We start from the raw sequence: 67,289 nt of genomic DNA, 5'->3' as shown, positions 1-67,289 counted from the left end.
CCAAAAATAATTCAAGAAAAGAAAGTTTTATAGTACATAGAGGATGACATGCGGGTCCCATTTAGCAGCAGCGGTATCACCGTTTGAGAGGCGGCAGGGGATCAAAAGAAAAAAGAAATTGCCAAAAATCGAGAGGGTGAAAAAAAACCAAGAAAATGAACTTTTATAGTACATAGAGGATGACATGCGGGTCCCATGAGCCTGCGGGTTCCTCAACGTTTCAAACGTGGCATGAGATCGAAAGAAAAAGGTAAGTGACCAAATATGAGGTGCCAAAAATAATTCAAGAAAAGAAAGTTTTATAGTACATAGAGGATGACATGCGGGTCCCGGTTAGCGGCAGCGGTATCACCGTTTGAGAGGCGGCAGGGGATCGAAAGAAAAAGGCAAGTGACCAAATTTGAGGTGCCAAAAAAACTCCAAGAAAAGAAAGTTTTATAGTACATAGAGGATGACATGCGGGTCCCATTTAGCGACAGCGGTATCACCGTTTGAGAGGCGGCAGGGGATCGAAAGAAAAAGGTAAGTGACCAAATATGAGGTGCCAAAAATAATTCAAGAAAAGAAAGTTTTATAGTACATAGAGGATGACATGCGGGTCCCGGTTAGCGGCAGCGGTATCACCGTTTGAGAGGCGGCAGGGGATCGAAAGAAAAAGGCAAGTGACCAAATTTGAGGTGCCAAAAAAAACTCCAAGAAAAGAAAGTTTTATAGTACATAGAGGATGACATGCGGGTCCCATTTAGCAGCGAGCGGTATCACCGTTTGAGAGGCGGCGGGGATCGAAAGAAAAAGGTAAGTGACCAAATATGAGGTGCCAAAAATAATTCAAGAAAAGAAAGTTTTATAGTGCATAGAGGATGACATGCGGGTCCCGGTTAGCGGCAGCGGTATCACCGTTTGAGAGGCGGCGGGGATCGAAAGAAAAAGGCAAGTGACCAAATTTGAGGTGCCAAAAAAAACTCCAAGAAAACAAAGTTGATTGCACATAGAGGATGACATGCGGGTCCCATTTAGCGGCGAGCGGTCTCAACGTTTCCAAGGCGGCAAGGGATCAAAAGAAAAAGGAAGTAGCCGGAAATCGGGGGTCAAAAAAATCCAAGAATAGAAAGAATTTTGGTTCATAGAGGATGACATGCGGGACCCATGATCCTGCATCGTAAACGGCTCGATCGGAGAACGTTGAACGAGATGGCGCGATCGAGAAAAAAACAATGCCGGAGAGGCTGCCATCCGGGCCCTACATCCCTCGGCGGTGCGGATTTGCGTTGACTCGGCCGGCGAACCCGAGATTTCGAGATGCACCACGTCCCGGGCCACCATACGCGACGTTTTGGCCGCTTTCGTCGGGCTAGGTGGCCTCAAAAACGAGAAAAAAAAGTTTTGACATGCACCACGGAGGGACCAAAAATCGTCGGCCATGGTACACCAGCAACCACGGCGCGACTTCAACTTCGTCGGCCATGGCAACCTTTCTTGTAGTGCTTCCCTCTGCGAAGGGCCATTCTTCTACTTTATTGTTGAGTCAGTTTACCTATTCTTTCTATCTCAGAAGCAAACACTCGTGTAAACTGTATGCATTGATTCTTACATGTTTACCTATTGCACTTGTTATATTGCCTTATGTTGACAATTATCCATGAGATATACATGTTGAAGTTGAAAGCAACCGCTGAAACTTATATCTTCCTTTGTGTTGTTTCAAAGCTTTCTACTAAGAACTTATTGCTTATGAGTTAACTGTTATGCAAGTCTTATTGATGCTTGTCTTGAAAGTATTATTCATGAAAAGTCTTTGTTATTCAGTTGTTTACTCATTATCTTCATCATTGCTTCGACGCTGCATTCATCTCACGTGCTTTACAATAGTATTGATCAAGATTATGATAGCATGTCACTTCAGAAATTATCTTTGTTATCGTTTACCTACTCGAGGGCGAGTAGGAACTAAGCTTGGGGATGCTTGATACGTCCCAAACGTATCTATAATTTCTTATGTTCCATGCTACTTTTATGATGATACTCACATGTTTTATACACATTATATGTCGTTATTATGCATTTTCCGGCATTAACCTATTGACGAGATGCCGAAGAGCCAGTTGTTGTTTTCTGTTGTTTTTGGTTTCAGAAATCCTAGTAAGGAAATATTCTCGGAATTGGACGAAATCAATGCCCAGGGGCCTATTTTTCCACGAAGCTTCCAGAAGTCCGAAGAGGAAACGAAGTGGGGCCACGAGGCGACGACACAACAGGGCGGCGCGGCCCAGGCCCTGGCCGCGCCGGCCTATTGTGTGGGTCCCTCGTGACGCCCCCTGACCTACCCTTCCGCCTACATATAGTCTTCGTCGCGAAACCCCCAGTACCGAGAGCCACGATACAAAAAACCTTCCAGAGACGCAGCCGCCGCCAATCCCATCTCGGGGATTCGGGAGATCGCCTCGCCACCCTCGCCGGAGAGGGGAATCATCTCCCGGAGGTCTCTTCATCGCCATGATCGCCTCCGGATCGATGTGTGAGTAGTTCACCCCTGGACCATGGGTCCATAGCGGTAGCTAGATGGTCGTCTTCTCCTAATTGTGCTATCATGTTCGATCTTGTGAGCTGCCTATCATGATCAAGATCGTCTATTTGTAATCCTACATGTTGTGTTTGTTGGGATCCGACGGATATTGAATACTATGTCAAGTTGATTATCAATCTATCATATATGAGTTGTTTATGTTCTTGCATGCTCTCCGTTGCTAGTAGAGGCTCTGGCCAAGTTGATACTTGTGACTCCAAGAGGGAGTATTTATGCTCGATAGTGGGTTCATGCCTCCATTAAATCTGGGATAGTGACAGAAAGTTCTAAGGTTGTGGATGTGTTGTTGCCACTAGGGATAAAACATCGATGCTTTGTCTAAGGATATTTGTGTTGATTACATTACGCACCATACTTAATGCAATTGTACTGTTGCTTGCAACTTAATACCGGAAGGGGTTCGGATGATAACCTGAAAGTGGACTTTTTAGGCATAGATGCATGCTGGATGGCGGTCTATGTACTTTGTCGTAATGCCCTGATTAAATCTCATTGTACTCATCATGATATATGTATGTGCATTGTTATGCCTTCTTTATTTGTCAATTGCCCAACTGTAATTCATCCACCCAACATGCTATCTATCTTATTGGAGAGACACCGCTAGTGAACTGTGGACCCCGGTCTATTCTTTACATCTGAAATACAATCTACTGCAATACTTGTTCTTTACTGTTCTTCGCAAACAATCATCTTCCACACAATACGGTTAATCCTTTGTTCACGACAAGCCGGTGAGATTGACAACCTCATTGTTACGTTGGGGCAAAGTACTTTGGTTGTGTTGTGCCGGTTCCACGTTGGCGCCGGAATCCCTGGTGTTGCGCCGCACTACACTTCGCCGCCATCAACCTTCAACGTGCTTCTTGGCTCCCCCTGGTTCGATAAACCTTGGTTTCTTTCTGAGGGAAAACTTGCTACTGTCTGCATCACACCTTCCTCTTGGGGTTCCCAACGGACGTGTGTCAACTGCACGCATCAGCCTGCCGAAAATTACATGGTAGGAGCTCTAGAAGGGCACAACCTCGAACATGATCATCTCTTCGCGGAAATTGTTGACATCGCCGAAGGCCACATGAAGTTTGATGCTGCCCAGGGAGTTTGCCTTTTTACCCGGAACCACACCATGGAACTCCATGGTGTTGTGCTTGAGCTGTTCCTTGGTAAGGTTCATCCTCTCCAGAGTCTCCAGGTACATGATGTTTAGGCTAGCTCCACCGTCCATGAGGCACTTGGAGAAGTCATACTCGTCGATGCGGGGACTAACAACCAAAGCGTAGCACTCCTTAGGGATGACGATTGGGTGATCGGATCTGTCAAAGGTGCAGAGAGTTTTTGATCACCTGACGTACTGTGGCACAGCCGGAAGCATAGCGTTCAAGGTCAGGAGGGCGGATTTCTTCGCCCGAACTGTTGGAGTTCCGAGGAAGGTGCGGTATGCACCATCGCTTTTCTTCACAAATGGGTTGGAGGTGTTAGGTGCGGCACCATCTTTTGGTTCCGGTGAAGCTCCATCCTCATCCATTGCTTCGGAGCTATCCTCGTCCTTGTCCTTCTTGCCCTTGCCTCCTTTGCCGCGTGGGGCGGTGCTTCCTAGCATGCTTGTATCCTGCTTCCGGGTCTGTCTTGAGATCATTGACCCACTTGCAGTTGCAACTGGGAGGACTTGCCTGTAGACGGATCAATATGGGCTAGACACAACATGTCTCTGTACTCTTCGTAAGTTTGGGGAGCGCGGAACCCAGCTACGGTGACCTCGTCAGCGCGCTGCTGGCCCCTGCCGGCTCCGCCACCACGGCTGCAGCCTCTTCCACCTCCTTGACCGCCGCGTTGGAAAGTCATGACAACCATGTCGGATCTGCCGTTCTTCTGGTCGTCGGGGGAATTCTTCCGCTTGTTGTTGTTATTGCCATCACGGTTCTTCTTCTGGCTATGCAGGGGTATGTCTGTGGCCGCCAGTTCTCCACATGCGTCATCATCGGCGGCGGTGTGAGTGCTGGCAATGGAAATCATCTTGTCCAGGGTCAGCTTTTGGTCATTGTATAGACACGTTAGCTTGTGTCAGAACAAACCTCCCCTCTGCAAAGCCACCCATGAAGGCTAGCATAGCTGTGCGATTGTCCACATTTTTGCACTCGTTTCTTGTTTTTAACCACCGAGTAAGATATGCTCGACATGTTTCATTCTTGCTCTGGATGCAGGCTTGTAGATCACTAGCCGTGGAAGGTCTCTTGTAGGTGCCCCTGAAGTGCCCCTCGAAGGCAATCTTCAGGTCAAACCAGCAAAAGATGGAGTTCTCTGGAAGATCGCTGAGCCAAGTCCGGGCTGGACCAACAAGGTACAACTGGAGCATGCGGCAGGCCATATTTGGGGTCCCTCCGGCAAAGCTGACTGCGTTAAAGTAGTCATCGATCCAGGTATCGGGCCTCTCACTGCCATCATAGTGCTTCAAGTTTCCAGGTAGCTTGAGGTACAAGCCTTTTGGCGTTTTCTCCTCTCGGATCCTCCTTCCAAAACACTTTGGGCCAGTGTACTCAATCCTGTAGTCGTTGAGACATTCCCGCGCATCGCGTGAGTTCCGCCCGTGTCCGAGGGAATCTATCGGGAGCGCGATCTCCGGCCTCCGCCGCCGCCTCTGCCTCCTCCACTAGGTGGTGGTGACGGGGATCCTTGCGGGGGACAATGGGATTTCTTGCTTCCACCATCAGATTCTCCGTCGCCTTCTCAGGGCTGGCTCCGGCTGCGGTTGCTGCCTTCGCCATCATGGCGGCTGCCCCCATCATTCCGGCTCCTACGGGGCTCAGACGCACGCTCTTCGTTCCGGGTCCTCGGGGGCTCAGGCGCACGTTCCTCGTTCCGGCTCCTCTGGGGTTCAGGTGCACGTTCCTCGTTCCAGTTCCTTTGGGGCTCCGGAGCACGTTCCATGTTCTGGTTCCTCTGAGGCTCGATGTTGTCGCGGATGTTGATCCCACCAGGCCAATGGGGTCTGGGGTTTCCGGCTGGACTTCGTCGACGAGGTGGCGGAGGAGGGCGATGATTCCGAGGCGGAGGAGATGGGTTTCGGTACTTGTCCCTGCCAGTATACATCAGATCCTTTCCCTTAGTGTTCCCTGCCAAAGGGGTATCCGAAGGTATGGGGATTGGATTTGGATGTTCTCTGGTTGGTCTCCTGCGCTCCGTAGATCCGGTGCGCGAGTGCTCGTCATGAAGCTCCCTTCCCGGGACGTTCTTCTGCGCGGTGGACACGCATACCTCCGGTTTGCACTCTAATCTGCGTGAAGTATCTGCCTTACACTGTTGCTTCATTGCTGTAGCGACGAGTGTGCGGAGGTGGCCGATGTTGATTTCCTCATCATTCTTGGCCAGGAGCTCCGCCGCCTTCTTCATGTTATCCTTTGGGGTCACGAGCGGCGGATGATCAGTGGGACTGTCAAAGTTGATCTTCCGAGGGCGAATATCTTCCTGACGGAGCTTTTCTGCGTCCTCTTTGGCATCGTGGACTATCTTCTTCCACTTATCCCGGAGCTCTGTGGCCTTGTCCAGATATTGCGTGGTCTTGCGCTCTTGTTCGTCGACCACTTGCATCATCTCATCGGTCTCTATCTTGTCCGCAAGCACCGTTGTTGCGGCTTTGATGACCTTTTGAGCTTCAGCCATCAATTGTTTCCTCTTAGCTTCTAGAGCTTCCGGATCTGCGGCTTCTTCTGCTGTTATTGGTGTGGTGAGAACTTCCGCATAAGTGATGTTCTCGCTGTTCTTGCCTGCTATCCTAGTGAGCTCTTCCATTGTTATCCCTTCACCAAAGCCAAGGTCACTTCGTTGATTGGACGAACCCGGAACTGCGGCGTTGGGGGGAGTCTTTTCTGAGTCGGAGTCCCCATCCAAACCCCTTACGGTCACAAGGACCTGCTTGGGTGGCGCAGATTCGACTTCAACTTTCTCCTTCTCTTCCATCTCCTTCATCAGGCGATTGTACTCTTCCGAGTCCATGGAAGATGCGTCACCGGGATAATGGGCTCAGATTCTCGAGTATCGAGTCTTCGTTGTCTCCGGCATCCTCTTTCTGATCCGAAGCGTTGTTGTCTTCGGCAACCTCAACCTGCGTGGGTCCGGCTCCATCCTAAGGAGGAGCGGTTCCTGCGGTGTGTGCAAGGAAGTGCACGAAGTGGCACCTTTGCTTCTCTAACACCTGGGAGACCGAGGCGGATCTGTATTGGTCTTCCACCGTAGTTTCCTGCTCAGGGGCGGATTGGGTGGGCTTTGAATTTTTCAGATCTAAGGCAGAATCTTCCTTAGGAAGTTCCTGCAACTCAGATCGGATCTTCGCGACTGCGTCCTGCTCAGCGGCGGTTGCGTCAGCGTTACTTACCAAAGTGTTTCCATCGGAATCGATGGTCTCGCCGATGAAGATGTGTATGCTGCCGATTGGGACGATGGAGAGCTTGACGGGGTCGGTCCTAACCGGAATCCAGCACTCATCCCGAGGGACGATCGGAAAGTTCCCGGCGTACAGAACACGTCCCACTGCGATGGAGTCGTTGAAGCTTCCCATGGCGGAACCCTCCCGGTTCCGGCCTCCAGACGCCGCTGGCCCCATGGTGGGTGCAAACTGTCGTTGCATAATCGACGGTACCCCGGAGGAGGGATCCTCACGGAGGGGGGAAGAAGTAGGGGCCATAGGGCGAAGAGCACTCGGGACGGTGGTACGCGATTTACCCAGCTTCGGAACACCTGCTCGAGGGCAGGGCCTACTGCTGCTTGTCTGGAATTATCTGAGCGCTTTCGCGTTGTTACAACGAGTTGTGGTTGACCCTCTAGGGCCCCTAGGATCCGGCTTATAATGGCGCCAATATCTAGGGTTTACACGGAGAGTCCTAGCCAGATTACAATCTTGCCTAACTACGGAACATTGCATTGTCGTGCACGTCAAGGATCCGCCTATCCCTATACGCCCTAATGGATCCGGCTACCCCTGATGGGCCAGGCCGGATCCGACTTCCAGAGCAGGTCGGTGGATTCGGTTCCTTGTTCCTGGGCTGGACTTCCTCCATCTTGATCAACAACAACTGGGCCGCCCGATGGGCCGTATGCCACCATCACCATCCGTGGGCCACCCGGGCTTGCCGGATCTAGCCACTGTCGATGGTACACCCATGAAGTATACCCACAACACCTGCTGTACCAGTTGGTCCACTGTTTCACACTTTGTGCATTTCTTTTGCTTTTGCTGTACTTGTTTTACTCTTATTAGATGTGTACTGAATGCTCTTTGTTTGTTGCTTTCAGTATCCGCTACTCCTTTCACAACTTCTAACAGGGTCGTTGCAAATCATCGGCGACATTTGGATGTGCGTCTACATACTGCTTTCCGCAAAAAAAAAAAAACTAAGACAATGGCAGAAAGTTAGCTCTATGATGTAATTTACAACTACACTTTGGGACTATGTACACGCAAATATACTATGTTCTGGATCTTTTGAGCTTAACTAGATATAATCATTGTAACACACCATCGTACCCCATTCTAACACACCATTGTTGATTTGGTTTCAGTTCTAAGGTTACTCATCAGTATCAATATACCATCAAGAAATATCGGAAGAGCACGCCTGTGTCTATGATAGAAGCTCAAAGTAGTGCCAATTATTCTAGATTACCTATTGCAGCCCCTTAGATTTCTCTGTATCTTAAGGCTGTCATCTCTACTTTGTTTTTTTATATTGCCTATTACCATTCCAATTAGTTTTCTTAGTGATGATCTAGCATATATGTGTAACTATTTTTTTATCTGTAAGACAACAACTCTTCATTGTTCACTATTCATCAGGCTGCCGAAGAGAAGCTTTAATACAATGAGCATACTGGAAGTGGAAGTAGAATTCAGTGTGTTACGGTGTGATAGTTGTTCATTTATTCATCACGCAACCAAAGAGAAGCTTCAGTAATACTGAGCAAACTGGAGGTAGAATTCAGAGTGTTATAGGTGTGGTAGTTTCAAACATGTGTGTTTGTTTGTTTAGAATCCAGACCATTATATTGTAATAGTTTCAAACATATGTACATGACGGTTCAGTTGGTCACTGGCGGTCTTGAGCGGTACCTAGCTTAGCTTATTTTTACGAACTATCCAGATCAATGCCGGCTATAGAGCCCTTCCAATCTACAACCACACAAACCATCAAAGATGCGTTATGAGGCTCTTCCAAGAGGAGATACAACTACAGAACATGAGCCTTGTACATAGTTTTCAGCTTATGCCTGTCTTTGTTTTTTTCTTGTGATTATGCAGTTAAACTGTATACAACCTATGTTTTGAATTGATTATGAGAATGAAAACAGTTTACCTTTTGCATATTTTTCAGCTTTCCTCCTACAACAGGTATAGTATTACAAGTGTGAATTCCGGATTAAGTTATCTGCTTGGCCTCCACCATACAATGTATTGTACATATGTATGCTACTAGTGCTACAACTGCATCGCTTTTGCCTATCACCAATCAACATTATCACCATGAACTTCTCAAACATCAACACTTTCTATGTCAATGCCATCTTCATTGTCTTCTTCTCCGTTTGAGACTTAGGGAGGCGGTGGCGACGACGGCGCTTAAAATTGGGGAGGCGGTGGCAGCGGAGGAAGCTTCGCCCGCCGCGCGGCGTCGGCTTTGGACAAGCCCGGCCTGCCCGCGCCTGCTTTCACGGAGGACATCTTGCCCTTTTTTCGAGCAGCGCCGGCGGCCGCTGTGCCGGTCTGCCGTTTGCCGGCCTTGGGGGCGGCAGGCTGCGGCGGAGTGGCGCTCGGCGCGGCTGACAGTCGCAGGGTGGTGAAGAGGCCGCGGGCGGGAGCAGCGGCACCAGCGGCGGCGACTCCGGGGATGGAGTACAGAGGGGTCAAGGGAGCGGCGCCTTCGATGTCCATGGCCGGCGAGAGCGAGGGGTGGAGGCGGGCGGGCACGCGGGGAATTTTCAGCCGGCTGTTGCTCTTCGCGCGCTCGTTGTGGCTTTTGCTGCGCGCTGGAGCGAGGGTGGTATATTTGATGCGCGCGATTGTGAAAATAACGCACGTTGAAAATTATTTACACATCACGCAGCGCGTCTGCTGGAGCGGCTAAAACACGTCGGTAAATTGGATGTTTTTTTATAGCGTTTCTGTTGGAGATGCACTAATAGTAGTGGGAGCTAGCAAATCAATCAGTTAGTTGTGTGAGGCCATGGTACCTAAACCGGCGCGCCCGCGCGTCCGGTTTCGACCGTTTGCATGGCCACGCGGACACACGGACATCACCCCGCGTCCGTGTGTCCGTTTGGATCGCACGTTCCAACGCGGCGACACAAAAAGCCGCCACGTGGCTCGTCTTCCCTGGGACAGCAATGGCGGGAGAAGGCGCGGGAAAGTTCCCGCGCGCACCAGGTTTCCCGCGCGCGTGAAAAGGCCTAGGGCGCGCGCTCGCCCCCAAGTTTCCCGTCAAGGCCGCCGAATATAAAAGACGACGCGCGCGGCCTCTCAGAGCTCACCCGCTCCGCCTCCCTCTCTCCCTCTACCTTCTCCGGCGTCCTCTCTCCTCCATCGCCATGCCGCACAGCCTGCAGACCACGTGGGCGAAGCTCTCCCTCGCCGCCTGCGCTAGGTTCCCGCGGACGGTGGAGGAGGAGTGGTCGGACGTGTGTTGGGTCGCCGACGACGAGGCGATCCACGTCACGGCCGAGGGGGCGGCGAAGAAGGCAGAGGACGTGAAGCAGATGGAGGGGACGCGGGTGGCTGGTACGAGGCCGCGGAGGAGGCGCCCGACCCCGTTGTCGAGGAGGAGGTGGATGCCGTCGCGGACACCGTTGAGGAGGAGGCGACGACGTCTACCACCGCGAGAGGGCGAAGCTCAATGCTGCCATCGAGGCGCGTCTCGCCAAGCTCATGCGCGAGGGAAGGGAGCACGAGGCCTCCGTCTGGGCCGGTCCGCCATTTAGGCGACGTCATCGGACGGAAGAATGAGCTCATCGCCCAGGAGGCTACCCGCCGCCTCCTCTAGATACCCTTGCCCGACCGGCGCGCCCATGAGGCGGGTGTGGTGGGGGAGCTAGGCCGACAAGAGCGGCAACTTCGCTAGCATGGGAATAAGGAGGCTCGGGACACCGGCCTCGTCCGCCTCGAGGCATGGGACGTTGTGGAACGCGCCGCCACACACAATCGCGAGTTGAGCGGGAAGCGGACCATGACGTCGCAGGAGGCCGAGCGCGCCCGCGCCCAAGCTGCTAGGACGGCCAAGAGGAGGGCGGCCGCGGAGAAACGTCGGAGGAAGGCCGCCGCCGGGCCACCCATCTGGTAAGCTGGAGTGGAATTATCACGCATAGAGTCCGCCGACGTCGAGTGAAATCCACGACCGCGACGGCGAGTCGGCGGCAAGGCCTCGGTAGCTAGACTATTAGTATGTAGTATTAAGAAAAATGTAATATATTTAATTTTAATAAAAAATGAAGTTATGTTCCTATGACACACGGGACCAGGGGAGGACGCGAGCGACCAACGCTCGGCGTCCGCAGACACGCAAACAAGGCCCAAATTTGGGTCAATTTGCGTCATCTCGGACGCCGTGACCATCCATTTTTGGATGGATCCATGCTAGATCATTTTTGTCGGGTTTGAATCCATCCGGACGCGCTGACTCGTGGGATGTGGCCCCGTGAGATCAGCTGAGATCTCCTTTTAGCGGCATCCCCAAAAATTTGAAATCACCCCCGCCAGGGCAACCCACTCCACGCGAAGCAGAAGGCCCGGCAATTTCCCCAAATCAGATCCCCTTTCCCTTGCCGCCGTCCATCCCGAGATGCCGCCAGCCGAGGACGCCGCCGCTACCGCCCCCCCGCCGGCGCCGACCCCGCCTCTCGGCCGTGGGACGGCGGCCGGTTCGCGGCTGCTGCTGCAGTCGCCGCCGCCGGCGTTCCCGCTCGGCTCCAATGACGACCAGCAAGAGCGCGCCCGCGCGCGCGCTATGGCCCGCGCGGCCTCCGTACGCCGGCGCTCCCTCGCCGCCACGCTAGCGCCCAAGGCCCCACACCCCAACCTCCTCAACCGGGACGAGGTCATGGACCTATTACATAACTGCATCAAGCTCGCCTCGGAGAACGTACGTATTCCCCACCTTCAAAACCCTAGGTCGTTCCCTCGCTCTTACTAAACTTCTGTTTTTCTCTCCTCCGCGAAATTTGGCAGAAAATCAACCAGAAGAACACGTGGGAGCTGGGGCTCATCGACCACCTCAGCGAGATCATCCAGGCGGGGGAAGAGGATGACGACGAGACTAACTTCCAGAAAGTGCGTTGTGTGCTGAGATGTTCCATTTCCAGTCTTTATCAAATCGGGAGGAGATTTATTGTTCTTTTCTTCTAAAATATGTTTGGGGAAAAAAATCATGGTTTTCGTTCCAGGCTAGCTGCACGCTGGAGGCGGGTGTGAAGATATATTCGCTGCGTGTGGATTCGGTGCACTGTGAGGCATACAAGGTGCTCGGTGGGATCAACCGTGCAGGAAGGGGGGAAGAGGCTGGTACGTACCCACTATCATTGCTAATATCTTACAACTAATTTGGAGTGTAATTTGTCCCTTTTATACTGTAAACCACTAGACATCGTAAAACGAAACTCAGAAGTAAGTTGCAATACAAGGATTTTGGGGTTTACTGAAGAAGACCGTGTTCTAAATCCAAAGGAAAATAGAAACATCTTTTAAGTTTTCTATTAAAAAACTGCAGTGTCAGGATTTTAGCTCATCTTTTTTTGTTGTCCGAAGGCAATAAAATAGTGTCACGTTACCATTTTCTTGGGAAATTGCTCAGCTTTACATTACTATATTAGGTTTACAAGGAGTGTTCACTTTAGATGGGTATCAACCTTTCGAGAAGGGCATTGGTTGAATTTTGTACATCTTGTTGCTTTTATATTCTCACGGCAGTATTTGGGGAATTCCTTAGCTGCTTACCGTAAACTTTTAACTTCATGTTCACAATTAAATGTTGAAAATATAAGTTACATTTCTACATCCCAATGTCCTGATTCGGTAATTGTCATTGAAGATTTGGGAGAGGGTGGCGATGCAGAGCCTGCACAGGAAGGCATCAACAAAAAGGATGCGGATAAGAGGGTACATATCTTTGAGCTGATTATTGACTTTCTTTTATTTTACTTATTTGTTATTTTGCTTACGATGTTTTGTCTGTGCAGATTTCACCTGCTTCGACATTGGAGTCCTCTTTTGAGGCTCTTAATGTGAAGAAGTTTGATGGTATGTTCCAAGCCTTTTCTCTTTGTGCTTCTATAGGTCATATTTATTCGATCATTGGGCTGAAATCATAAGATCTTTTATTTGCACTTCTAGTTGCCTTCACGGTGGATCCTTTATACCACCAGACCACGGCTCAGTTTGATGAAGGTGGAGCGAAGGGTCTCTTATTGTACAATCTTGGAGTGTATGGCAGTTGTCGTGTGCTTTTTGATTCGTTTGAAGCACCAGACAAATTTATCTTATCTGATATCCAAGAGAAGGCTGAGGTGATTGATCTTTCATTTGCTAAAGGTAATATCAGTCTGTCATTCTGCTGTGAATGATCTTTACATCTTGCTCCCAATGCGTTTTTCACTAAGTTGCTACTTTTTTGATAGAACAAATTGAGCAAATGATAGTTCACATGCCTCTGTGCAATGATATCTCTCCTACCTTGAGGGATATTGTGGCTCAGTTTGATGAAGAAAATAAAAGGCCATCACATGATGCATCTTCCGGGCAAATGCCAGTGATGGAAGATCAGATGGTTGACAGTAATAACAGCGAGAATGATGACAACATGCAACCTGATTGTGAAACATGGGATTTTGGTGGCGGCAATGATCAGGATGTTGCATATGATGAAAACGACAATTCGATGAATTTCAACTCAACAAACTACGAAGAGGTACTTGTAAACTTGACAAAATTACATACAGAACATAGCTACATTTCTGAGGGGAACATCTGTTGTCTACTTGTGTGTTATGTACGCCCTTGGTTTTAAACTAGATTCCATTTTAGTTTCTTCTACTTGCATTGCATGTGTTGCTTTTAAGATGACACAGGGTAATTTAATTCCTTGGTAGAGAATAGAGACGGACATGGCGATAATTGAATGGGAGTATGTACATCTCACTCAAACTGTTAATTATTGTTTCCCAACTCTAACGAGGCATCTAGTATTTTGAAACAGAAAGAGCATTTGAAAATATGTGAGCTAAGTCCATTGTCATCCAGTAGAATTATTGATTCATATATTTTGTAGCTTGCACACAAGCATTTCTTTTGTTGTTAAATCTTATGCCTACAAATGATTATTCCTCTTCTGGTGAAAATACCCACTTTCAGGCCATCTACAATGCAAGGTGCTTACAATATAAACCAGTTCTTTTCTCAAGCACCAGTGCATATTTCTACAGTGGAGGTGCCTAATTAAGCACTTTCCTTGCATAAATAAGCAGTGGTGCCTAATTTAAAACTGGTTTACTTTTCTAAACACCTTGCATTGTAGATGGCCTTAGGGTTGTGCAGAGGCAATTATTCTGTTGAATAACATTTAAAGTTTGTTACAACCTTAGAGCTCCAAACCTGATTCTCTGGTTGTCTTGACTGTATTGGTGTATCAGGGAACCGATGAGTACACTTTTCAGGACCCCGATGGTCCTGATGTAGACCGAAGGTTCGAGAAAATTACAGATCTATTGTCACTTGGCATGGGCTTTTCGTCAAAAACAAATGCTTGGGCTGGACCTGAGCATTGGAAATATCGAAAAGCTAAAGGTAAATCTGTGCAGTTAGTCCTGTTTTCTTTTGTTGTTCCATTTCAGACTGGCTTGCTTAATGTTGGAGTTTACCTTCATCTAGATCTCGAGCCTGCCCGGACTTCATCTGGTGATTTGGATGTAGCAAAAAAGACAAAGAAGAAACGAGGCAAAGAGGAACCTGATATTGATTTCACCAATGCATTGGAATATGAGATGGAAAATGTGTTTGCACCTCCCAAGAACCCGAAATCATTGCTGCTGCCTGCAAATAAGGGTAGCTGCAACAGTAAACTTCCAGAGGATTGTCATTACCAACCTGAAAGTCTTGTTAAATTATTTCTTCTTCCAGATGTTCTGGTAATTCTAACTTTTCATGAAAAATATTCTTAATATGGACCTAAGGTTTATTGTAATAACTTATTGATCTTTTTATAGTGCCTGGCTCGGAAAAGAAGAAAACCACTTGGTAAATTTTGCTACATTCTCGCTTTATTTATTTAAATTGAGTATTTCCCTTCCTGGTATTTGTTAGAGGTCCTTGGTAGACATTGCTGTTCTAAAACAATACTAGGAAGATCGCCCGTGCAATGCACGGGGAGGAGGAAAACAAAGATGTGTCGCAAAAGGCAATTAGTTTTATTCTATTTTATTTTATTTATTAGCCAAAAAGTATTTTCGTTTAGAAGTTTCAGACCCTAGAGAATTTGGGTAGTTGAAATAGATTTTTGTAACACAATGAAGCGAATTGTTAATGACAGAAATTGATTACTTGAAAAATTCGTCGAGCATCTAAGAAAAAAAATTAGGGTAAAATTACTACCAGATTCTTAGGAGGCCATGCTTGTCAGGTTGCCACATGTCGCAGTTGTCCTAAATCTGCTACAAATGTAGCAAACTTTCTTTCGCCGATCGCCTCCTTCAGTGGTGGCTACATGATTTCTTTACCTATCTTGTGCGTGTTGAATCAATTCAATTACTCGAGGCAGGTAACTGAAGCAATCGGAGATGGAAAGGCACCAAGGTATTATTGCTCTCACCTTGACTTCCGTCGAGTAAACATGTCCAGAACAATCAGCGATAACTCATGCAGGCTTCCTGGCTGAGCCGAGACGCGCGTGGTCCAACTTGCGATCTTTTCCCGAGCATAGTGTGATGTATTAACATGACTTGCTAGTTGATGAATTCATTGATTAGGCTTTTGGATGAGTGCTTTCCGATGGGCCTGCACGAGGTAGATGGAAAGCTATTGCTGGTTAATTAGGTAACAGATGGATCGAGCTAAGCTGTTCCTGCATGGCATGCCCGCGCAGCTTGCTAATTCCGGTCACAAATTTATGCCTGCATACGTGATGCAAATAGCAGCTGAAGCTCTCACTTAATCCAAACTACAGCAGAAGGACGGAGCCCTTGCCAACTCTACCGTGCCGGCTGCCCGCAAAGCATGTGGAGACTTGATTATGTTGCTCGAAGTGACTACCATTGTCGTGCTTGCAGTCTTGCAGGGCTGTTGGAATCCGTGGTTGGCTAGCTTTTATCAGGTGCCAAATCGAGTAGCACTCCCTTCATTATGCAAGCTTCACCGCCTTCCAGCTTTGATGCTGGATTTTCTCATTAATCTTTCTGCGATGTAGACTCTGATAGATTTACAGGGAAGCGCATGGGCCGTTGGTCTAGCCGTTGCTTCCATGGGTGCAATTCCGGGCACCAACGACCTGGTGAACGGAGGGATATGGAGGGGCGCCGGCCGCGCTAGGACCATATCGTCAAAGGCAGCCCTATACGGTGAAGCCTAGGGTATCACACAGGGGAGGAGCCTAGTCGGGTGGTGCCGACCTGGTTTTCGGCCGGCAGGGAACGGAGGTGCAGCGGCGCCTGGTTTGCGGCGGAAACAACCTAGGTGGAGTCATCGCCTTGGCATATGATATATGGAGCTGCTGATTCGGCCAGGCCGGATATACGCACTCTATTTACATATGGCCACATGATTAGCTATAGGACACCGCACCCAGGGATCGGTCGCGTGATCAGCTAGGACACGGCACAAGCGATGACACCGCACCCAGGGATCGGTCGCGTGGTCGCGTGATCAGCTAGGACACGGCACAAGCAATCGGTCAAGGAAGAAAACGACGGACGAAACAAGCACGGCAAAGCACAACCGACGAACGGACGAAACGGATCCCGGTTTTTTTGACGAACGAAAATTTAGTTCGGTTTTTTTGAGCTACCAACACCACCGATTCGTAACTTATTAGTAGAGATATTAGCTTTAATTTTCACTATCGGTGTTGCTTTCCTCTAGTTCCTTTTTGTTTCTGATATCTTTTCAAGTTCAAGTTGTTCCCTAAATAAACTGTGCTGTCGATCAAATTGTATTATTATGTTTCAGTCTGAAATCACTGGTTTTGATTTTAGGTTTTAACCTTTTATTTTGCACAATCCAAGCAAGATTTAATCTCTTAGACAATGACAGATTTTAGGTAGGCTCCTATTAGAACTAGGGCTCTGTTTGCAGTTGACGAACTGTGCTGTGCTGAACTATAATCTGCTGCCGGAACAGAGGTAAAAAACTTGGCTAAGAAGGTAAAATAGGCAAAAGCTGGATAGATGAATGGCATTATCATAATCCACTGTAATGTCAACAGAGCCTAGGTCTCATACTAGGTTATGTCTTCAGAGTACCAACTGTGGACTGCCTATATTCCTGTTGATATGATTCTGCTAAAACAATGCTCACCTATCTCTTTTTGATATGATGGTAACCATGGCACCTTTGCCCCATCCTTGTAGATGATTCAAGGGACAACAATGATGACTTTATGGCATCTGGACCTTGGGATGATGATAATTTGTGCAATGATCATCTTGATGAAGGAAATGCGGCTAGTGATGTAGAAGAGTCAGTAAATCTTATTGCTAAACCAAGACAGGTGTTCATCCTTGTTCCTCTCTGCTTTTAAGACATTCGTTTTTGTATACTATATTGGGATGTGTTTCTGTCTTTTTATCTTTCTATGTGCATATGAAGAAAGTTCAGTTGATATGGCTATATACAGCCCTCCTACCTTCATGATTATTGATGAGCAATGCAATAACAGCACCTTTCACTCAGGCTTAATATTTTAACAAGGATCTTAAATTTGTTGCACTACTATAGACTTAATAATTGGTAGATAGTGGTTTCCAATATTTTGTTTCTGATCTCGACTGAGCAATACTATCATTGGCTGTCTGACTTGTTTGTTCATAAGATTCAGCTTTATGATTCTACTGTATGTAATGCTTGTGTAGCTTGCCTTATTATATGATATAACTTTACTGTAATATAATGATCAAAGGTGAATACATCTAGAACAAACAATATTGAAATAATCTGTTGGAAGTTTGCTTCATGGCTTGAACCTGCTTAGTACTATCATTGGCTGTCTGACTTGTTTGTTTATAAGATTCAGCTTTATGATTCTACTGTATGCAATGCTTGTGTAGCTTTGCATATTATTATGTTACAACTTCACTATTATAATGATCAAAGGTGAATACATATAGAACAACCAATATTGAAATAAACTGTTGGAAGTTTGCTTCATGGCTTGAACCTTCAAGCTATGCAGTTCCATTTCACTTAAATTAATTGTTTGAGGTGCAAGACGGTGACTTGGTCCACTTTGTGCACTAACCATTAAGTCTACTCTAACAAATCTGAAATGAACAGTGTTTTCGTGCTGCAATATTTAGTACTTGCTCCGCCCCATGAAACATGTCGAAGATTTGTCTAAATTTAGATGTATCTGGACATTAAACAGTATCTAGATACGGAGTACATCTGAATATTAACAAATCTCAGACATGTTTCTTCGGATGGAAGGAGTACTATGCACCATTAAAATTTTCTTTCTTATTTCTTGGTGGGGATTGAATCTGAATCTGGATCTGATTTTGTGTGTTGGTAGATGCATGTTGTTTGAATTAGAGTATATACACAGAAGTGTAAACTGCAGCCAGACGTTACCGAAGTACTCGATTTCATAATATATGTCCATGCCATAGTATGCACTAAACAAAGGGGCACATAATTGAAGAAAATATATATTATATTGGACCACCCTATTTCACATATAAGAACCATTTGGTCTCTTATACTGCATTAAAGCAGGGGCAGGAAGTGAAACAATTGTGGCATCTATGCTACTTTTCCTCACGTCTTACATTGTAAAACAACACTTAGTGGACTTGCGTTGTGCAAAAGAGGAGGTGAGTTGAAGGCCAAATGGTCCCATTTAAGGAATTGGGATGATTTATCTATGATCCTGATGAGCTAACTTGTTCACCTCATAATGAACCTGCGCATAAGCTTTGCTTTGTGCTGCTTAATAGTCCCCTAGACAAGAAAATGACATGTTATGTGTCTATATAGTAAAAACACGAACCTGTGCTGATGTTGTCCATGTTTTCCTCTTGTTCTTTAGATACAGTCCCAGATTGTTCTTAGTATGGACATATTTTCTGTATCATTATTGTATTTTGATATTTTCACTTTCACAAATCAATGATTATTCATGTCTGGTACTTTTGGGCCTGTGTTTACAGATCTGAGCTGATGTCTATTTCCTTTCTGAATCATAGGTCAATAAGATAGATATAAAATATGACAAGGTATCGAAACAAGTCGATGTTCATGCCTTAAAGGAGGTGCTCTGGAATCACATTCATACATCTGCTGAGACTGATGATCTGGTAAGCTATAAACTTCGATTACGGTCATAAAATACTACGATTACTTGTCATTTTTTATACAGATTAGCTGTGACATCCCCTTTTGGAAGTATTTGCGTACCACAACAATTCCTGTCAGTTTTATTGATGACAAGTGCCTGTCATGATTACAACCCTTTTCTCTTCGATTAGCATGATGCCATTTTCTAGCAACCCCACTGTGGTGCTGTAATCTGATGTATACTAAGTAACAACCATGCTATCCCCACCATGCTATCACCATTTACTTTCTTGGTCCAAAAGAGTTCTGAAACCAAGTTCTTTGACTTGGTGACAATTTGGATCTGAGCTTTAGCATTTGACATGTATGTATCTTTTATATTTCTAAACAAGAGAGGATATTCTTTTTGTTTCTGGCTTTCTGTAACAAGTAATACCCCTGCATTATTTTACCGCTCACCAGTGGATGTTGCAAACTGATTTGGGTGGGTTCAACATTTTAAGTACAGAAATTTAGATACCTGTAGAACTACAATGAAAATAAGTTTGTCATGGTTTTACATACTTTCAAGTGCCGCATATCTTTCAATTGCCTTGGAAAGTTCACTTAAAAAAACGTTGAGGAATTTGAGTTGCAACCAACCATGGGACTTTGAAAAAAGGAACTTAGATTGACAAACCTATGTTTATATGCACATAATACTTAGAAAGTTGCATACTGAAATATCACTTTACGTCATTTAAATTGCTTCAAAATAATCCTAGTTCGTTTTGAGAGCAAAATAACCCTAGTTACATACTCCCTCTGTCCTCAAATAAGTATACTTCTAATTCTTGTCCTAAGTCAAGTTTTAAAACTCTGACCAACTTTATTTAAAAAAGTAGCAACATATATAACATATTCTGCATGGATTTCTAAGATTATCCTAGTGATACTAAATTGGTGCCATAAATGTTGTCACTTTTTCCTATAAAGTTGGTCAAGCTTTAAAACATTTGACTTAAGACAAGAGGTATAAGTACACTTATTTGTGGATGGAGGGAGTAACATGTTAGAGCACACGTACATTTCATCAAGGGAAATAGAACACGTGTGCAAAAAGCTGTGTAAAAGAATGATCACGTGTGCACATTATATTACATTTGTCACTGGTAATATAATTTCCTTCGTTGCAGCAGGCTTTGCTGATTCGTCAGAATTGTTATCCTGTCTTTGGGCACAGAATTGTTTTAACTTCATTTTCCTGGTTGGTCCAGCAGGAAAGAGCGGGCACGGAACCATCCCTGTGCCTGACGAAGGTACTGCATGATCTTCCGTGCAGTAACCCAGATGTAACAACAACCGATATCTCGCCACACCTTTATTTCATCTGTCTCTTGCATCTGGCAAATGAACACAGCTTGAAGCTATGCGACCGGCCATCCTTGGATGAGATCGATATATACGTTCCAACTTCGTCGCTCGTGAATTAAATTCTGCCCCTGTCCTCCGCAGTTAAATGTGTAGGTGCTGGTCTGATGCCTTATTAAGCTGCCACCGTGCTGTGTATCATGTAATGTAACCCCTATGATGATTGTATTATTACCATTTTAAAAGTTACAAAAGTTTGCTTTTACCAGAGTTTTGGGCAACTGTAGATGGCAATTTGCGCCAATCATTTGGCGATGCGGTTGGCGTTTTTCGTGTAGATGTGCTCCGTGCTACTGTGGCTAAGATTTATGTTCCTTTTCTTTCGCGTGGAAAATCTGTGCTGACGGGCTTTTTCCGGTATTATTCTTTATCGCTTTTGGTTACCTCTCTCTCCTTACTTGCTTTATTTCTCTTTTATCCCCATGATCCCTAGTCTTCTGATTCTCATTGTTTCCTGGCGTGCGTGGGATGGCTAAAGCGGTGTGGAGGGCCCTTCCAGCGAGCCGAAAAGAGGAATTGACTGCTCTCCTACCCAAGCTCTTCTCTCCCTGCTTGGCCTTTGCTTGGCGGCTAGAGCCATGGAAGGTTGGTGCCTTTCTCTCCTTTCCATGGAGAGTAACGGCGTGGTGGAGCCTTGGTCTCACCTCTTTTTCCTTGTTTCTCCTGGTGACTGTGCTAGAGCTCTCTGCGTGGCCCTGTGGAAGTCATAGGGGGTGTTGTCTGAAGATGTCCAACACTAGTCTCTAGCAGTGTCTTCTAGATGGAGGCAGTGACGGGCTAGCTAAGAGCATATCCAGCCCGTCTCCCCAGGAAGTTCCCACTCCCTAGTACATCTTTTTTTATTTGGATGGACGTAAAAGGTTATTGTATTCGTCCGGATTTGGGCTTTCATCCATCCGGGAAGCCCATGTCATCTTTGCCCCTCCGGGGGGCGCTCGGGGAGTCCGGAGGAAACGAAAGCGCGGAAAATGTCGAGAAAACTTCCCGCGTGGCTAGTGGCTCCGACTTGTCGGTGAGAAAGGCCGATCGTCGTCCTCATCGCATCATCTTCCGCGTGCTGTAAAAGCATGCCGCCGGTCAGTCTTCGTCGGACGCGTAGCTTCCACACGGCGAGTTAATGCTGTCGCCCCGGTTTCACGCGCGTTGCCCTCTATTTATCGAGGAACTACCGCGTCTGGCCGCATTCACCACCCCGTCTGATGCAGCTCGACCTTCGGTCGCCACCGCATCATGTACATCAACGACAAGAACAACACTCAAGAGGTCACGGAGGCATGGAAGAGAAGGAGGAAGAAGAGCGCCCGAGGTCGCCAAGAAGAGACGGTACATGAAGCACGACTGCTAGGCTGGATTATCTGCCCCCACTAAGGCAGGACAATCCGCCTCCCCCATGCGCGTCCAAGTCAATTAGGGCCAATGCCCATGTACCCCTTGTATGCCTAAACTACCACTCCTTAGTGGCTCCGTATATATAGGCTCCCACCTCCACCTTCATTAGTTAGGAATGAACTTGAGAGAATTAGGCTCATGCCTCCACCATCCTTTTGGGATTAGGGAAACCCCCTTCTTAGATTATCAAATCTATTGTATCAAGGCACTCCTTATATGATTAGTCTCTCACACTTGTGATTCTACCACCGGTTTCTCACTCGTGTCTACCGATCATATACCGATCTTTCTTTCGGGGATTCTACCGCGTGTCTTTCTCTCGAGAGATTCTATCGAGATAGTGGTTCGGGCTATCGGGAGTAAACCGAAATTGTATCGGGTTGGTGTGTGTTTGCGTGTGTTCATCGTGTTCTTCGCCGTGTTCTTCGTGTTCTTCCTCTCCTGCTTTTCCCTCGGTCAATTCGTGAGATCGGGCAACTCACGTGGCCTTAGGGCCCATCATATGGTATCAGAGCAAAGGTTGCCACGAGTTTGACCCTCCAATTTCGCCCAAAAATGTTCCCAAAAAATTTCCCCAAAAAATAGCTCGAAATTTAATCTCTGAATTTGTTGCGTTTTTTGTGGTTTTGATCCATATTTCTGTTATCTTCGTGGTTGATCTACATTCCCAGCAATTTTCGTTGTCCAGTTCCTTCTAAATTTCTCGAAATTGACGGTTTTGTGTACATATTTCCGCTTCCGCGACTCACAGATTCGAGCCCCTGTTCTTCACGCCCCGGTACAACCGGCCACCACACCCGGTACCACCGGCCATCGTCTTCCACCTCCAAATCGACGCGCTGCAGCTACCGCATCAAGCCACCAAACGCCACCACTCGCGGCCCCTTGAGCAGCTCGCCCCGCATCACCTCACGCCACCAGGCCGCCTCGATCAGCCTCAGCTCCACCCGCAGGTGCGCAGCAACAACCTCCATCGCCAGCAAATCCCGCGCCCCCAGGCCCCCAAATCTCCATCGCCAGCAAATCTCCTCGCTGCTGCAAGTGCACGCCTCGCCCTGGGCCCCTGGCCGCCCGCCGCCAAGCACGCCCTGCGCGCCCCAGTCCCCTGGCCCCGCCTGGCCCAATCCACCACGTCGCCCCGCTCCCTTGGCCGCCAGCGAGCCAGCACCGGCCCCTGGCCCTCGAGCCCACCCGCTGCTGCACACCACGCGCGCGCCCGGCCAAGCAACCGAGCCGCCGGTCCGCTCCATTCCCAGCTTACGCCTGGCTCCCTCCACTCCCGCCCGCGTGCCTCGCTTTGCCCAGGTCGCGCCGCACCACCAAGCCGCGCTTGCTCCGCTGGAATCAGCTCGATTTCCTGACCCTCCGGTACAACCGGCTCAATCCAACCGGAACCACCGGGCTAATCTCTTGTTTTGTTTTTGCTTCGCATCCATCCGGTCATACCGGGCATAACTCCTCTTTTGACACATTTAAGTTTTGACATAATTTTTTGCCTCAAATTTTGACAACTTTCTGGAGTCCGACTCCAAATTTTATCAACAATCTTCAAATAATCCACATAGTCCGACTCTAAATGTTGACAATTTTTGAGACCCAACTTTTGACCGCTCGTTTTGACCTAACTTTTCGGGCATTGACTTAATTTGCCCGGTTACCGATTTGGAATGCATTGGTTGTTTCTTAAGCTTCAGCGCCTACATCAACACCGCGGTGACACCTTTGGCACCCCGGTTTCCGGTGCAACTTCGACACCATCGTCATCAACATCATCGCAAGTTCGTGTTCCGACACCGCATAACATCAATAGGTATAACTTGCTCCCCTACCTCTTGTAGCTCCGTTTATTTCTTTGTGTACCTATCCTATTGAGAGTGCCTTTCCGATTGTTGCGAAGCATTGCACAAGTGTCACGACCGTGAGAGGGTTTGTGTGTGCGTTGAGTTGAGCAAAGCTCCGAAGTAAACTCGGTGAGAAAGATACACAAAAGAAGAATTTTTTTTGACATATACATAGAGAAATAAAGCTTCTAAGCATAGAAAAAAAGAAAAAAAAATAGATAGAAAAAGACTGTCTGCCACCGATACAAAAGAGAAATCAAAGCTTCTAAGCAAAGAGAGATAAGAGAAGAGTGGCATCTTGTGCAAAACTTGTTGCTTCTCTCATATGCAACCAAGCTACGGTCTCTCGTGTGTTGGTGTGACACCGAGCTTATAGTTTACCATCTTTGTCACTTGCTCACTTCCTTGGGCGCGCTAACCCCATTGATCTTCTTGTGTGTGTTTCCGTGTTTCCTTGACATAGATCACCACTCTTGACATTTGACTTTGGATCTTACCCACATTTGACAATAGACTTTTCCGTTGGTCTTTTTCGTTTGCTATCCACTCCTTACCCACCACATATAGAGTTTCTTAGCCTTTTGCGTGTGCGTGAGTAACCCCGATACATTTTGACTTTGCTCTTGACTTGAACCATTTTTTCGATACTGTCGTTGCCTATTCGACGGTACCTCTGAGAAAGGATCCTCACGAGGGGGAGAAGAAGTATGGGTCATTGGGCGGAGAGTCCTCGGGACGGTGGTACGCGATTTACCCAGCTTCGGAACACCTGCTCGAGGACAGGGCCTACTGCTGCTTGTCTGGAATTATATGGGCGCTTTCGCGTTGTTACAATGAGTTTTGGTTGTGCCTCTAGGGCTCCTTGGATCCGGCTTATAAAGGCGCCTGGATCTAGGATTTACACGGAGAGTCCTAGCCGGAATACAAGGTGCCTAACTACAGAATATTACATTGCCGTGCATGTCAAGGATCCGCCTTCCATAAATGTCGTACTGGATCCGGATACTTTATGGGCCTTCACGGATCCGGCCTTCTTCGTAGGTCGGTTAGGATCCGGCTTCCTGCTCCTGGGCTGGACTTCATCCATCATGATCTACAGCAACTGGGCCGCCCGATGGGCCACATGCCACACCACCATCTGTGGACCACCCGGTCTTGCCGGATCTAAGCCATGTCGTTGATATACCCATAAAGTATACCCACAACAGTACCCCCCGAAGTTCTCCGAGATTCATCATTCCTCCAACTTCATTCAACTCGGATCCGAAGAGAATCTTGAAGAGCTTCCAAAACTTCCTTGTTTCCGACTTCAATCAACCGGAAATCATCTGTTCTTTACTAACGGTAACTTAACAGATTTCATGCCCACATCGTGCTCAACTTCCTCTTTTCCCGCGCTAAATTTTCGGAGAAGCGAATCTTCAGCTGGAAATTTCGGCGGTGCACAGTTAGGTTACCACTGCGTCGTTATACCGCTTTGACCTAAGACATGCGGCGGCCATCCAACGGTGCGACCGTTCCGTTTTCCACCGTCGGATCCGCCTCACGAATCTCCACGCGAGGTCTATAAATACCCCCGCGTCCGGTAACTTTTCATTCGTTTCATCGCTCCTCCACTTCGTCTTCTTCCACCCGACAGCGCCACCCACCGGATCTCAACTCCGGCGAGCTTCTCCGCAGAGATCTTCGCCCTTCGCCACTCCAAGGCCGTCCTCGACCTGAGATCGTCGCGGTTGATCGGGAAATTCGATCCGCCGCCGATTCGTGCTCAAGCGGAGCTCAACGCGCTAAGTCCGGCAACCTCATCTCCGCCGGCATGACGGGGAACCGCCACACCATTAACGGTATGTTCGCGGACTTGTAGAAGAAGAAGTAGTTTTAGTCTAGTTTAGTTCCGGCTACTCAGAAAATTTCACCACATGCATGCAGCCGGAAACATGTCAACTAATTCACCTAAGTGTACTGGTAGTTCTCCCAATAGTCCGGACCCAAGCTCACTGGAACCCAGTTGTCCGGAACCATTAGCTTTCCTACCACCACATATTTCCGACACCCGGTTAGCTCAACCTTTCTCCGCATCTTCCAGCAACGCACTAGGCCAGATCCCAACCCTCCAAGAGATCCGAGAAGAACTCGAAGGTCAAGAAAGAATGGTCGCAAAGGTGCAAGAAGCGGAGCAGAAAAAAGGATCCAAGGCCCGGAACCCCGAAGTCGAAAAAGACAGTGGTGGCCGTGTGAGGCCAATGACTCGGAGCTCAGAAGTCTCCAGAGCGAGGGCATGATTTCTCTGCACTGGAGTTTCATGAAAGACTCCATCACCCCTAAGCCGGATCCGGACGAGCGCGTCCTTACGAAGGCCTGGGTGGAGCGCGGACTGTCGCTCCCATGCTCCGAATTCTTCCTTTCCGTCCTCACAACCTACGACCTTCAGCCGCACAACATATGTCCCAACTCCTACCTTCTCCTCTCCAACTTTGTGATGTTATGCGAAGGACATCTCGGAATTCGCCCGGACATCCGCTTATGGCAATTCTTCTTCCGCGTCAAAAAGGAGACGAAGGACAAGGCTATGGTCAACTGCGGTAGCATGACCTTCATGCTCCGCCCCGGAAGGATGTATCCGCCGCACTCCTCTCACGAATCCGTCCGGTACTGGAACGCCGGATGGTTCTATGTAAAAAATATCCCAGTTCCGGGCGTCCACGAGGGGCTCCCAAAGTTCATCAACAAGCCTCCGGAAGAATTGGATAGCTGGAGCCTCATCCCCGCTCTCGCTCAATATCCGGAGTTGGACAAAGCGGCGCGGAGAATTTCCTGGTTAGTCCACGATGGGCTAACCGGAACTGACCTGACCCTCAGCTGGTTTTCCCGCCGGATCCAGCCTCTAAAGCATAACCCGCGAAAGATCTGCGAGTACACCGGGGTGGAAGATTCACTCCGAGTCACCAGCGACAACTTGCCAGCGGATTCTCTCAAAAGGAGGATCAAGACGCTCGTGAAGATTACCCGGGGCCAACCGGTCCCGGAGATTGTGAAAGACATCCAGACGAACAACCAATGCCCTCTGGTTCGTATTTATACCTTAGCATTTTAACTTCTTATATTTGAAGTGTTTGCTAACTTCTTAACTTTTACCTCTTCAGCTCGATACGTTGGCGGAGGAGGACTTTAAACCTGTACTCCGAGTTCCTACAAGCGCCGAAGCGGCGGAGGAGGTTCCGGAGGACGATGACGAAGAGGAGGAGCAAGCTCCTAAGAAAGCAGCTCCCCGACCCGCCAAGCGTCCCCGCGCCAAGGCTTCCAGCTCCGAAGCCGGTGCCAGCGGCGAGGCCTCCGCCATAAAGGCCAAGGTTACGAAGCCACCTCCGCTCGACTTGAAGAAGGCGGAGCGCGAGTGCCTCAAACTGCTTGCAAATGCAGGGAAATGATCGCGTCCACTGATTCCCGGAGCCACGTAAGTATCCGAGATCATCTCATTTTTATCGTGTAAACTTGTTACTTATATTTTCCTTTGCTTGTCGCAGGAGTAAAAAAGTTCCGGCTTCACGGGCTAGCACCCAGAAGCCGATCACAAAGTATATGAGGGCGTCTCCGGTCGTTCCTCCGATCACGCCAACACCTCCCAGTACTTCGCACCCCACTCCTACCTCACCTCCGCATGAAGCCCTGCACTCCCCCGATCCAGCTGCCCAAGCTCCACCGGAAATTATTCCTGTGAGCAGCGAGAGGGGAGGCGGAAGCTCATCCGCTGCGAGGCGAGCAGCTCCGGAGGGACCTCAGGGCAAGACCCCAGAAGAGGCAGAGGTGAACTCCCAAGATAAGGCTGAAGCTCGGGCTAATGATGCCATAACTTTTCCGGCCAACTTCGGGGATCCGTCCAGTCTGTACTCCACTCCGAAGGCTTATGCTCATAAGTTCTTCCACAAGCTGACGGAGGCGGAGAAGTGGGAACTGGAGCAGGATCTGCTGAGCTCCATGATGAACAATGCTTGGGGTAAGGCTGATGCTGAATCTTTCGAGATTCAGCTTCACAAGAAAGAAATCGATGACTTCTTCGACCATCTCCTCGTCAAGCGCAAGGTAATCCGATATTCCCAGTAGCCCCCAAGTATCTAGGCGGAAACTAGTAATAGTTAGTGCTTTGATATTTAGAGTAATATCAACTGGAAAAATTTAAAGTGTCGTGGTAGCCCCCAAGCGTCATGGCGGAAACTTTCCGGCAATGATGCTTCGAAAGAGTCCACACAAAATATGAATACCTCCGGAAACTAATCCGAACACTGACTTTTTCAGGAGCAACAGGCGCTGCACTATGAGCTGAACAAGAACATCTCCCTGCAGCGCCGCGTCACTTTGAGCCAGGCGGAGGATATCCAGGTCGGCAAAGATAGAATTGCAGAGCTGGAACAGCAACTGGAGGAAGCCCAAGGTATGCCTCCGACCTAGTCTATCGTTATTCCAAATTCTGACTTTTGATTTTAAATGTATTTATCTTTTAATAGGTGCATCTTCCTCTCTTGCCACCGCATCCTCCGAACTTGAGAACCTGCGTTCCGCCTACCAAAATCTGGAGACCAGATTGGCGGAAGCGGAAACAAAGCGGGAGCGGGCGGAGAAGCAGCTCGCGGAAAAGAAATCTGAGCTTCTTCAGAAAGAGGCGGATTTTGTGATGAAGCGCAAGGTTGACAACGACACACTACAAGAGCTTCAGAAGGAGGTCCAAGGGCTCCAGAATTACATGACCACTGCAGAGCAATGTTGGGACCTTCTGAACTCCGATGTCATGGGTAAGAATCCCAATCTCAAGAATCAAAATAATCCGCTAGACTCAAACTGATTCTTTGGCTCCGATCATTTTTGTACAGAGCCTCTTGGTTATGAAGAAGAGCGGCGCAATAAGTTCCCTCGTGAAGATCTGATCCGACTTGCTGGAGACGATTGCAATGATCTGATCTCGGCAAGCCGGAAAATCTGCCAAAATCTGAACATTAAGGATAGCAGAACCTGCGACATCCGTGGCCTGATCAAGAGGATGGACCTTCTTCTAGAGCTGGTTACTGACCTTCAAGCCTCGTCTGCTAGGGGCACCGCCCAGATGGCTCTGACCATGTGCTTGACGCACTCTCCGGGTCTGGATATCGACCTTGCCACCACCGGAGTTCCTGCGAACACAGATGTGGATGCACTTCTAGATGCATGCAGTGGCTACGATACCCGGATAGCGCACCGCATCTGCCACGACCAATTCTTTGACAAGGTGGTGCTTCCGGCTGACAATATCCTCGAAGCAGAATATGCCAAGGAGGGAGCAGCGGAGGCGCGACCCGTCGGATCTGGCGACGAAGGCCAAGTGACATGGACCAGTGATACGTCTCAAACGTATCTATAATTTCTTATGTTCCATGCTACTTTTATGATGATACTCACATGTTTTATACACATTATATGTCATTATTATGCATTTTCCGGCACTAACCTATTGACGAGATGCCGAAGAGCCAGTTGCTGTTTTCTGCTGTTTTTGGTTTCAGAAATCCTAGTAAGGAAATATTCTCGGAATTGGACAAAATCAACGCCCAGGGGCCGAAGCTTCCAGAAGACCGAGGGAGATACGAAGTGGGGCCACGGGGCGCCGCCACACTAGGGCGGCGCGGCCTAGAGGGGCCCGCACGGTCCTAGCGTGTGGGGCCCCCGTGACTCCTCCGACTCCGCCCTTCCGCCTACTTAAAGCCTTTGTCGCGAAACCCTCTGTACCGAGAGCCACGATACGGAAAACCTTCCAGAGACGCAGCCGCCGCCAATCCCATCTCGGGGGATTCAGGAGATCGCCTCCGGCACCCTGCCGAAGAGGGGAATCATCTCCCGGAGGGCTCTTCATCGCCATGATCGCCTCCGGATCGATGTGTGAGTAGTTCACCCCTGGACTATGGGTCCATAGCAGTAGCTAGATGGTCGTCTTCTCCTCATTGTGCTATCATGTTAGATCTTGTGAGCTGCCTATCATGATCGAGATCATCTATTTGTAATGCTACATGTTGTGTTTGTTGGGATCCGATGAATATTGAATACTATGTCAAGTTGATTATCTATCTATCATATATGTTGTTTATGTTCTTGCATGCTCTCTGTTGCTAGTAGAGGCTCGGCCAAGTTGATACTTGTGACTCCAAGAGGGAGTATTTATGCTCGATAGTGGGTTCATGCCTCCATTAAATCTGGGACAGTGACCGAAAGTTCTAAGGTTGTGGATGTGCTTTTGCCACTAGGGATAAAACATCGATGCTTTGTCTAAAGATATTTGTGTTGATTACATTACGCACCATACTTAATGCAATTGTCTGTTGCTTGCAACTTAATACCGGAAGGGGTTCAGATGATAACCTGAAAGTGGACTTTTTAGGCATAGATGCATGCTGGATAGCGGTCTATGTACTTTGTCGTAATGCCATGATTAAATCTCATAGTACTCATCATGATATTTGTATGTGCATTTTTATGCCTTCTTTATTTGTCAATTGCCCAACTGTAATTTGTTCACCCAACATGCTATTTATCTAATGGGAGAGACACCACTAGTGAACTGTGGACCCCGGTCCATTCTTTACATCTGAAATACAATCTACTGCAATTGTTCTCTACTGTTCTTCGCAAACAAACATCATATTCCACACTATACATTTAATCCTTTGTTTACAGCAAGCCGGTGAGATTGACAACCTCACTGTTACGTTGGGGCAAAGTACTTTGATTGTGTTGTGCAGGTTCCACGTTGGCGCCGGAATCCCTGGTGTTGCGCCGCACTACACTTCGCCGCCATCAACCTTCAACGTGCTTCTTGGCTCCTACTCGGTTCGATAAACCTTGGTTTCTTACGAGGGAAACTTGCTTCTATACGCATCATACCTTCCACTTGGGGTTCCCAACGGACGTGTGCTTTACGCGTATCAAGCTAAATTTCTGGCGCCGTTGCCGGGGAGATCAAGACACACTGCAAGGGGAGTCTCCACTTCCAATCTCTTTACTTTGTTTTTGTCTTGCTTTACTTTATTTTATTTACTACTTTGTTTGCTGCACTAAAACAAAACACAAAAAAATTATTTGCTAGCTTTACTTTATTTACTATCTTGTTTGCGTTCTCTATATCAAAAGCACAAAAAAATTAGTTACTTGCATTTAGTTTACTTTTGTTATCATGTCTGGCTCTGTACCTGTTACTTCCTCACCTGAGGAATTAGTTTTTACTTTCAAACAAGGGGATGAGGAGAGTTTTAAAGATGCTTGGTCTAGAATTTTTGATTCTTATCGTAAAGCTGAACCTCAAATGACTCTAAGTCTGCTCCTTAGTAATTTTTATTTTGGGCTTATGATTCGCTATAGATATGCCTTAGATGCTGTAGTGGGAGGAGATTTCCTTCATTGCAATGGGGATCAAGCTTTTAATGCCATAAAAAAAATTGGTTGCATCACATAGTTCAGCTAATAACTTTGATTCAGCTCTTATTAGAATTTATAATAGATTAAACACTCTTGAGACAAGTGCATCTTGCTTGAAAGAAAATTATAGTTATGTTCGTAACCGTCTTGATCAAGTTTTAGTGAACTCTGAACCTTCAATGTGGGACCCTACTATTAAGGTTATTATTGGTGGAGAAACTTTTCATGCCCGTTGTGATATTATGTCTGAATTTTGCCTTATGCCTAAGAGTATTTATGAATCTTTGACACTTTGGGGACTCGTTGAAGGAGGAGAAGGAATAACTCTTATTGATAACTCTGTTATAATTCCTAAGGGAATAGCCGAGGGTGTGCATACAACCATTCTTGGAAGAACGGTATCCACTGATTATCTTGTTATTGAATGTGTAGGAACATGACAAATCACACTTGGAAGATCCCTGCTGAAACTATTGGGAGAAATCATAGATGTGGGAGAAGGCACCCTAAAATTCACCTCTACACCGGGAGGTAGACATGTATTCCCTAAACCAAAGAGTAAGAAGGGTAGGCGTAAAGCCCGAGGTAATGTCGATGCTTCATCTCTTGATAACACTTGATTCACACTTTCTGCGCCTAGCTGAAAGGCGTTAAAGAAAAGCGCTTATGGGAGACAACCCATGTTTTTACTACAGCACTTTTGTTTTATATTTGATTCTTGGAAGTTGTTACTACTGTAGCAACCTCTCCTTATCTTTATTTTATTGCATTGTTGTGCCAAGTAAAGTCTTTGATAGTAAAGTCAATACTAGATTTGGATTACTGCGCAGAAACAGATTTCTTGCTGTCACGAATTAGGGCAGGGTTCTCTGTAGGTAACTCAGAAAAATCTGCCAATTTACGTGCGTGATCCTCAGATATGTACGCAACTTTAATTCAATTTGAGAATTTTCATCTGAGCAAGTTAAGTGCCCCTGGAAAATTCATCTTTACGGACTGTTCTGTTTTGACAGATTCTGCCTTTTATTTCGCACTGCCTGTTTTGCTATGTTTGATGGATTTCTTTGTTCCATTAACTTTCAGTAGCTTTGTGCAATGTCCATAAGTGTTAATAATGATTATGTCACCTCTGAATATATGAATTTTCAATTATGCACTAACCCTCTAATGAGTTTGTTTTGAGTTTGGTGTGGAGGAAGTTTTCAAGGGTCAAGAGAGGAGGATGATACAATATGATCAAGAAGAGTGAAAAGTCTAAGCTTGGGGATGCCCCCGTGGTTCATCCCTGCATATTTTAAGAAGACTCAAGCATCTAAGCTTGGGGATGCCCAAGGCATCCCCTTCTTCATCGACAACTTATCAGGTCACCTCTAGTGAAACTATATTTTTATTCAGTCACATCTTATGTGCTTTACTTGGAGCGTTTGTTTGTTTGTTTTTGTTTTTGTTTGAATAAAATCGGATCCTAGCATTCTTTGTGTGGGAGAGAGACACGCTCCGCTGTTGCATATGAACACATGTGTTCTTAGCTTTATTCTTAATGTTCATTGCGAAGGTTGAACTACCTCGTTCATTGATATATGGTTGGAAACGGAAAATGCCGCATGTGGTAATTGGTATAATGTCTTGAATAATTTGATACTTGGCAATTGTTGTGCTCATATAGATCATGTTTAAGCTCTTGCATCATGTACCTTGCACCTATTAATGAAGAACTACATAGAGCTTGTTAAAATTTGGTTTGCATGATTGGTCTCTCTAAGTCTAGATATTTTCTGGTTGAGGTGTTTGAACAACAAGGAGACGATGTAAAGTCTTATAATGCTTACAATATGTTCATATGTGAGTTTTGCTGTGCCATTTATACTTGAGTTTGCTTCAAACAACCTTGCTAGCCCAGCCTTGTATTGAGAGGGATTCTTCTCGTGCATCCAAATCCTTGAGCCAAAATCCATGCCATTTGTGTCCACCATACCTACCTACCACATGGTATTTCTCTGCCATTCCAAAGTACATTACTTGAGTGCTACCTTTAAACTTCTATTCTTTGCCTTCACAATACATAGCTCATGGGAAAATAGCCTTAAAAACTATTGTGGTGAAGAATATGTACTTATGTATCTTATTTCTTAATAAGTTGCTTGTTGAGCGATAACCATGTTTACGGGGACGCCATCAACTTTTACCTTTGTTGAATATCATGTGAGTTGCTATGCATGTTCGTCTTGTCCGAAGTAAGGGCGATTTTCATGATCAAATGGTTTGAGTATGCATATTGTTAGAGAAGAACATTGGGCCGCTAACTAAAGCCATGAATCATGGTGGAAGTTTCAGTTTGGACACAAAACCTCAATCTCTTATGAGAATATTATCTGTTGTTGAATGCTTAAGCATTAAAAGAGGAGTCCATTATCTGTTGTATATGTTGTCCCAGTATGGGTGTCTAAGTTGAGAATGATCAAAAGCGAGAAATCCAATGCGAACCTTCTCCTTAGACCCTTGTACATGCGGCATAGAGGTACCCCTTTGTGACACTTGGTTGAAACATATGTTATGCAATGATAATCCATGTTAATCCAAGCTAATTAGGACAAGGTGCGGGCACTATTAGTATACTATGCATGAGGCTTGCAACTTATAAGATATCTTATACATAACACATATGATTTATTACTACCGTTGACAAAATTGTTTCTATGTTTTCAAAATGAAAAGCTCTAGCACAAAAATATTAATCCATGCTTCCCTCTGCGAAGGGCCATTCTTTTACTTTATTGTTGAGTCAGTTTACCTACTTCTTTCTATCTTAGAAGCAAACACTTGTGTAAACTGTGTGCATTGATTCTTACATGTTTAATGATACGTCTCAAACGTATCTATAATTTCTTATGTTCCATGCTACTTTATTGATGATACCTACATGTTTTATACACATTATATGTCATTATTATGCGTTTTCCGGAACTAACCTATTGACGAGATGCCGAAGGGCCGATTCTTGTTTTCTGCTGTTTTTGGTTTCAGAAATTCTAGAAAGGAAATATTCTCGGAATCGGACGAAATCAACGCCCAACATCCTATTTTTCCCGGAAGCTTCCAGAGCACCGAAGAAGGGCCAGAGGGGAGCCAGGAGGGCCCCACCTCACAGGGCGGCGCGACCAAGGGGGGGCGCCACCCTAGTGTGTGGGCCCCCTGTGGCCCCTCCGACTCCGCCTCTTCGCCTATTTAGTCGTCCCTGACCTAAATCCTCGACACGGAAAAACCACGATACGAGAAACCTTCCAGAGCCGCCGCCATCGCGAAACTCCAATTCGGGGGACAGAAGTCTCTGTTCCGGCACGCCGCCGGGACGGGGAATTGCCCCGGAGCCATCTCCACCGCCGTCTCCACCGCCATCTTCACCGCCATCGCTGCCTCCATGATGAGGAGGGAGTAATTCACCCCCGGGGCTGAGGGCTCTACCGTAGCTATGTGGTTAATCTCTCTCTCTCGTACTCCAATACAATGATCTCGTGAATTGCTTTGCATGATTGAGATCCATATGATGAGCTTTGTATCGCTACTAGTTTATGTGCTACTCATGTGATGTTATTAAAGTAGTCTATTCCTCCCGCATGGTGTAAAGGTGCTAGTGTGTGCACCGTGTGGTTCTTGTCGTAGGCTATGATCATGATCTCTTGTAGGTTGTGGAGTTAATTGTCATTATGATAGTATTGATGTGATCTATTCCTCCTTTCATAGTGTAATGTGGACGGTGTGTATGCTATGTTAGTTCTCGGTTTATTTTGCAAAGATCTATTATGCTCTAAGGTTACTTAAATATGAATACCGAATGTTGTGGCGCTTGTTAACTCCGGCTTGAGGGAGCTCTTGTAGCCCTACACAACGGCCGGTGTTTGTCATCCAACAAAAGAGTGTATGTAGCACATATGAGAAAGAGTTATTTATTATGCGATCAATGTTGAGAGTGTCCATTAGTGAAAGTATGATCCCTAGGCCTTGTTCCCAAACATCGAATCTCCGTTTGTTTACTGTTTTGTTGCATGTTTACTCGCTGCCATATTTTATTCAGATTGCTATTACCACTCATATACATCCATACTACTTGTATTTCACTATCTCTTCGCCGAACTAGTGCACCTATACATCTGACAAGTGTATTAGGTGTGTTGGGGACACAAGAGACTTCTTGTATCATGATTGCGGGGTTGCTTGAGAGGGATATCTTTGACCTCTTCCTCCCTGAGTTCGATAAACCTTGGGTGATCCACTTAAGGGAAACTTGCTGCTGTTCTACAAACCTCTGCTCTTGGAGGCCCAACACTGTCTACAAGAATAGAAGCACCCGTAGACATCATTTACCTATTGCACTTGTTATATTACTTTGTGTTGACGATTATCCATGAGATATACATGTTGAAGTTGAAAGCAACCGCTGAAACTTATATCTTCCTTTGTGTTGTTTCAAAGCTTTCTAATAAGAATTTATTGCTTATGAGTTAACTGTTATGCAAGTCTTATTGATACTTGTCTTGAAAGTATTATTCATGAAAAGTCTTTGCTATATGATTCAGTTGTTTACTCATTGTCTTCATCATTGCTTCGAATCGCTGCATTCATCTCATGTGCTTTACAATAGTATTGATCAAGATTATGATAGCATGTCACTTCGAAATTATCTTTGTTATCGTTTACCTACTCGAGGGCGAGTAGGAACTAAGCTTGGGGATGCTTGATACATCTCAAACGTATCTATAATTTCTTATGTTCCATGCTACTTTTATGATGATACTCACATGTTTTATACACATTATATGTCATTATTATGCATTTTCCGGCACTAACCTATTGACGAGATGCCGAAGAGCCAGTTGCTATTTTCTGCTGTTTTTGGTTTCAGAAATCCTAGCTAGGTGGGATCTTCTTGATCGGATTGAGGAGAATGCTGAAAGATGGGAGAACAACAAAGGTGAAGAGTCAGGTATAAATTATGATTATGAATGCATTGAAGCTTTTATGGATACTGATAAATTTCGAGATATGAGTGCTACTTATGGTCTTGACTCTCAAGTTGCTGCAAATCTTTATAAAGCCTTTGCTTCTCATTTTGAATTGCCTAAAAAGAATTTTGATAAGTATCATGAACCTTTTAAAGAGGCTTGTATGAAGGATGAAATTGTTGTTAATGATTGCAATAAGCATGCTCAAACTCCTAAGAATGCTATTTCCTATAAGCATGTTAATTTTTGTGGAATGCATAGACCTTGTGGAATTAATCAAGTCAAAGATGAATATTGTATCCACCATATTAATGAAAAAACTAGAAAGTGGGCTAGGGCTCTAAATGATCTTGGTAAAAAAGTTTGTTCCCTCTACTCTTTTATTTGTGAAGTTTGCCATGAAGTGGGTTGATACGTCTCCAACGTATCGATAATTTCTTATGTTCCATGCCACATTATTGATGATATCTACATGTTTTATGCACACTTTATGTCATATTCGTGCATTTTCTGGAACTAACCTATTAACAAGATGCCGAAGTGCCAGTTCTCGTTTTCCGCTGTTTTTGGTTTCGAAATCCTAGTAACGAAATATTCTCGGAATTGGACGAAATCAACGCCCAGGTTCCTATTTTGCCCGGAAGCATCCAGAACACCCGAGAGTCGCCAGAGGGGGCCACACAGGCCCCAGATGATAGGCCGGCGCGGCCCAGGCCCTGGCCGCGCCGCCTTATGGTTTCGTCGCCCCGTTGACCCTCCGACTCCGCCTCTTCGCCTATATAAAGGTCCCAGACCTAAAACCTCGAGACGAAAAAGCCACGGGACGAGAAACCTTCCAGAGCCACCGCCATCGCGAAGCCAAGATCTGGGGACATGAGTCTCGTTCCGGCACGCCGCCGGGACGGGAAGTGCCCCGGAAGGCTTCTCCATCGACACCGCTGCCATCTCCACCGCCATCTTCATCAACGCTGCTTGTCTCCCATGAGGAGGGAGTAGTTCTCCATCGAGGCTCGGGGCTGTACCGGTAGCTATGTGGTTAATCTCTCTCCTATGTACTTCAATACAATGATCTCATGAGCTGCTTTACATGATTGAGATTCATATGAGTTTTGTATCACAATTCATCTATGTGCTACTCTAGTGATGTTATTAAAGTAGTCTATTCCTCCCGTACGGTGTAATGTGGACAGTGTGTGCACCGTGTAGTACTTGGCGTATGCTATGATCGTGATCTCTTGTAGATTGTGAAGTTAACTATTACTATGATGGTATTGATGCGATCTATTCCTCCTTTCATAGTGTGAAGGTTACGGTGTGCATGCTATGTTAGTACTTGGTTTAGTTGTGTTGATCTTTCATGCACTCTAAGGTTATTTAAATATGAATGCCGAATGTTGTGGCGCTTGTTAACTCCGGCTTGAGGGAGCTCTTGTAGCCCTACACAACGAATGGTGTTCATCATCCAACAAGAGAGTGTAGAGTATGCATTTATCTATTCCGTTATGTGATCAATGTTGAGAGTGTCCACTAGTGAAAGTATGATCCCTAGGCCTTGTTCCTAAATCATCTGCTTATCGCCTGCTTGTTTACTCTGTCTCCGGGCAAAGCACTTTTCTGGTGCCGTTGCCACTCGCTCATACTTATTTATACCACCTGTATTTCACTATCTCTTCGCCGAACTAGTGCACCTATTAGGTGTGTTGGGGACACAAGAGACTTCTTGCTTTGTGGTTGCGGGGTTGCATGAGAGGGATATCTTTGACCTCTTCCTCCCTGAGTTCGATAAACCTTGGGTGATCCACTTAAGGGAAAACTTGCTGCTGTTCTACAAACCTCTGCTCTTGGAGGCCCAACACTGTCTATAGGAAAAGGAGGGGGCGTAGACATCAAGCTATTTTCTGGCGCCGTTGCCGGGGAGGAAAGGTAAAAGGTACTCACACTCCGGATCTCGGCTACTAAGATATTTTCGCCGTTGTAAGTACTCGAAGCTATTTCCTTTAGATCCTGCAATTGCATCTTGTTGTTTCTTGTTTACACTAGTTTGGCATAATGGACAACAATGAGCTTCTTATTCTATTTCCTGATTTAAGACATGGATGGTTTGATGCGAAAATTAAAAAACCTATGGAACATACTAGTATGAACGCTTTGAACACCATTGTTGCTAATGATATGGAAAATTCTAAGCTTGGGGAAGCTGGCTTTAATGAGCATGATATTTTTAGTCCCCCAAGCATTGAGGAGAAAATTTTCTTTGATGATACTTTGCCTCCTATACTTGATGATGAGAATAATAATGATAGCTACTTTGTTGAATTTGCTCCCACTACAACTAATAAAATTGATTATGCCTATGTGGAGAGTAATAATTTTATGCATGAGACTCATGATAAGAATGCTTTATGTGATAGTTATATTGTTGAGTTTGCTCATGATGCTACTGAAAATTATTATGAGAGAGGAAAATATGGTTGTAGAAATTTTCATGTTACTAAAACACCTCTCTATATGCTGAAATTTTTGAAGTTACACTGGTTTTATCTTCCTATGCTTGTTACTTTGCTCTTCATGAACTTGTTTATTTACAAGATTCCTATGCATAGGAAGCATGTTAGACTTAAATTTGTTTTGAATTTGCTTGTTGATGCTCTCTTTTGCTTCAACTACTATTTCCTGCGAGTGCATCATTAAAACTGCTGAGCCCATCTTAATGGCTATAAAGAAAGCACTTCTTGGGAGATAACCCATGTGTTTATTTTGCTACAGTACCTTTGTTTTATATTTGTGTCTTGGAAGTTGTTTACTACTGTAGCAACCTCTCCTTATCTTTATTTTATTGCATTCTTGTGCCAAGTAAAGTCTTTAATAGCAAGGTTCATACTAGATTTGGATTACTGCGCAGAAACAGATCTCTTGCTGTCACGAATATGGGCCTAATTCTCTGTAGGTAACTCATAAAATTATGATAATTTACGTGAGTGATCCTCAGATATGTACGCAACTTTCATTAAATTTGAGAATTTTCATTTGAGCAAGTCTGGTGCCACTTTAAAATTCGTCTTTACGGACTGTTCTGTTTTGACAGATTCTGCCTTTTATTTCGCATTGCCTCTTTTGCTGTGTTGGATGGATTCCTTTGTTCCATTGACTTCCAGTAACTTTGGGCAATGTCCGAAGTGTTAAGAATGATTGTGTTATCTCTGAACATGTGAATTTTTGATTATGCACTAACCCTCTAATGAGTTTGTTTCGAGTTTGGTGTGGAGGAAGTTTTCAAGGGTCAAGAGAGGAGGATGATATACTATGATCAAGAAGAGTGAAAGCTCTAAGCTTGGGGATGCCCCGGTGGTTCATCCCTGCATATTTCAAGAAGACTCAAGCATCTAAGCTTGGGGATGCCCAAGGCATCCCCTTCTTCATCGACAACTTATCAGGTTTCTTCTCTTGAAACTATATTTTTATTCCGTCACATCTTATGTGCTTTGCTTGGAGCGTCGGTTTGTTTTTGTTTTTGTTTTGTTTGAATAAAATGGATCCTAGCATTCACTGTATGGGAGAGAGACACGCTCCGCTGTAGCATATGGACAAGTATGTCCTTAGGCTTTACTCATAATATTCATGGCGAAGTTTCTTCTTCGTTAAATTGTTATATGGTTGGAATTGGAAAATGCTACATGTAGTAATTCTAAAATGTCTTGAATAATTTGATACTTGGCAATTGTTGTGCTTATGTTTAAGCTCTTGCATCATATACTTTGCACCCATTAATGAAGAAACACCTAGAGCTTGCTAATTTGGTTTGCATATTTGGTTTCTCTAAAGTCTAGATAATTTCTAGTATTGAGTTTTGAACAACAAGGAAGACGGTGTAGAGTCTTATAATGTTTACAATATGTCTTTTATGTGAGTTTTGCTGCACCGTTCATCCTTGTGTTTGTTTCAAATAACCTTGCTAGCCTAAACCTTGTATCGAGAGGGAATACTTCTCATGCATCCAAAATCCTTGAGCCAACCACTATGCCATTTGTGTCCACCATACCTACCTACTACATGGTATTTCTCCGCCATTCCAAAGTAAATTGCTTGAGTGCTACCTTTAAAATTCCATCATTCGCCTTTGCAATATATAGCTCATGGGACAAATAGCCTAAAAACTATTGTGGTATTGAATATGTACTTATGCACTTTATCTCTTATTAAGTTGCTTGTTGTGCGATAACCATGTTTCTGGGGACGCCATCAACTATTCTTTGTTGAATATCATGTGAGTTGCTATGCATGTCCGTCTTGTCCGAAGTAAGAGAGATCTACCACCTTAATGGTTGGAGCATGCATATTGTTAGAGAAGAACATTGGGCCGCTAACTAAAGCCATGATTCATGGTGGAAGTTTCAGTTTTGGACATATATCCTCAATCTCATATGAGAATAATAATTGTTGCCACATGCTTATGCATTAAAGAGGAGTCCATTATCTGTTGTCCATGTTGTCCCCGTATGGATGTCTAAGTTGAGAATAATCAAAAGCGAGAAATCCAAAATGCGAGCTTTCTCCTTAGACCTTTGTACAGGCGGCATGGAGGTACCCCATTGTGACACTTGGTTAAAACATGTGTATTGCGATGATCCAGGTAGTCCAAGCTAATTAGGACAAGGTGCGGGCACTATTAGTATACTATGCATGAGGCTTGCAACTTGTAAGATATAATTTACATAACTCATATGCTTTATTACTACCGTTGACAAAATTGTTTCATGTTTTCAAAATAAAAGCTCTAGCAAAAATATAGCAATCGATGCTTTCCTCTTTGAAGGACCATTCTTTTTTACTTCTATGTTGAGTCAGTTCACCTATTTCTTTCCACCTCAAGAAGCAAACACTTGTGTGAACTGTGCATTGATTCCTACATACTTGCATATTGCACTTGTTATATTACTCTATGTTGACAATTATCCATGAGATACACATGTTATAAGTTGAAAGCAACCGCTGAAACTTAATCTTCCTTTGTGTTGCTTCAATACCTTTACTTTGATTTATTGCTTTATGAGTTAACTCTTATGCAAGACTTATTGATGCTTGTCTTGAAGTACTATTCATGAAAAGTCTTTGCTTTATGATTCACTTGTTTACTCATGTCATTACCATTGTTTTGATCGCTGCATTCATTACATATGTTTACAAATAGTATGATCAAGGTTATGATGGCATGTCACTTCAGAAATTATCTTTGTTATCGTTTTACCTGCTCGGGACGAGCATAACTAAGCTTGGGGATGCTGATACGTCTCCAATGTATCGATAATTTCTTATGTTCCATGCCACATTATTGATGATATCTACATGTTTTATGCACACTTTATGTCATATTCGTGCATTTTCTGGAACTAACCTATTAACAAGATGCCGAAGTGCCACTCTCGTTTCTCGCTGTTTTTGGTTTCGGAAATCCTAGTAACGAAATATTCTCGGAATTGGACGAAATCAACGCCCGGGTTCCTATTTTGCCCGGAAGCATCCGGAACACCCGAGAGTCGCGCAGGGGGGCCACACAGGCCCCAGATGATAGGCCGGCGCGGCCCAGGCCCTGGCCGCGCCGCCTTATGGTGTCGTCGCCCCGTTGACCCTCCGACTCCGCCTCTTCGCCTATATAAAGGTCCCAGACCTAAAACCTCGAGACGAAAAAGCCACGGGACGAGAAACCTTCCAGAGCCACCGCCATCGCGAAGCCAAGATCTGGGGGACATGAGTCTCTGTTCCGGCACGCCGCCGGGACGGGGAAGTGCCCCCGGAAGGCTTCTCCATCGACACCGCTGCCATCTCCACCGCCATCTTCATCAACGCTGCTGTCTCCCATGAGGAGGGAGTAGTTCTCCATCGAGGCTCGGGGCTGTACCGGTAGCTATGTGGTTAATCTCTCTCCTATGTACTTCAATACAATGATCTCATGAGCTGCTTTACATGATTGAGATTCATATGAGTTTTGTATCACAATTCATCTATGTGCTACTCTAGTGATGTTATTAAAGTAGTCTATTCCTCCTGTACGGTGTAATGTGGACAGTGTGTGCACCGTGTAGTACTTGGCGTATGCTATGATCGTGATCTCTTGTAGATTGTGAAGTTAACTATTACTATGATGGTATTGATGCGATCTATTCCTCCTTTCATAGTGTGAAGGTTACGGTGTGCATGCTATGTTAGTACTTGGTTTAGTTGTGTTGATCTTTCATGCACTCTAAGGTTATTTAAATATGAATGCCGAATGTTGTGGCGCTTGTTAACTCCGGCTTGAGGGAGCTCTTGTAGCCCTACACAACGAATGGTGTTCATCATCCAACAAGAGAGTGTAGAGTATGCATTTATCTATTCTGTTATGTGATCAATGTTGAGAGTGTCCACTAGTGAAAGTATGATCCCTAGGCCTTGTTCCTAAATACTGCTATCGCTGCTTGTTTACTGTTTTATCTGCGTTACTACTGCTGCGTTACTACTTGCTTGTTTACTCGTCCCGGGCAAAGCACTTTTCCGGTGCCGTTGCCACTCGCTCATACTTATTTATACCACCTGTATTTCACTATCTCTTCGCCGAACTAGTGCACCTATTAGGTGTGTTGGGGACACAAGAGACTTCTTGCTTTGTGGTTGCAGGGTTGCATGAGAGGGATATCTTTGACCTCTTCCTCCCTGAGTTCGATAAACCTTGGGTGATCCACTTAAGGGAAAACTTGCTGCTGTTCTACAAACCTCTGCTCTTGGAGGCCCAACACTGTCTACAGGAAAAGGAGGGGGCGTAGACATCATGGGTCATTTTAATTTTCAATGCTCCACCAATGATAATTTGAACCCAATGAGTGCTGCAAATTTGTATTGTGATGATGAAATTACTCCTAATCAGCATGATGAACTCACTTTATTTTTGTGGCGTGAAGAGTTATCAAGAAAAATTTCTTTGTTAGATATTAATGATCTTGATATTGATGATGTCCTGCATGAGTGTTTTTCTTATTGCATTGATAATAGCCATACAAATACTTACATACAGAATATTTTAGAAGATGACACCTTGCCAAAATATGATAGGACCGCTGTGTGTTTTGAACTAATTAATGAAAAGGAGGAATCCTCCCAAGTTTCTTCTATTGTTTCTGAAAGTAAATCAGGTTATGCGGACAAGCCACCCTTCAAGCCTCTTCCTCCTAAAGAAGGGAACGAGGAGAACGAGGAGAAGGAAAAGAAGAAGAAGGGAAAGAAGAAGAAGAAGAGGGGGAATAAGAAGAAAGAGGTAACGGCACATCCCCGCGTGTATGAGGTAACAATAGGTAACCATAAGTATGTTGCTCCTAATGATTATTATGATAATGAATCTGAGTACGATGATCTTCCTATACCCTTTACCCATGTTAGTGATCACGATTTGGAAGAACACACTACCTTTGATGTTGGAAATCTTTTTGGTACTGATTATGAAAGTAATGATGATAGCATTATTCATGTCCCCTCAAACGATGATATTGAAAGCTCTAAGCTTGGGGACGTTGTGCTCGAAGATCCTATATTTGAGACCTCTAATTTTAGTGAAAATGATGATATTACATACTCTGGTTTAGATAATCGCTATAGAGATGGATATGACACATGTTACAATTATCCTTATGAAACTTGTCATAGTTATGATGGGCTTGCCAAAAACCATTCCCTTAGTATGCAACTCGTTTACCATGTTCAAATTCTTAATAATGATCATGCTCCAATTACTATTAATGAGAAGAGATTTTCCTATGTCAAAAATAATGATACCCTTATGCATATGAACCATGATAAGAATGTTTTAAGTGATGGTTATATTGTGGATTTCATCAATGATGCTACTGAAAGTTATTATGAGAGAGGGAAACATGGTTATATGCATCTTAATAATATTAAGTTTCCCTCTTTATGTTGAGAATTTTGAAGTTACTCGTGTTTTATCCTCTTATGCTTGTCACCATGTTCTTCATGAATTCATTTGTGTACAAGATTCCTATGCATAGGAAGCATGCTAGGCTTAAATTTGTTTTGAATTTGCCTCTTGATGCTCCTTTTTGCTCCAAATACTATTTCTTGCGAGTACATCATTAAAACTGCTAAGCCCATCTTAATGGCTATAAAGAAAGAACTTCTTGGGAGATAACCCATGTGTTTATTTTGCTACAGTACCTTTGTTTTATATTTGTGTATTGGAAGTTGTTACTACTGTAGCAACCTCTCCTTATCTTAGTTTTGTTGCATTGTTGTGCCAAGTAAAGTCTTTGATAGTAAGGTTCATACTAGATTTGGATTACTGCGCAGAAACAGATTTCTTGCTGTCACGAATCTGGGCCTAATTCTCTGTAGGTAACTCGGAAAATTATGCCAATTTACGTGAGTGATCCTCAGATATGTACGCAACTTTCATTCAATTTGAGCATTTTCATATGAGCAAGTCTGGTGCCATTTTAAAATTCGTCTTTACGGACTGTTCTGTTTTGACAGATTCTTCCTTTTATTTCGCATTGCCTCTTTTTCTGTGTTGGATGGATTTCTTTACTCCATTAACTTTCAGAAGCTTTGTGCAATGTCCAGAAGTGTTAAGAATGATTGTGTCACCTCTGAACATGTGAAATTTTTGATTATGCACTAACCCTCTAATGAGTTTGTTTCGAGTTTGGTGTGGAGGAAGTTTTCAAGGGTCAAGAGAGGAGGATGATATACTATGATCAAGAAGAGTGAAAAGTCTAAGCTTGGGGATGCCCCGGTGGTTCATCTCTGCATATTTCAAGAAGACTCAAGCGTCTAAGCTTGGGGATGCCCAAGGCATCCCCTTCTTCATCGACAAAATTATCAGGTTCCTTCTCTTGAAACTATATTTTTATTCGGTCACATCTTATGTACTTTACTTGGAGCGTCTCGTTTGTTTTTGTTTTTGTTTTTGTTTGAATAAATGCTTGTGTGGGAGAGAGACACGCTCCGCTGGTTCATATGAACACATGTGTTCTTAGCTTTTAATTTTCATGGCGAAGGTTGAAACTGCTTCGTTAATTGTTATATGGTTGGAAACGGAAAATACCGCATGTGGTAATTGGTATAATGTCTTGAATAATGTGATACTTGGCAATTGTTGTGCTCATATAGATCTTGTTTAAGCTCTTGCATCATGTACCTTGTACCCATTAATGAATAACTACATAGAGCATGTTAAAATTTGGTTTGCATGATTGTTCTCTCTAAGTCTAGATATTTTCTGGTTGAGGTGTTTGAACAACGAGGAGACGATGTAAAGTCTTATAATGCTTACAATATGTTTATATGTGAGTCTTGCTGCACCGTTTTATACTTGAGTTTTCTTCAAATAACCTTGCTAGCCTAAACCTTGTATCGAGAGGGAATACTTCTCATGCATCCAAATACTTGAGCCAATATTCATGCCATTTGTGTCCACCATACCTACCTACTACATGGTATTTCTCCGCCATTCCAAAGTAAATTGCTTGAGTGCTACCTTTAAACCATTCAAAACTTATCACCTCTGATTTGTGTCAATGTTTTATAGCTCATGAGGAAGTATGTGGTGTTTATCTTTCAATCTTGTTGGGCAACTTTCACCAATGGACTAGTGGCTTCATCCGCTTATCCAATAATTTTGCAAAAAGAGCCGGCAATGGGATTCCCGAGTCCCAAATTAATTAACAAAAATAGACACTCCTCCATGGTATGTGATTGTTGGACGGCACCCGAAGGATTCGGTTAGCCATGGCTTGAGAAAGCAAAGGTGGGGAGGAGTGTCAACATAATAAAACTAAAATAAAAAGGCACTCCTTCATGGTATGAGATTGTTGGCGGGCACCCGAAGGATTCGGTTAGCCATGGTTTGTGAAAGCAAAGGTTGGAAGGAGTGCCACCCAAAAATAAAAATAAAATGGGAGCCGCTCTTTGAAGGTTTGTCTGGCAAGGGGGTTAGAGTGCCCACTACCATTCGTTGACAACAACAAACACCTCTCAAAACTTTACTTTTATGCTCTCTATATGTTTTCAAAATCAAAGCTCTAGCACAAATATAGCAATCGATGCTTTCCTCTTTGAAGGACCATTCTTTTACTTTATTGTTGAGTCAGTTTACCTATTCTTTCTATCTTAGAAGCAAACACTTGTGTAAACTGTGTGCATTGATTCTTACATGTTTACCTATTGCACTTGTTCTATTACTTTGTGTTGACAATTATCCATGAGATATACATGTTAAAGTTGAAAGCAACCGCTGAAACTTATATCTTCCTTTGAGTTGTTTCAAAGCTTTCTACTAAGAATTTATTGCTTATGAGTTAACTCTTATGCAAGACTTATTGATGCTTGTCTTGAAAGTATTATTCATGAAAAGTCTTTGTTATATGATTCATTTGTTTACTCATTATCTTCATCATTGCTTCGAATCTCTGCATTCATCTCATGTGCTTTACAATAGTATGATCAAGGTTATGATGGCATGTCACTTAAGAAATTATCATTGTTATCGTTTACCTACTCGAGGGCGAGTAGGAACTAAGCTTGGGGATGCTTGATACGTCTCAAACGTATCTATAATTTCTTATGTTCCATGCTACTTTATTGATGATACCTACATGTTTTATACACATTATATGTCATTATTATGCGTTTTCCGGAACTAACCTATTGACGAGATGCCGAAGGGCCAGCTTGCTGTTTTCTCGCTGTTTTTGGTTTCAGAAATCCTAGAAAGGAAATATTCTCGGAATCGGACGAAATCAACGCCCAACATCCTATTTTTCCCGGAAGCTTCCAGAGCACCGAAGAAGGGCCAGAGGGGAGCCAGGAGGGCCCCACCTCACAGGGCGGCGCGTCCAAGGGGGGGGGCACCCTAGTGTGTGGGCCCCCTGTGGCCCCTCCGACTCCGCCTCTTCGCCTATTTAGTCGTCCCTGACCTAAATCCTCGACACGGAAAAACCACGATACGAGAAACCTTCCAGAGCCGCCGCCATCGCGAAACTCCAATTCGGGGGACAGAAGTCTCTGTTCCGGCACGCCGCCGGGACGGGGAATTGCCCCCGAAGCCATCTCCACCGCCGTCTCCACCGCCATCTTCACCGCCATCGCTGCCTCCATGATGAGGAGGGAGTAATTCACCCCCGGGGCTGAGGGCTCTACCGTAGCTATGTGGTTAATCTCTCTCTCTACTCCAATACAATGATCTCGTGAATTGCTTTGCATGATTGAGATCCATATGATGAGCTTTGTATCGCTACTAGTTTATGTGCTACTCATGTGATGTTATTAAAGTAGTCTATTCCTCCCGCATGGTGTAAAGGTGCTAGTGTGTGCACCGTGTGGTTCTTGTCGTAGGCTATGATCATGATCTCTTGTAGGTTGTGGAGTTAATTGTCATTATGATAGTATTGATGCGATCTATTCCTCCTTTCATAGTGTAATGTGGACAGTGTGTATGCTATGTTAGTTCTCGGTTTATTTTGCAAAGATCTATTATGCTCTAAGGTTACTTAAATATGAATACCGAATGTTGTGGCGCTTGTTAACTCCGGCTTGAGGGAGCTCTTGTAGCCCTACACAACGACTGGTGTTTGTCATCCAACAAAAGAGTGTATGTAGCACATATGAGAAAGAGTTATTTATTATGCGATCAATGTTGAGAGTGTCCATTAGTGAAAGTATGATCCCTAGGCCTTGTTCCCAAACATCGAATCTCCGTTTGTTTACTGTTTTGTTGCATGTTTACTCGCTGCCATATTTTATTCAGATTGCTATTACCACTCATATACATCCATACTACTTGTATTTCACTATCTCTTCGCCGAACTAGTGCACCTATACATCTGACAAGTGTATTAGGTGTGTTGGGGACACAAGAGACTTCTTGTATCGTGATTGCAGGGTTGCTTGAGAGGGATATCTTTGACCTCTTCCTCCCTGAGTTCGATAAACCTTGGGTGATCCACTTAAGGGAAACTTGCTGCTCTTCTACAAACCTCTGCTCTTGGAGGCCCAACACTGTCTACAAGAATAGAAGCACCCGTAGACATCATTTACCTATTGCACTTGTTATATTACTTTGTGTTGACGATTATCCATGAGATATACATGTTGAAGTTGAAAGCAACCGCTGAAACTTATATCTTCCTTTGTGTTGTTTCAAAGCTTTCTACTAAGAATTTATTGCTTATGAGTTAACTGTTATGCAAGTCTTATTGATACTTGTCTTGAAAGTATTATTCATGAAAAGTCTTTGCTATATGATTCAGTTGTTTACTCATTGTCTTCATCATTGCTTCGAATCGCTGCATTCATCTCATGTGCTTTACAATAGTATTGATCAAGATTATGATAGCATGTCACTTCAGAAATTATCTTTGTTATCGTTTACCTACTCGAGGGCGAGTAGGAACTAAGCTTGGGGATGCTTGATACATCTCAAACGTATCTATAATTTCTTATGTTCCATGCTACTTTTATGATGATACTCACATGTTTTATACACATTATATGTCATTATTATGCATTTTCCGGCACTAACCTATTGACGAGATGCCGAAGAGCCAGTTGCTATTTTCTGCTGTTTTTGGTTTCAGAAATCCTAGTAAGGAAATATTCTCGGAATTGGATGAAATCAACGCCCAGGGGCCGAAGCTTCCAGAAGACCGAGGGAGATACGAAGTGGGGCCAAGGGGCGCCGCCACACTAGGGCGGTGCGGCCTAGAGGGGGCCCGCGCGGCCCTAGCATGTGGGGCCCCCGTGACTCCTCCGACTCCGCCCTTCCGCCTACTTAAAGCCTTCGTCGCGAAACCCTCTGTACCGAGAGCCACGATACGGAAAACCTTCTAGAGACGCAGCCGCCGCCAATCCCATCTCGGGGGATTCAGGAGATCGCCTCCGGCACCCTGCCGGAGAGGGGAATCATCTCCCGGAGGGCTCTTCATCGCCATGATCGCCTCCGGATCGATGTGTGAGTAGTTCACCCCTGGACTATGGGTCCATAGCAGTAGCTAGATGGTCGTCTTCTCCTCATTGTGCTATCATGTTAGATCTTGTGAGCTGCCTATCATGATCAAGATCATCTATTTGTAATGCTACATGTTGTGTTTGTTGGGATCCGATGAATATTGAATACTATGTCAAGTTGATTATCAATCTATCATATATGTTGTTTATGTTCTTACATGATCTCCGTTGCTAGTAGAGGCTCTGGCCAAGTTGATACTTGTGACTCCAAGAGGGAGTATTATGCTCGATAGTGGGTTCATGCCTCCATTAAATGCGGGACGAGTGACGGAAAGTTCTAAGGTTGTGGATGTGCTGTTGCCACTAGGGATAAAACATCGATGCTTTGTCTAAGGATATTTGTGTTGATTACATTACGCACCATACTTAATGCAATTGTCCGTTGCTTGCAACTTAATACCGGAAGGGGTTCGGATGATAACCCGAAAGTGGACTTTTTAGGCATAGATGCATGCTCGGATAGCGGTCTATGTACTTTGTCGTAATGCCCCGATTAAATCTCATAGTACTCATCATGATATTTGTATGTGCATTGTTATGCCTTCTTTATTTGTCAATTGCCCAACTGTAATTTGTTCACCCAACATGCTATTTATCTTATGGGAGAGACACCACTAGTGAACTGTGGACCCCGGTCCATTCTTTACATCTGAAATACAATCTATTGCAATTGTTCTTTACTGTTCTTCGCAAACAAACATCATCTTCCACACTATACATCTAATCCTTTGTTACAGCAAGCCGGTGAGATTGACAACCTCACTCGTTACATTGGGGCAAAGTACTTTGATTGTGTTGTGCAGGTTCCACGTTGGCGCCGGAATCCCCGGTGTTGCGCCGCACTACACTTCGCCGCCATCAACCTTCAACGTGCTTCTTGGCTCCTACTGGTTCGATAAACCTTGGTTTCTTACTGAGGGAAACTTGCTTCTATACGCATCATACCTTCCACTTGGGGTTCCCAACGGACGTGTGCTTTACGCGTATCAACCAGCTCCAAGGATAAATCCAAAGATGGCGCCACTTCTCCGGCTGAGGAGGCTGAGGATGACGATGAGGATGCTGTTTCTTCTCCAGCCAAGGACGCGGAAGATGAAGCAGCGCACAGTGAAGATGGAGCCTTTTCTTCTCCAGCTAGGGAGAAGTAGAAAACTTTTATCCTGCGGAAAAACAATGCATCATTTTGGCCCCATCGAGGGTTTGTAATATATAACTTAAATTCTTAAGTAGCTAGGAACGAAACAATTTGCATGGGCGGAAAAACTTATCCTGCTATCCGTTATATATATTTGCGTGTTTCATTCGTTTGAAAAGCAAGTGCTAGTTTCTAAGTTTTCCGGCTTGCTCACTTGACCTTACACGAGCCGGAAGACCTTTAGCCGGAAACGCTCGCCTGCGGCGATGAAGCCCAATGACGATCCGTCAATAACCGCGGAAACAAGCCCCCAACCAAGGTGCCAGAAGTCGCTACCAGGAATCCATGAGTTCGCAACAAAAAAACTCATCCACCAGAAAACTTAAGCTTACGTCCTAAAGGACGATTTTGAAAATCACAACTTTCATACACGCCTAGGCGGAAACATCCAGCTCTGCGGTTTTAGTCGGAAAACATACACGATCAAAAAATGAAAAAACTAAAGGAGGTAAAAGACTCTAAGAGTGAACCATATGCTTTATTTCATTGATCATGTATCATAGATATTACAAGGTATGTAATGCGAAAATTTCTAAGTGTGGAAAGGACGTAGCTGTGCTATATTCCAGGGACGATCTGTTTCATCGTATATGTCATACGGATCCTCTCGTTTGCGTTTCCGGTACCAATTGGCAGGTCTGTCTTTTAGCTCTCGGAAATCAACGAGGTAGTAAGATCCATTGTGAAGCACCTTGCTGATGACAAAGGGTCCTTCCCATGGAGATTTCAACTTATGGTCTTTCACCTGGCGAAGGCGGAGGACCAAGTCTCCTGTCATGAACGAGCGGTTCCGAACTCGAAGACTATGGTAGCGTCGGAGTTTCTGCTGGTAAATGGCGGAACGTTGGTCAGCTAAATTCCGAGCTTCTTCAATCAGGTCCACAACCGTCGAGCCTCGTCAGCAGTTTCTTCATTGTAAGCGGAAACCCGCGGTGAATCGTGGATGATGTCGTAGGGGAGCACTGCTTCGGATCCGTATACTAGGAAGAAAGGAGTAAATCCGGTTGATCTGTTAGGGGTAGTTCTTAAACTCCACAGAACAGAATCTAACTCCTCGGCCCAAGCTCCAACTGCACGTCGCAGCGGTTCCTCAAGGTGGGGTTTGATTCTGGCTAGTATAAGTCCGTTGGCTCGTTCGACCTGACCATTAGATTGTGGATGAGACACAGATGTAAGGTCAAGCCGGATCCCTACGTCATTGCATTAATCCTTCAATTCTCCTTGTGCAAAGTTCGTGCCATTATCTGTGATTATGCTGTGCGGGATGCCGAATCTCGTCACGAGGCTGCAAACAAATTTCAGTGCCGTAGCACCATCGGCTTTTCTCACTGGCTATGCCTCGATCCATGTAACGACTCGGAAAAACCCATATATTAGTTTTTCTTCGCCGCTCGTTTTTCCGTGTCGTTCCAAGTCATCATGGCATCATGCATATATTTTCAACCTTAAAAATATTTTATTAAACCCTACTTTATTTCTAGTACAATTCCATCTTTTTGTTTCAAATTATATCTCTCCTTTCTCTATTTATTTCGTTGCCAAAATCTATTTGAAAATGGTTTTGAAACAAACAGAAAAAATAAAAGAAAACATGTTTTTAAAATAAAAAAGGGAGAAGACCTCCCACCCGGCCAGGCCATGAGGCCCGAGCTGGCGCCCCAGATCCGGCCCACCCCAACCCGCCAGCCAAACCCTAGCCAGCCTCCATCTTCCCCTGGCTCTTTTACACTCCACCTCCCCGCCGCCGGCCCATTTTTCGGAAATCCCCCTGCCTTTTCACTTTTTGCGCTCAGCCCCCTCCACCTCTTCAGTCTCGCTGCGAACCGCTCGACCCCGAGCCCGCAGCCTCGCTCGCTGCCTCGCTCTCCTCCCTGTGGCCGTCCCGTCGCCTCGCCACCTCCCTCCCCGAACTCCGGCCGCCGCCGCCTCGATTCCTTGCAGAAGAACGCCGCCAAGACCGTCCTCCGCCTCCACGCTCAGGCCCGCGCGCCCTCGCCTCGTCTCCCTGCAGCAGCGCGTCGCGGGGCCGCGCAACCGCTGCGTCCCCTACCACGGCAGCCTCCGCACGGACCGCGTCGCCATGTCTCTGCTCCGGCCGTGCGCGTCCTCCACGAGTTCCGCCGCCAGGAGGTTCTCCCGGTCGCCAAGGACGCCCTCGTCTCGAGCTGCTGCTGCCTCCTGTAGCGCTCGTTTCCCCGCTGCAAGTTCTCCACGCGCGTGTCCCCCACCCCGTCAACCTTCTGCAGCTCCGCCACCGCAAAGACCTGCTCCACCCTGCGCCGAATCTGTTCCGTCGTCCTCCTCCGTTCGATGCCGCCTCATGCACGGTCGCCGCGCTGTGCGTGCACGCCTCCATCTCATGTACATGGCCAGCAGGGCCTCTGTTTTGCTTGGTGGAATGAACCCGCATCTGCAGCCTTTGTTCTTGTCCGCTCGGTTTTGAGCCAAGGATTCCTTTACCTGATTTCAGGTTGGTTCGGTGCTGAAACTGTTGTCACGGCGTGCTTCGTGTGGTGTTGCTGTGGTGGTGAGGTGCTTAGTTGCAGTAGACCGTGTGAAGTGGACATCACCTTCCCGACGGCAAGATGACTGCAAGATGGACAAGGTCACCGCATGATCGACCTCGACCCGGAGACCATCGTCGCAAATTCAAGTTCACCATCGACCAATGAAGCCGAAACCGAAGACCTTTGTTCTTGAACCCGGAGGCATCTTCTTCCTCTTCACACCGCCCATCGTTCTCCGATCCGAGACGTGAGACCCCGACCATGAGCCCTATTTTCTAATATATCATCTATCTTGTTTGATACGGGCATGGAGGCCTATGTGGAGCCTAGATTCAGGACTCCACCAGCTTAGTTATCTTAGTTTTTGTAATTGTCATATATTGGCAAATTAGGGATTTTTAATAAATCGAGTCAGTCTTGGTTTGGGCCTGTCCAACCAAGTTAGGTAGGCCCATAGAGGGGCGCCCCAGCCTAGCAAGGGCTGGCCGGCCACCTCCCCTCATATAAGGAGGTGGGGCGGCTAGGGTTTAGGTAGTTCAAGTTTAGTCTAAAGTTTAGGTTATACCTAGTTGCGTGTGTTCACGTGTATCATCCCTCCGGGGGTACGGCGCTGCCGTTTATCTATATTATCCGCTGCGAAGGTTCTTGTGTTCATCAAGGATTGTCTAGCTCAGGTTTGAGGCGTATCGATTCATCGATCCGTTGCTTGCTGGATTCGTTCCCTCTTCTCCAGGCTGCGTTCATCGCGTTGTTGGGAGGAATCTCTACCCCAGGTTCTCGCTGTGAAAGATCGGGCATCAATCTAGGTGGATCGGCTTGGAACCTCCGTATCATGTGGTATCAGCTTTCTGGGTTGCTCACGGCGAGGTTTTGTTGATCGATCTCTTTGGATCGGTTTGCATCGGAGAAGATTGGCTCTAAGATCGGAGGAGTTTGGCTCTCGGTCGAAGGAGGTTGTTTGGAGGAAGTTTGGCATTGTTTGGTGAAGTTTGGAGGTCATCCATGGCTGTTTCGGAGGTCAAAATCGCGAAAAATCGCGACCAGAATCGGGAAGAAGACGAAAATTCGCGACCAGGAAAAATCCGGTCAGAAATCCGGTCAACCGGGCCAGTGACCGGGCAGCCTGGCGTAAACTCCGGTCCAACCGGGCCAGTGACCGGGCAGCCTGGCGTAAACTCCGGTCCAACCGGGCCAGTGACCGGGCAGCCTGGCGTAAACTCCGGTCCAACCGGGCCAGTGACCGGGCAGCCTGGCGTAAAATCCGGTCAACCGGGCTGCAAACCGGGAAGTTCGCAAATTCGCCAATTTCCGGTTTTGCTCCGGTACGAGGCAGCCGATCCGGTTGGCGACCGGTCAACCGGGCCAGAGACCGGACAGGCCGGTCTGGAGGCCGGTCCAACCGGGCCCTGGGCCGGGACGGCGTTTGTTCCTGCGGTTGTTTCTCCGGCGGTTTCTCCTGTTGCTCCGGTGTTTTCTCCGACGCTTTCGGCTATTGATGTTGTTGATGTTGGTGAGTTTCCGGGCGATGTTCTGGGCATGAAGTGTACTCTTTCGAAGAAGTCTAGTTATGTGTTCAATGACTATCTGGATTGTTTGAAGGGAGAGCAGCGTCCACCATCCAGTCTTCGTTGGTATCTACACCGTCTTGCGACAGTTCAGGAGTATGAGGATTGGGAAAGGAACATGGAATTGGGTTTTGCTCGATGTCGCACATACAAGAGGAAGTTCAACAGTTCTTATGCATTTTACCTTGCTATACGGCGTGTGGACGAGGCATTAGAACGTTGTTGGGAAGATGCGGTGGACAGAGGTGAATTTGTCTGAAACTTGGGAAGATTACAAAACTTTTCTTCGTAGTGGTTTCGTGGTACCATACATGGAGGAGAGTGTGCAGCCATCCCGAGTTGTACATGCAATAGAGAAAGTGGACAAGTGCATAGTTCCTATTAAGGAGATTGTTCCACTACCAACAGTCACTAAGGTCGAGGTGAAATCTTCAGAGGAGAGGAAACCTGGCTCTGATACCAAGAGCGCTACTATGACTGTTGAGGAGGATGTACCATTGAGCGGGCTGAATATGCAACTCAAGAAGGTACAAGATGATGCTTGCAAGACAGTTGACAAGGTTCAGCGGTGGAGTTTGTTTCAGACTCAGTGCTTTATCAAGGGCAAGGCTTGCAAGTTGATGGTTGATGGTGGTAGCTGTACTAATGGCATTAGCAAGGCGATGGTGACAGCGTTGGGGTTGTCTACATGGCGTCTTCCTGAACCTAAACGTCTTGAGTGGTTGAATAGCTGTGGTATGCTGAAGATTACTCATAAGGTGTGTGTGCCATTTACAGTTGATGACTATGTTGATGAGATCGATTGTGATGTGTTGCCATTGGAGGTGTGTGGATTGCTACTTGGCCGTCCTTGGCAGTATGATCGCAATGTAACACATGCTGGGCGAGCAAATACATATTCTTTTATGCATGGTGGCAAACAGTGGACTTTGAAGCCTATGGGTGATGATCATATCAAGTCCGATGTGGAGTTAGTGGTGCGTAAAGAGAAGTTGCACAAGCCTAAAGTGCAGCAAGAGGTGCATGATGTTCCGACCATTGATGTTGGTGTTGTTTCAGCCATGCCTGTAGATGACAAGACAGTTCTTGTTGGTGACAAGCCGGATGAAGCTACACTTGTTGTTGATGTGGATGTTGCAGCATGTGCTACCGTTCCGGCTTGTGTTGATGCCGGTATACGGATCGATGATATTTGTGCTGATGATACTTCGGTACATGTGGCGCGGATGCGCGTGGGAGGAGTGGGAGGCGAGCGCGTCGGTGGAGACAGGTGGGCAGCGGCACTACCGTGCTAGGAGTACTGCAGTCCAGTTTTCCGCGACACCGCGGATGCATCGAGGCAAGGATGGACGTGTGAGACATCTATGTGGCCCAGGAATTACACATCTTGTACAGGGTCATGTGCAGCGACAGAAGGGTCCATCAAAACCTCGCAAGAAGAAGGAATTGGCGCCGAAGTCCAAGCTCATATGGAGAAGAAAGGAGGCGCCAAGTGCTGTATCAAGTCGATAAGGCCGCGAGGGAGGATCTGGTGTGGAAGGCAAGCAAGACTTGAAGACGGCGAGGACGTGTCATGTTCATATCATGTCACCTTTTCCAGAAGACCCTCACGCGTTGGGGACAACGCTTCTTGAAGGGGGGGAGGATGATACGGGCATGGAGGCCTATGTGGAGCCTAGATTCAGGACTCCACCAGCTTAGTTATCTTAGTTTTTGTAATTGTCATATATTGGCAAATTAGGGATTTTTAATAAATCGAGTCAGTCTTGGTTTGGGCCTGTCCAACCAAGTTAGGTAGGCCCATAGAGGGGCGCCCCAGCCTAGCAAGGGCTGGCCGGCCACCTCCCCCTCATATAAGGAGGTGGGGCGGCTAGGGTTTAGGTAGTTCAAGTTTAGTCTAAAGTTTAGGTTATACCTAGTTGCGTGTGTTCACGTGTATCATCCCTCCGGGGGTACGGCGCTGCCGTTTATCTATATTATCCGCTGCGAAGGTTCTTGTGTTCATCAAGGATTGTCTAGCTCAGGTTTGAGGCGTATCGATTCATCGATCCGTTGCTTGCTGGATTCGTTCCCTCTTCTCCAGGCTGCGTTCATCGCGTTGTTGGGAGGAATCTCTACCCCAGGTTCTCGCTGTGAAAGATCGGGCATCAATCTAGGTGGATCGGCTTGGAACCTCCGTATCATTGTTGCAACAATCATATCATCATGCGAGCATTGCATATCTTGTGGGTTCGGGTAAATAGTGATCCACCTAATAATTAAATATGGAATTGTGCGGGATTGATATCTTATCCTGGTTCCATTTAATTTTGCGTAGCTCACCCATGCCATGTCTTTGTCATGCTAATCAACATTTAATATGTGGGGTAGACAAATAACTCGAACCTAATAATTATGTGTCGGAATTCCGATTCCGCTTAATATGGATAAGTTGCATCGCCGCATCATGTTTGCCATGCCATGCATATCATATCATGATCATGCTGATTCTTTTGCCGTAGTAGTAAGATGTGCATCCGTTGGTTGTTGTAGCACTTTGCTTCTTCCCGGATAGGATCACGAAGTGGTGCGGTGAGATACGGCGAGTTCTCCGGATGTTCCTCGGCAAGCTTTAATAGGCAAGCATTTCCCCTATACTCCTGCCCCTGCAGGAGTCGCTCACCTATTTTATTTTGCCTTCTCCCTCATGCTATCCTTAAGTTGCGTTCTTGTCACGTGTCCTTTCCACTTGTTACCTCAAGCAGCCCATATTGCCACCACCACCTCCTACAGCTGTTGTTTGGTTATCGGGTCTGCCTTGCGAGTCGTAGTGCATGCTAGTGATGTTTTACCTCGTTACCGTTACTGCTATCTTATCAGGTTATATGTTGGGAAGAATCATGGTTATTTTAGTTGTTGACATTTGTTTAGCGGAGGCATCGGTGGGTCAGCTGATCGTTTTGTGACGGCTCACTTGTGTTTCCTAAATATCTTAGGACCCCGAGTTCTTGTTATCTGTTCCGAGACTGAGCGCTCTAACCACACGTGGGTATGCTTACCGGGTCTCCCCTCGACCACTGCCGGAATCTACAGCTTTGTCCAGTGGCCACAATTAGTTTGAATGCTTTGTTTCTCTCGGGCGTGCAAGCTTCTTTCTTTGTGGTCAGATGATATGATATTATTTTTGGGGAAGCCGTGTTGCCTTGTAACCCCGTTGTCTCTTGCACGCTCGTAGGTGCGGTCCGCATTGTTAAGAGGTCATCCTCTAGTGGGCTCTGATCCTCTTAGACGTTCTCGCAACAGCTAGGTCCGCGTCAGAGTTCCGATCAGGCTCTGAAACGGGTTAACTTAGTTAGGTGGCTTCCTGGACATTGTTGTGGTGAAGGAGAGTGCGAGTCGTGATATCCACCTGTCGCAAGTGGGTTGAGCGTGCATGTGGGCACATTTGGGAACCCCTGCAGGGTTATAATCTTATCGATAAGCCGTGTCCGCGGTTATGGACGACTTGGAGCTGTATGACTCGACCATAGACAACTTACACCTGTTGTTTCAATCATAATAACTTGCGTAGTAAGTTAGCACAACTTAAATAATAACTGGTTAAAACTTGTCTACAGTGTGAGTGCCTTTGCCCGTACTTCTTTGCGAAGGGGGAACACATTGGCTGTGTTATGTTTGCAGAGTATAGAACTGTTAGTTGTGCGCTCTCTCATCTTCTCTGTTTAGACGAATGTTGTAGAGTGTCTCTATAGGTTTTTAGTGCTTGCGCGCTGCCGCTTAACCCCACCATATTGCCTATGACGTTCCTCTTGCGTCCTCTAAGTCCCCTGCGTGCCTCAAGTACAAAAGACGACTGGTTGACGAATGCTTATACGTCTTGAAGTCTTGTTAAGTACGAACCCGTACTTATTGCTGCTTCTACGGGAAATAACCGGGCATGTATGAAGATATGTTCGATGAAGATGACGTTAGCAAGGTTACCCTTCCGGCTTGGCCTGGGCAGGGTTATGGACGCCACCGGTTATCTTCAGGACTCTTAGTCCAATTTGCATCTTGTCCGTACTCGGACGTATTCGATCTTCTGTATGATTTGGATCTATGTATTGTATATTTGTATCTCGACTCGTTGGAGTCTTTGTTGTAATATATGTTTCTTGTGGGCTCTATTGTAATCCTGTTGTAATGTTACCGCTCGTGTTAATTCCTCTGGCATCACGTGTGTGATTCGTCGCGTACGTCGTGTCGGAGGGCGTCTTTGAATCGATATCGTGCGGATTTTGGCGGAATCGCTGGAATCCTCATGGTACCGGTTCCGGGGCGTCACAAGTTGGTATCAGAGCTCAGGTTTGACGGTACCCCACTAGTCCAGTCTGTAGGATAACCTTGCCAACGGACGTTGTTGTGTCTAGTGTCAAAACCTATTTTCTGAAAATCGTTGGATAGATCTGATTAGCTCTGATTTTTCTCCTTACCTATATTCTTTCTCCTCTTATCTATGCGAGTTTTGAGTCTTCTCTCTTATCTGAGTTTTCCGAGTCTTAGGTTCCGACGCGGGTTGGACGATCTTTGCCCCACACCTATAGGTCCGATCTTCGGAGGTCTTGACGGAAGCGCATCGTCAACAGCGGAACAACGACTTCTTGTTGGTGGTGTCGCCCGATCATCATGGAACAACAATTTTTGTTAGTGGTGTCGAGGAGATCGACACGTCGCCTGAAGATCCGATAGTTCACCTCTCTTCCCCCGTACCATGGCGTGGAATCTCGGGGCGAGATTCCTTGTTAGTGGTGTCGTTTGTAACGACCCGGAAAAACCCATATATTAGTTTTTCTTCGCCGCTCGTTTTTCCGTGTCGTTCCAAGTCATCATGGCATCATGCATATATTTTCAACCTTAAAAATATTTTATTAAACCCTACTTTATTTCTAGTACAATTCCATCTTTTTGTTTCAAATTATATCTCTCCTTTCTCTATTTATTTCGTTGCCAAAATCTATTTGAAAATGGTTTTGAAACAAACAGAAAAAATAAAAGAAAACAGGTTTTTAAAATAAAAAAAGGGAGAAGACCTCCCACCCGGCCAGGCCATGAGGCCCAGCTGGCGCCCCAGATCCGGCCCACCCCAACCCGCCAGCCAAACCCTAGCCAGCCTCCATCTTCCCCTGGCTCTTTTACACTCCACCTCCCCGCCGCCGGCCCATTTTTCGGAAATCCCCCTGCCTTTTCTCTTTTTGCGCTCAGCCCCCTCCACCTCTCAAGTCTCGCTGCGAACCGCTCGACCCCGAGCCCGCAGCCTCGCTCGCTGCCTCGCTCGCTGCCTCGCTCTCCTCCCTGTGGCCGTCCCGTCGCCTCGCCACCTCCCTCCCCGAACTCCGGCCGCCGCCGCCTCGATTCCTTGCAGAAGAGCGCCGCCAAGACCGTCCTCCGCCTCCACGCTCAGGCCCGCGCGCCCTCACCTCATCTCCCTGCAGCAGCGCGTCGCGGGGCCGCGCAACCGCAGCGTCCCCTACCACGGCAGCCTCCGCACGGACCGCGTCGCCATCTCTCTGCTCCGGCCGTGCGCGTCCTCCACGAGTTCCGCCGCCAGGAGGTTCTCCCGGTCGCCAAGGACGCCCTCGTCTCGAGCTGCTGCTGCCTCCTGTAGCGCTCGTTTCCCCGCTGCAAGTTCTCCACGCGCGTGTCCCCCACCCCATCAACCTTCTGCAGCTCCGCCACCGCCAAGACCTGCTCCACCCTGCGCCGAATCTGTTCCGTCGTCCTCCTCCGTTCGATGCCGCCTCATGCACGGTCGCCGCGCTGTGCGTGCACGCCTCCATCTCATGTACATGGCCAACAGTGCCTCTGTTTTGCTTGGTGGAATGAAACCGCATCTGCAACCTTTGTTCTTGTCCGCTCGGTTTTGAGCCAAGGATTCCTTTACCTGATTTCAGGTTGGTTCGGTGCTGAAACTGTTGTCACGGCGTGCTTCGTGTGGTGTGATACGTCTCAAACGTATCTATAATTTCTTATGTTCCATGCTACTTTTATGATGATACTCACATGTTTTATACATACTTTACATCATTATTATGCATTTTCCGGCACTAACCTATTAACAAGATGCCGAAGCGCCAGTTGCTGTTTTCTACTGTTTTTGGTTTCAGAAATCCTACAAAGGAAATATTCTCGGAATTGGACGAAATCAACGCCCAGGGTCTTATTTTTCCACGAAGCTTCCAGAAGACCGGAGAGGATACGAAGTGGGGCCACGAGGTGGCCAGACCATAGGCCGGCGCGGCCAAAGGGGGGCCCGCGCCGCCCTATGGTGTGGGCCCCTCGCGCCGCCTCCAACCCTACCCTTCCGCCTACTTAAAGCCTTCGTCGCGAAAACCCCTGTACCGAGAGCCACGATATGGAAATACTTCCAGAGACGCCGCCGCCGCCAATCCCATCTCGGGGGATTCAGGAGATCGCCTCCGGCACCCTGCCGGAGAGGGGAATCATCTCCCGGAGGACTCTTCATCACCATGATCGCCTCCGGATTGATGTGTGAGTAGTTCATCCTTGGACTATGGGTCCATAGTAGTAGCTAGATGGTTGTCTTCTCCTCATTGTGCTATCATGTTAGATCTTGTGAGCTGCCTATCATGATCAAGATCGTCTATTTGTAATGCTACATGTTGTGTTTGTTGGGATCCGATGAATATTGAATACTATGTCAAGTTGATTATCAATCTATCATATATGTGCTGTTTATGTTCTTGCATGCTCTCCGTTGCTAGTAGAGGCTCCGGCCAAGTTGATACTTGTAACTCCAAGAGGGAGTATTTATGCTCGATAGTGGGTTCATGCCTCCATTGAATGCGGGACGGTGACAGAAAGTTCTAAGGTTGTGGATGTGCTTGTTGCCACTAGGGATAAAACATCGATGCTTGGTCTAAGGATATTTGTGTTGATTACATTACGCACCATACTTAATGCAATTGTCTGTTGTTTGCAACTTAATACTGGAAGGGGTGCGGATGCTAACCTGAAGGTGGACTATTTAGGCATAGATGCATGCTGGATAGCGGTCTATGTACTTTGTCGTAATGCCCTGATTAAATCTCATAGTAATTATCATGATATATGTATGTGCATCTCTATTTGTCAAATGCCCAACTGTAATTTGTTCACCCAACATGCTAGTTATCTTATCGGAGAGACACCACTAGTGAACTGTGGACCCCGGTCCATTCTTTTACATCTGAATACAATCTACTGCAATACTTGTTCTATACTGTTCTTCGCAAACAAACATCATCTTCCACACTATACATTTAATCCTTTGTTTACAGCAAGCCGGTGAGATTGACAACCTCACTGTTACGTTGGGGCAAAGTACTTTGATTGTGTTGTGTAGGTTCCACGTTGGCGCCGGAATCCCTGGTGTTGCGCCGCACTACACTCCTTCACCAACAACCTTCACGTGCTCCTTGACTCCTACTGGTTCGATAACCTTGGTTTCATTCCTGAGGGAAAACTTGCTTCTATACGCATCACACCTTCCTCTTGGGGTTCCCAACGGACGTGTGTCAACTGCACGCATCAAGCTCTTTTTCAGGCACCGTTGCCGGGGAGATCAAGACACGCTGCAAGGGGAGTCTCTCACATCCAATCTCTTTACTTTGTTATTGTCTTGCTTTACTTTATTTTATTTACTGCTTTGTTTGTTCTCTATATCAAAAACACAAAAAAATTAGTTGCTTTATTTACTGTCTTGTTTGCTATCTCCATATTAAAAACACAAAAAAATTAGTTACTTGTTTTACTTTACTTTATTTAGTTTGCTTTATTTACTACTGTTAAAATGAATACTCCTGAAAACACTAAGTTGTGTGACTTCACTAGCACCAATAATAATGATTTTATACGCACACCTATTGCTCCACCTGCTACTACAGCAGAATTTTTTGAAATTAAACCTGCTTTACTGAATCTTGTTATGAGAGAGCAATTTTCTGGTGTTAGTTCTGATGATGCTGCTGCCCATCTTAATAATTTTGTTGAACTTTGTGAAATGCAAAAGTATAAGGATGTAGATGGTGATATTATAAAACTGAAATTGTTTCCTTTCTCATTAAGAGGAAGAGCTAAAGATTGGTTGCTATCTTTGCCTAAGAATAGTATTGATTCATGGACTAAATGTAAAGATGCTTTCATTGGTAGATATTATCCTCCTGCTAAAATTATATCTTTGAGAAGTAGCATAATGAATTTTAAGCAATTGGATAATGAACATGTTGCCCAAGCATGGGAAAGAATGAAATCTTTGTTAAAGAATTGCCCAACCCATGGACTAACTACTTGGATGATCATCCAAACCTTTTATGCAGGACTGAATTTTTCTTCGCGGAACTTATTTGATTCAGCTGCTGGAGGTACTTTTATGTCCATCACCTTGGGGGCGGCTACAAAGCTTCTTGATGATATGATGATAAATTACTCTGAATGGCACACGGAAAGGACTCCACAAGGTAAGAAGGTAGATTCTGTTGAAGAAACCTCCTCCTTGAGTGATAAGATTGATGTGATTATGTCTATGCTTGTGAATGGTAGATCTAATGTTGACCCTAATAATGTTCCTTTAGCTTCATTGGTTGCTCAAGAAGAGAATGTTGATGTGAATTTCATTAAGAATAATAATTTCAACAACAATGCTTATAGGAATAATATTGGTAACAACTATAGGCCATATCCTTCTAATAATGGTAATGGTTATGGTAATTCTTATGGTAATTCTTACAACAATAATAGAAGTGTACCCTCTGGTCTTGAAGCCATGCTGAAAGAATTTATTAGTACACAAACTTCTTTTAACAAATCCGTTGAAGAAAAGCTTGATAAAATTGATATTCTTGCTTCTAAGGTTGATAGTCTTGCTGGTGATGTTGATCTTTTAAAATTGAAAGTTATGCCTAATGAAACTAAAGATATTAAGTCATTTGCTACAGCAAACTCCATCCAAGTTCGAATTAATGAAAATATTAGATTGATGGCTGAATTGCATGCTAGGTGGGAAAGAGAAGAAAACGAAAAACTAGCTAAAGAGAATAATGTAGCTAAAGTTTGGACTATCACCACCACTAGTAATGTTGATGCCTCACATGTTGCTAAACCTCCTACTATCAACGGTAAAATAATTGGTGTTGCCAATGTTTCCACTCCTAGTACAAAGCGTACAAAACTGCCTGAAACTGCTGAAACTGTTTGTGATAAAACTGCTGAAATTTTTCAAAATATTGGGGACAATGATCCCATTGCTGTAGATCATAATGGTTTAGATTTTGATGATTATGATATCTCTGAAGTTATAAAGTTCTTACAAAAACTTGCTAGAAGTCCTAATGCTAGTGCTATAAATTTAGCCTTTACAAAACATATTACAAATGCCCTCATTAAAGCTAGAGAAGAGAAATTAAAACTTGAAGCTTCTATTCCTAGGAAGTTGGAAGATGGTTGGGAGCCCATCATTAAGATGAAAGTAAATGATTTTGAATGTAATGCTTTATGTGATCTTGGTGCAAGTATTTCTGTTATGCCTAAGAAACTCTATGATATGCTTGACTTGCCACCATTGAAAAATTGTTATTTGGATGTTAATCTTGCTGATCATTCTATAAAGAAACCTTTGTGGATGATTGATAATGTTCGCATTATGGTTAACAATAACCTTGTCCCCGTTGATTTTGTTGTCTTGGATATTGAATGCAATGCATCTTGTCCCATAATTTTGGGAAGACCTTTTCTTCGAACTGTTGGTGCTATTATTGATATGAAGGAAGAGAATATTAAGTATCAATTTCCTCTCAAGAAAGGTATGGAACACTTCCCTAGAAAGAGAATGAAGTTGCCTTTTGATTCTATTATTAGAACAAATTATGATGTTGATGCTTCATCTCTCGATAATACTTGATTCACACTTTTTGCGCCTAGCTGAAAGGCGTTAAAGAAATGCGCTTATGGGAGACAACCCATTATTTTACTTATGCACTTTTGTTTTATATTTGAGTCTTGGAAGTTGTTACTACTGTAGCAACCTCTCCTTATCTTTATTTTATTGCATTGTTGTGCCAAGTAAAGTCTTTGATAGTAGGGTTGATACTAGATTTGGATTACTGCGCAGAAACAGATTTCTTACTGTCACGAAATTGAGCAGCCCCGTCTGTAGGTAACTCAGAAAATTCTGCCAATTTACGTGCGTGATCCTCAGATATGTACGCAACTTTCATTCAATTTGAGCTTTTTCATCTGAGCAAGTTAAGTGCCCCAGAAAAATTCGTCTTTACGGACTGTTCTGTTTTGACAGATTCTGCCTTTTATTTCGCATTGCCTCTTTTACTATGTTTGATGGATTTCTTTGTTCCATTAACTTTCAGTAGCTTTGTGCAATGTCCATAAGTGTTAAGAATGATTATGTCACCTCTGAATATGTGAATTTTTGATTATGCACTAACCCTCTAATGAGTTTGTTTTGAGTTTGGTGTGGAGGAAGTTTTCAAGGATCAAGAGAGGAGGATGATATACTATGATCAAGAAGAGTGAAAAGTCTAAGCTTGGGGATGCCCCCGTGGTTCATCCCTGCATATTTCAAGAAGACTCAAGCATCTAAGCTTGGGGATGCCCAAGGCATCCCCTTCTTCATCGACTACTTATAAGGTCACCTCTAGTGAAACTATATTTTTATTCAGTCACATCTTATGCACTTTACTTGGAGCGTATGTTTGCTTTAGTTTTTGTTTTTGTTTGAATAAAATCGGATCCTAGCATTCTTTGTATGGGAGAGAGACACGCTCCGCTGTTGCATATGAACACTGGTGTTCTTAGCTTTACTTTTAATGTTCATGGCGAAGGTTGAAACTGCTTCGTTCATTGTTATATGGTTGGAAACAGAAAATGCTGCATGTGGTAATTGGTATATTGTCTTGAATAATTTGATACTTGGCAATTGTTGTGCTCAAATAGATCATGTTTAAGCTCTTGAATCATGTACTTTGCACCTATTAACGAAGAACTACATAGAGCTTGTTAAAATTTGGTTTGCATGATTGGTCTCTCTAAGTCTAGATATTTTCTGGTTAAGGTGTTTGAACAACAAGGAAGACAGTGTAGAGTCTTATAATGCTTGCAATATGTTCTTATGTAAGTTTTGCTGTACCGGTTCATACTTGTGTTTGCTTCAAACAACCTTGCTAGCCTAAGCTTTGTATTGAGAGGGATTACTTCTCGTGCATCCAAATCCTTGAGCCAAAAACTATGCCATTTGTGTCCACCATACCTACCTACTACATGGTATTTCTCTGCCATTCCAAAGTACATTACTTGAGTGCTACCTTTAAAAATTTCATTCTTTGTCTTTGCAATACATAGCTCATGGGAAAATAGCCTTAAAAACTATTGTGGTATTGAATATGTTGCTATGTATCTTATTTCTTATAAGTTGCTTGTTGAGCGGTAACCATGTTTCGGGGACGCCATCAACTATTACACCTTTGTTGAATATCATGTGAGTTGCTATGCATGTTCGTCTTGTCTGAAGTAAGGGCGATTTTCATGATCAAATGGTTTGAGTATGCATATTGTTAGAGAAGAACATTGGGCCGCCAACTAAATCCATGAATCATGGTGGAAGTTTCAGTTTGGACACAAATCCTCAATCTCTTATGAGAATATTATCTGTTGCTGAATGCTTAAGCATTAAAAGAGGAGTCCATTATCTGTTTTCTATGTTGTCCCGGTATGGGTGTCTAAGTTGAGAATAATCAAAAGCGAGAAATCCAATGCGAACTTTCTCCTTAGACCCTTGTACATGCGGCATAGAGGTACCCCTTTGCGACACTTGGTTGAAACATATGTTATGCAATGATAATCCGTGTTAATCCAAGCTAATTAGGACAAGGTGCGGGCACTATTAGTATTCTATGCATGAGGCTTGCAACCTATAAGATATCTTATACATAACACATATGATTTATTACTACCATTGACAAAATTGTTTCTATGTTTTCAAAATGAAAGCTCTAGCACAAAAATAGTAATCCATGCTTTCCCTGTGCGAAGGGCCTATCTTTTACTTTATTGTTGAGTCAGTTTACCTATTCTCTCTATCTTAGAAGCAAACACTTGTGTCAACTGTGTTCATTGATTCTTACATGTTTACTTATTGCACTTGTTATATTGCTTTATGTTGACAACTATCCATGAGATATACATGTTACAAGTTGAAAGCAATTGCTGAAACTTAATCATCCTTTGTGTTGTTTCAATGCCTTTTACTTTGAATCTATTGCTTTATGAGTTAACTCTTATGCAAGACTTATTGATGCTTGTCTTGAAAGTACTATTCATGAAAAGTCTTTGCTATATGATTCAGTTGTTTAATCATTGTCTTTACCATTGCTTCGAATCACTGCATTCATCTCATATGCTTTACAATAGTATTGATCAAGATTATGATAGCATGTCACTTCAGAAATTATCATTGTTATCGTTTACCTACTCGAGGGCGAGTAGGAACTAAGCTTGGGGATGCTTGATACGTCTCAAACGTATCTATAATTTCTTATGTTCCATGCTACTTTTATGATGATACTCACATGTTTTATACATACTTTACATCATTATTATGCATTTTCCGGCACTAACCTATTAACAAGATGCCGAAGCGCCAGTTGCTGTTTTCTGCTGTTTTTGGTTTCAGAAATCCTACAAAGGAAATATTCTCGGAATTGGACGAAATCAACGCCCAGGGTCTTATTTTTCCACGAAGCTTCCAGAAGACCGGAGAGGATACGAAGTGGGGCCACA

At 45.2% G+C, this 67,289-nt stretch overlaps 1 protein-coding gene across 2 annotated transcripts; it reads left to right on the top strand.

The window, feature by feature from the left end:
- Positions 1-11,388: 11,388 nt before the first annotated feature.
- On the top strand, positions 11,389-20,712 carry LOC124666858 (condensin complex subunit 2-like). 2 transcript variants are annotated; one of them, XM_047204185.1, is made up of 13 exons: positions 11,389-11,703; positions 11,790-11,891; positions 12,005-12,122; positions 12,649-12,716; positions 12,797-12,857; positions 12,951-13,148; positions 13,235-13,524; positions 14,246-14,399; positions 14,484-14,740; positions 14,819-14,849; positions 17,174-17,313; positions 19,007-19,117; positions 20,354-20,712. In XM_047204185.1, exons 1-13 carry the CDS (start codon positions 11,404-11,406, stop codon positions 20,567-20,569), a joined length of 2,046 nt encoding a protein of 681 aa, XP_047060141.1. In that variant the 5' UTR covers positions 11,389-11,403; the 3' UTR covers positions 20,570-20,712. The 2 variants fall into 2 exon arrangements, with proteins under 2 accessions (XP_047060141.1, XP_047060142.1); XM_047204186.1 differs by having other exon boundaries at positions 11,590-11,703; positions 20,357-20,712.
- The last annotated feature ends 46,577 nt before the right edge of the window (positions 20,713-67,289 follow it).

Source organism: Lolium rigidum, chromosome 6, assembly GCF_022539505.1.
Source record: "Lolium rigidum isolate FL_2022 chromosome 6, APGP_CSIRO_Lrig_0.1, whole genome shotgun sequence".
In the NCBI taxonomy this organism is placed as follows: domain Eukaryota; kingdom Viridiplantae; phylum Streptophyta; class Magnoliopsida; order Poales; family Poaceae; genus Lolium; species Lolium rigidum.
The sequence above is the reverse complement of the archived record's forward strand: the minus strand, read 5'-3'. Positions and strand labels throughout refer to the sequence as shown.

What these genes read in the sequence shown, in the direction of transcription:
- LOC124666858 (XM_047204185.1), top strand. Translation starts at nt 11,404, where the DNA reads ATGCCGCCAGCCGAGGACGCCGCCGCTACCGCCCCCCCGCCGGCGCCG. An exon ending in AAAAGGATGCGGATAAGAGG is followed by an intron (nt 12,717 to 12,796) that starts GTACATATCTTT and finishes TTGTCTGTGCAG; the next exon opens with ATTTCACCTGCTTCGACATT. An exon ending in TTATTGCTAAACCAAGACAG is followed by an intron (nt 17,314 to 19,006) that starts GTGTTCATCCTT and finishes TCTGAATCATAG; the next exon opens with GTCAATAAGATAGATATAAA.